The sequence below is a fragment of the Rhincodon typus genome, chromosome 23 (assembly GCF_021869965.1).
Source record: "Rhincodon typus isolate 14 chromosome 23, sRhiTyp1.1, whole genome shotgun sequence".
NCBI lineage: Eukaryota > Metazoa > Chordata > Chondrichthyes > Orectolobiformes > Rhincodontidae > Rhincodon > Rhincodon typus.
Genome location: NC_063354.1, coordinates 33,789,228 through 33,861,316, shown reverse-complemented (window position 1 = coordinate 33,861,316; position 72,089 = coordinate 33,789,228). Strand labels below are relative to the sequence as shown.

Below are 72,089 nucleotides of genomic sequence, written 5' to 3'. Positions count from 1 at the left end.
TCCACCTAACCTGCACACCTTTGGACTGTGGGACGAAACAAGAGGACCTGGAGGAAACCCACGCAGACACAGGGAGAATGTGCAAACTCCACACAGACAGTCGCCTGAGGCTGGAATTGTGAACTTGGGTCCCAGGTGTTGTGAGGCAGCAGTGCTAACAACTGAGACAATGTACCACCCCTATCTTTAGGTCATTAACTAATTTAGCAACCATTCCCTCTGGTCCCTTCATCCAAATCATTTCTATAAATGGTGAAGTTTTGAAATGGCAGCACTGAGCCCTGTAGCACACCAATCATTAAATATTGTCAACCAGAAAAAGAACCATTTATGCCTACTCTTTGTTCCCCATTAGCTAGCCAATCTTCTGTCCATACCATTATGTTACTCCCTACATCATGAACTTTTATTTTTTATAATAACTTTTGCTGTGACACCTTAGTGAGAGCCTTCTGGAAAGTATAGTACATTACCCAGTTCCCTTCAAGCCACAGCACATGTTATTTCTTCAAAAAAACTACAGCAAATTGGTTAAGCATAATTTTCCTTTCACAAAACCATGTTGACTCTGCCTAATTAGCTTGAAGTTTTCTAAGTACCGTCCTATACTATCTTCAATAATAACCGCTGCAATGTTTTTCCTATGACAGATTTAAGATGGTCTGTTTCCTTCCCTTTCTCAAGCTATGTTTGAAATTTTCCAATTTAATGGAAACTTCCCTAAGACTTTAATTTTTGGAAAAGTAAAAACAATGCATCAACAATCCCACTAGCTACTTCTTTTACGATCCTAGGATGATATCTATCCAGGCACAAGGACCAATCAGACCTCAGTTGCAACAGATGCTCAATTTCACTTTCCTGGCGATTGTGATTCTCTTGAGTTCCTCCCTTCCTTTAATTTCTTGATTTATACCTTTTTCTGGGGTGATATTTATATGCTCAATAGTGAAGACCAGTGCAAAATGGTGTTCATTTGCCATCTCCTATTTTTCCATTATTAATTCCCCAGACTCCCTTTACATAGCACCAGTGCGCACTTTGTTAGCTTTCTTCTTTTCTAGATATCTGTAGAAATTCTTACTGTCTGTTTTTATGTTTCTAGTTAACTTTTTCTCATAGTTTAATTTTTCTGCCATTATTATTTTATAGTCATTCTTTGTTGTTCTTTATATTCTGTCCACTTGTTTTTGTGCAATTGTACATTTTTTTCTTTAGCTTTGATGTCATCTTGAATTATTTTATTGAACTATGAGTGGGTCCCATCCTTTGGAATTTTTCTTGGTGGACTATTCTTTTTAACTGAGCGAGATGTATATTGAGAGAGGATGATGATATCTGTGACTTTGTCTCATGCCCCTGAGTGTCCAAAAATCTAACCCACATGTTTCTCCAGAAGATTGTACAAAATATTGAATATGCCTATGTTTGAAAGAACATTGAAAGTTCAGAGTAATGAGACTCCTGCTCCAATTAAGAGAAAATTTGAATCTGGTTAAAAAGATCATGGATTTGAATGTATCATTTACTGATGCTATCATGTCTATACAAAATAGGAGCAGCAACAAGGGCTCTTCAAGCCTGCTCCACCATTCAATATGATCATAACTGATCATCCCAATCAGCATCTAGTTCCTGCTGCTTTCTCCCCATTCCCTTTGGTCCCTTTGATTCTAAGAACTATATCTAGCTTCTTGGAAACATTCAATGTTTTGGCCTTAACCACTTTCTGTGGCAGAGAATTCCACAGGGTCAACACTCACTGGGTGACGAACTTTCTCCCCATCTCAGTCCCAAATGGCCTATCCCATATCATTAAACTGTGACCACATCACATCTCAATGTGATTTGTTTTATTCTGGAGAAGCTATGACTGTGTCACCACTGGCTGTGATTGTACCCCTCCTCCTTCTGTCGAAAAGCTAATTCAAAACTGGGTAAATTTCCCATATATGACACATCCAGATTACTTCGGAGTAAAATACTGAGCCTCTTATTGGATGATGGCACAAATCTTTTACAAGTGCCCTTGACGTTTTCCAGTCAAAAATTATTGTTACTTTGAAATCTTTTCAATGTTAAGCACTACCTTTAAAGAGAAAAAGATTTTAAGTCATTTTGTTACTTTTAATTTTAGATCTGCCTAGAAACATATTTGCTGCCAAGAGATCAGGCAGCTGCCTACTCCCAGGTTCCAGCCAATACGTTCTAAGAGGCACAGGTTTTAACATTCAGGCTCTTCCCCAATACTTTTATGGTCATGTTCCCGTTCATACCCATAGAATTAAAAACATACCCCTTAATGTAGGCTATTAGTGGGATAGTATACTGTAGGACTAATAAATATCCTTTCAGCATGGAATCCATACCAAATGCTCATCATATACTCCTGACAAACTAGGAATGAGGTAGCAATACTATTATACTGTAACACGTTGGTTAAAACTAACAGATTTAATTACTGGTATTATAATTACACTGAAGAAGTGAACCAAGTAACCAGTGTCACAAAACTTGACTTGCACTAAATCTTCCATAAACAATGACTCAATGAAGTCATGCTTTGCTGCTCATAGTGAATAACCAGACGGAATTAGGGAACTAAAGATTGTAAAAGAAACTCAGACCTGTTACACAATTTTCTGATGCTGCAAAAACAGGTTTCACCTGAAAATGATTAGTTTCTTTTTCTTAGTGGAAATTGTCACTGCTGCTTGTCTAGATGCTCTAATGTGTAGAGCTGTCATTCAGTTGGTCTTCAATTAGTTTTCCAAGTATCTGCCACTGAGATCTTGGAATCTTTTTATGATTGGCTACCATTGTTAACCTTGAAATGATTTTGTCTCCAGAGGGTATTTTACCTGATGCAGCAATGTTTATGTTACCCTGCATAAGAAATTGTGGATATTGTAGTATTGAAGAATCCATGAAGATATTAATTGCAGTTTATTAATTACAAATATTACATTTGAAGCACACATGTGCCTAGGTTACTTAAACTATTGGAATACAGCAGAGCAACAGTACAAGGTGCTGGTGGGACCACGTCTGGAGTACTGTGAGCAGTTTTGGTCCCTTTATTTAAAGAAAGATATTATTTTATGGGAAACAGTTCAGAGAATGTTCACTAGGATTATTCCCAGTGTGGAGGGATTGTCTTATGAGCAAAGTTTAAGCAGATTGGAACTGTTCTCATTGGAATTTAGAAGAATGAGAGATAATCTGATTGAAGGATTCTTAAGGGTCATGACAAGGTAAATGCTGAGAGGATGTTTCCCCTCATGGGAGAGTCCAGGACTAAAGGGCATAGTATCAGAATAAAGGGATGCCAGTTTAAGACTGAGATAAGGAGGAATTTCTTCTTTCAAGGGTTGTGAATCTTTGGAACTCCTTGCCACATAGAGCTGTGGGCAGAGTCTTTGTATATAGTTAAGGCTGAGAGAGATAGATTCTTGATCAGTCAGGGAATCAAGGGTTATGGGGAAATGCAGGACAGTGGATGTGAGGAGTGTCAAATAGCTATGATCTTATTAAGTGGCAGAGCAGGCTCAAGGGGCTGAACAGCCTACTCCTGTTCCTATTTCTTATGGTTTTATTAGCAGCATTCAGAAACAAGCTACCAGTAACATGTCGTACTTCAAGATGGCGTTTGAGACCTTTATGCCCTCCGATTACATGCTATGATACAGTGATTGTATCATGAGCATGTCTACTAGTGGTACACAACACAACACCAGGGTGCTGCCATTTTGAAACATTTTCTTCATCGTTTTACCTTCCATTGCATCCTGCTGCTTTGTTCACTGGAAGGGTTTGTGAATTGAAAGCTCCCTTACTGTTGTTAATTGGACATTGATCCCACCCTTTAGCCATTAATTGGTCTCCCTGGAGCATGACAAAGAGTGATTGTTTCCTGAGCAGTGTGATCTTCTAAACCCAATCTGATTCTGATGACAAGTTTCAGAGAACATCCAGCTTTATAAATCTACAGTAATAAGGAAATAATGGGTAATTTTTTTAATTCATTCAGGGATGTGGACACCACTAGCTAGACCAGCATGTAGCGCCAATCCCTATTTGCCCAGAGGGCAGTTAAGAGTCAACCCCATTGCTGTGGGACTGGAGTCACGTGTAAGCAACACCAGGTAAGGATGGCAGTTTCCTTCCCTAAAGGACATCAGTGACCAATTGTGTTTTTCCTGAAAATCGATTCCTGTCATCCTTAGATCATCATCATCCAGATTTTTACTGAATTCAAATTTCACCATTTGCCATGATGGGATTCAAACCAGGTTCCCAGAACATTAGCTGGGATCTCTGAATTAATAGTCCAGTGATAATTCCACCAGGCCATTGCCTAATGTTTAGTCAAATAACTAAAAAGAAGAGGTCTGGAAGTGATGGGACTTTGGAGCAGAGTCAGCCACTTTGCACTCTGAGCTTGATTCACATGATGGCAGACGTGTGCTAATCAAATCCAGTTATTAAAATGCAACAAACATAAAAGACAGCAGAAATAAACTTGTTGAGAGGATAAATGTGTGGAATAATTTGCTAGGTAATTAATATCAGTAATCATTCGCTAATCATTAGAGCCTGTGCCTCTAAACTCTTCTCTGGGTCGTGACCCACTGTTTTGGAAGCTCTATACTAGACCTTTGATACTCTGTGGCCACACCCCACTCTCAGTGTGGCACACTTGATGTCCAGTTTGACATGAAAAGCAGATGTTTCCTCCCCACTGTATCTCACTCACAAGCACAAAGGCCTCCTCCTTTCCCATGACATAATATTTGACCAATTTAATCATTCTGCATTTTAGATGGAACCAAAATGTAAAAGCTGTTTTGTAGTAGCAGCCTTGTTGCTGTCTGCACACTTGAAAGGAGGATCGGTAATCCTGCTGCAAACTGTCAAATTGTCCACTTGTTTTGCTCTTAAAGCAATTATGACAAACAACATGAACAAACCCTGGCAGCCACACTGCTCTCAACCATTAAGCAAATGAGAGAAAATTTTAAAAGAACCCATTTTTTGGTGACCCTTGTTAATGTGGTGAACGCAGAGAGCTGGGCAGACTTCAGGGAGCTCCCAAGATTAGATTTGACGTGTTGGGAATTAAGCTCCATCAGATTAATCTTTTTGTATTGAAGCTGAGTTAAAGAACTTACCTTTTTATTTCAATGATTCTAGTAACTTGCAAGTTATTCTGTTGTTCCTTGCAGCCAACTAGCTACACATTTTCCTGTTTAGAAACACAAAAAAAGCCAGTTGAAGTCATTCATGCATTTGTGGTAAAGTGTTGATTGATTTTACAGAACTTTTATTCAATTTTACTGCATTTTTAACAAAACACATGATTTGGTAGTTACAATGCATAGCTTGCTAACAGTCAGCATATTACCATCATAACAAAGATGTCTTAACAAAGCCAGGCAATATTACTGTTACACGAGTGACTGAATAAGAGCCAGCAAAGAGACTTCGGTTTTTTTTTAAGTAAGATACATTTGTGATCAGGCAGTACACTTCCTACCTTTCTAGACCTAAGAAATTTAAGAATGAGATTACTAAACACTGGTAACCATGTTATTTCGATAGACAAATCTATAGTGGATTTGCAAACCATCAATCATCCGCATTACTTGCTGTACATCGCTTGAAAAAATATTAGATAGTCAATCTCTGCCAGCAAAGGTGGGAACATATCTATAGTGTACAAATGGAATAGACAGTGGGTAGGGGAATTACATTTTTGCTTTGGAATATTTATTTACATTATTTTGGTGGCAAAGCAGGTACGACAAAAGACCGCTTGGTGAAGGTCTGGCAAGGCCTTGTATCGGAATTTCAGCAAACTTAAGTCATGACCTGATGTACTAGTTTGACCCCCACAGGGAACAAACAGCAACCTGTCAATGTCCACAAGGTCACACACTCATCTTATGTTTACTGAGATATCTGTTTACCTACCGCCCCAGAAGTGATAACACTGACAGCAAACAATCCGCAGTCAAACAAAAAGTACCCAGTAGTGGGGCTGTGTGCATGGCAGGAGTTTAATCAGGACATAATAGTTCCAGCAGCAATACTAGGAGAGAATAACTTCAAGCATTTTAGCAATGACATGAGAGATTCTTCCAAGTCGACCTGTTAGATGTCCAAATCTATTTATGTTTTTCTGAGGAATTTCTAGACAATGCTACACGAACATATGGTTTTTACACCACAAAGCCTAAAGTTAAACCAAAAATAGTCAAAAGGTAAAAGAATATGGAATTTCTTTGACAAATTTTGTCCTCAAATCATTAAGACTTCGTTTTACCTAAGATTCTGGAGATTTCATGGTCTTGCTATGCTCAAATTAAACATCCACAGATGCTGATCCAGTAGCGTCAATTTGATTTCTACACCAAAATGAGACTACCAGATATATTGCAGGGTAAATCGCTCTTTCAAGACAAACTGGAGTAGTGCACTGGAAATCAAGTCCCACTATTTCCAGAGTTCCCACGAATGTGAAAATTTAATTTACCTAATGTTGACGTTTACCTAATTTATGTTAAAGTAAATTTATGTTAAAACATAATGTATGTTTATTCTTTCTATTGACAAGAAAAAATCTAAGTTTTATTAAACCAATGGCAAAATATGAAAAAGTTGAATTGTTAACCTGTAACTCTATAACGTCAAATCTACCTATTTCCCAAAATTTCCATAGACATACATTCGGACATAAAGAGACAAGACAAGACACAAGTATAAAGACTGGAGAAGTAAAACTGAATGTCAGAGAAGCACAGTTCTGGCAGTCCAGATCATAAATATCAAGGAGTTGGTTTCGTTCAGCTTTCTTTTGACTTCTTCTGATTCTTTGCTAATGATGTGAGGTTGTGGATACGCTGACTCTCAGTCTTTTATTCACTGGTTGAAGATTCACCCTTTCAATGCTTCTAAAAGGGGTTTCTCCCCTTTTCCTTTTGACAGAGGATCTGCAGACAGACATAGGTGAGGGAGGGTAGGCAGCTACTGGTGATTTTTCTTTTACTTTTTACACAGAAGGAAGGGAGAAAGGTCAGTGCTCTCTCTTTGATGCTGGATGTTTCTGCAGTATTGTCCACACTGAATGTCGTTGCCACCTGGCCAAGAACCATTCAAGTGGATATTACTTACCTGAACCCTCTTGAGCCCATAACTGGTTCACATCCAGAAGCCAATCAAAAGATTGTCTCTGGTCAATGTTGCCCTAAACTCACACAGATGGTCCATTGTGTCTGGAATGCTCCCTCAGTGCTGGAATGAAGCAACATTGTAGATACAATTCACAATGCATTTCACTTGTTTCTAAAAATTACTAAAAACATCATCTTACACAATTTCCTTGGCTGAAAGCAATATTTCTAGTAACTGATAGTTCATATTCCAAAAAAAGTGGTCTTCACATTCCTCCATCTTTCGAAGAATAAAATACTATTTAAGAAAAAGTGTTTAAAAACTAGGTATATGATACACAGATAACAAAACATAAGTTCTGAGGAAGGGTCACCGGACCCGAAACGTTAACTCTGTTTTCTCCTCCACAGATGCTGCCAGACCTGCTGAGCTTTTCCAGCAACTTTGTTTTTGTTGTTGTTGTTGTTGAACAAAACATAAGACTTACATTCATTCATTCTCATTTACCTGATGCATGTCTTATACAATCTTTTTATCATCGTTCTCATCTTCTTAACTTATTGCACCATTATTACATTCTAAATAATGCATCTGATATCTTATTATCTTTACCAGCAAAGTGAACAATCTTTACATTGAATGGTTGAATCAATAAACTCCATCTGAATAATATTACTTCTTAGTTTTAAATTTTCCACAAAAGTCTTGTTCAGAAACAGGAAGCTTTATTATATCTATGCAACCAGTCTCTTTCTCCAAAGGAAAAATAAAGTTAATCTATGATAATAACACTCAATGTCTTTAATTGAAATGAAAAATAAACTCAATTTAGTTCCTCAGTAATTTCCTTTGTAACAAGTGTCTAAAATTGTATTGCATGTATTTGGGCCCAAGGTCAATGCTTTCAGATTAGAGACATTGGAATCTTCCTTTGATTCTAACTCAAATAAATTCTCTAGCATTTCTGTTTCAATAAAATCATCATCAAGGTTTGAAATAGAAACTTTTTTCCCCACATACCTGCTTTCAGATGCATTTCCCTGCTTTCAACTGTAGTTGCTGTGCTGTCACAGTTGCTTCACTGATGTCCACTTCCTCAGACTGATAGAGAAACCTGATTGCTTTGAGTAGTTGATCAGTATTTGTATTAAACAATTGAAAACAAAAAATGCTGGAGATCACAGCAGGTCAGGCAGCATCCATGGAGAGAGAGCAAGGTAATGTTTCGAGTCTAGATGATTCTTCATCAGAGGTGATGTGAAGTGTGGAGGATGTAGCAACTCACTCTCATTCCATGTTAAGCAACAACATGTCACCAATTAGCTATTAGTTTGAACCATCACATCAGTCTCAAACTGTATTTTCAGAGGCTTATTTCCTAAATGTTGTTTTGAGCTACATTTGTCCACTGTGCCTGAGCCAACAAAATTGAAACTGTCTGATCTTTTTATTTCATTCAAACTTATCAAATCTGTTTGCTCATTGAGCTGAATACCTGCAACAATTTTATCATCAGTTGCTTCAGGTTCCACTTCCAAGTTTGATGATTGTGACTGAATATTAATTTCCTGCATTTCAAATTCATTGCATTTCCTATTTTTCTGAATAATCCTCTTCATCGGAACCAGCAGGGATTTTCAGCACTTTAAAGCCTACCACAAGCACACAGAGAAATATTGTTACTTTCTGACTACAATTTGATTGATCTACACTGGATTTCAAAGCAGTATTTGTAGCAGGTATCTTAACAACTATTTTGCATTCCTTTAATTTTATGAACACTGCCTGAACATTCTTCATCTCTCCTTCACAGGGCAATGTTGTCATTTTCAGAGCTTTGAATGATTTATACATGATGCTACTGTGGAGATTGTTGAAGGATGTTCCATAATATCACGTTCATTTAATTGCACAGCATTTGCCTGTACTCCCTTGTTCTCCTGGATGTTGAATAATATGTCTAATTCTTGAACTCTGCAGTGAAAATTTGAGCATGATGCTATAGATGAATTTATTGTGGGACAATGAGCAATGGTTTCATAATCTTTGAACTGAACAGATTTTTGTTGTCCATCGTTTTTTATTACAGGGTTATTGATTAGGGCTTTAGATTCAGCACTTTTACCCCTTGCTTTAAACAAATCAATGATTTCTGCATCACAATTAGATTTCTCCAAAGAATTGACTAACACGTCCTCTGCATCAACCAAAATTTCATTCCAGAATTCATTTATAAATTTTATGTGATAAGCTTCTTTGGACCAAGTTGTAACTGTCCTAAAAGGAATAGCTTCTGGAAATCATGTGGTCATATCTGCAATTGCAAGGGTACACTGGAGTCCCACTTTCATTTAGGGGAATAGTCTTACCAATCTACTAACACTTGACTGAATCTTTCTTCAAAAACTGGGAATGGTGTTAAAGGTTTGATTATATACTGAGCTTTCCCTACTACGTACAACCTGACATGTAGGATATGTTTTACAGTACTACGCCACATCATTTGGAAATTTTGCCAGATAAATGCCTGTTTATCAAGGCATGAGGATTTTATGTTCCTATATGTCCTGCCATAGGGATTTGATGTGCAAATCACAATATCTCTTTGCAGTATCTGGGCTGTATGGCTACTTGGTGAATAACTGTCCATTCCATGTCATAAAATTAAGGACTGTGGATGCTTAAACTCCACAAGTCTAGCAGCATCTGTGGAGAGAAAGCAGGAGCTGAAGAAAAGTCACTGGACTCAAAAGGTTAACTCAGTTTTCTGTCTCCACAGGTGCTGCCAAACTTGCTGAGTTTCTCCAGCAATTTCTGTTTTAGGTCCATTCTTCATCTGTAGGTCTCTGAGAGTGTCTCCACTCCCTCATTAAAGGTCCATTTTTAATGTATTTTGCTAATGTGAAGTTATGCACCTTCAAGGCAATGGTCTAGATATTTCTTTAAGAACCTGTTCAGAGATGTTATAACATAACTTTGGCATGGGTGGGACTTGAACCAGAGGTGGGGACACCACTGATGTGTAATGGAAAGGCTCTGTGACAATGTCAACTGTCAGTGCTTATTTAACTCCAGAACTACTTATTGAGCCTCAATTAATGAAGACATGCCAAATACTTAATTTGTGTATGCCCTTCTTTGAAGATCTTCAGCTATTCTAACATCAACTTGCAGCATTATTTTGACTTCTGGTCATGAACTTTGTTTAGCTTTTGTTTTGATCATCACAAACAAACCTGGGACCTGTTCTTGTAACTGTTCCTTCACGTCTCTCAAATTTTCTGTGATTATCCATGAAGGTATCACATTTACCTATCTATAATTCAGGTTAAAAGAATGTGCATTGTCCTAGACATTGATGAGCTGGTTTCTGTTGCTTTCTTTTTGACTCCTTCCAATGCTTTGCTAGAGAGATGAGGCCATGGATATGCCAACTCTCAATTTTTTGTTCATGCATTGAGGATTCACACTTTCAGTGAATCTAAAGGGTTTCCCCCTTTTCCTTTTGACAGGGGATTTGCAGAGACCTGCAAAGGTGCGGGATAGTAGGTAGACACTATGGATTTAAAGAAAAATTCTCCATACAGATGAGTGTGAGACAGAGCGCGATGGATGCTTTCTCTTTGCAGGCTGGATGTTTAATGCTGTGACGTCCACACTGAAGGCTGTAGCAACCTGTCTCGGAACCAGTCAAGTGCATGTTTCTATGCTGAGGCCTCCTGAACCCACAACAATTGGTCCTGATCCAGAAGCCAATCAAAAGTTCATCTCTGGCCAAAATTGCCCTGAACATGCACAAGCAGTGTCAATCTGTCAAGAATACTCCCTGACTGCTTGAATAAGGAAACATTTTAGATAGATCTCAGAACATGTTCCAGTAATTTGTTTATAAAACAGCAAACATCTTCTTACAGTTTCCTTGGCTTTAAGCAGTATCCTTTTTTTCCTATTTTTGATCCATAGTCCAAAAACAAAGTGGTCTTTACAGTACTGCCATTGGAATTGAAATGCAATCAACTACATTCTTACACCTCGTTTACTTTTATATAAATTTTTTTTCTGTTGTTGTCTAGATATCTATTTTCCTAACTTTCAAACAATGCCTGCACACTTTGAAAACTTTACTGCACAATTATGTGAAGTGGGTAAGTCAGTGTTTATAATTTGAAGTTAATTTAATGTCACACATTGGAAGGACTATTATACTCTGATCATTCAGTGATCCAAGCAAGGATTGACATGTTTACTTTTGTGTCATTGTTGTGAAACAAGAAAAACCTGAGAAACCTATATTCTTCTCCAGGGCTCACAGTACTCCAGACATAATTCCATATGTATCTCCATATATTCATTTCCACTTTAGTTCTCTGCCCCCATTCAGTATATCAGTGCACATAATGCAAAGCTTACTACAACAATTCAACTGGGAACAAAATCATATGCATCAATTGTTTCAAACTTGGGAACCTCAACAGGTCTTGGTTGATTTTGCCTTCTTCCTAGCTATATGTCATTTAATATGTGGCACCGCAATTTTGTATCTACTCTGAATTCTGAGGGAGAGTCAACTGGGCACAAAATGTTAACTCTGATTTCTCTCCACAGATGCTGCCAGATCCGCTGAGCTTTTTCAGCAATTTCTGTTTTTGTTTCTGATTTCTGGCATCCATAGTTCTTTGGGTTTTTATGCTTCTTTAATATTTGAGCTAGAGATGGCAGTTTCTAAAATAACACCAAAGTGATGTGAAAAGCTCTGGAAATGATCCAAACACTTGGCATGTCTATTATTTCAGTTTTTGTTTTTAATAGTTCAACTTGTAGTGAGTAAGAAGATTCATGTGTTTAGGAAACAACAGCTAATGTTTTAGATTAGATAATATAGTAAAGGAAAGGTCAACTACATTTTTACTTTGTTGCATTGAAGTGAGATGCCAAGGATTATCTCATTATTCTAATATCTACATTTTGATTCTGCAGCAACATCTGATAGAACAATGTGAACGGTTGGAAAGCTTAGCATTCCAAATTTCAAAAGTTTCCCCATTGTAGTGATTGGAACAAGTTCAGCCAGGTGGACCTCATAGAATATGAGTTCCCTGATTGGAGCTGGTCAAATCAGAGAGCCCTGACTGACAAATATAAGTGGGAGTGTCAGAGGTTCTGTTCACTCTGAGAGCTGGCTCTGAGGGAGCTGGATCAGTGTCAAGAACTCACCACATGTAAATAAAGGATAACTAGGTGACAGGATATCAGCCTCTGTGGAGTTATTTCAGTGAAGATGAGAAAAAAGTGTGCTCCTGAAGAAATTAGCTTGCAACAATCTTCTCCAAGTTGGGACAAGCATTTCTAGCATCATGTTGTTATTTGGGAAGCCTGACTCATTCGATTCTATTGTTGAAGACTGGGCCCAGTATGTGGAAAGAATGTTATTTTTTCTGAGCAAATGACACTGGGGCAGATGGAAAGCAATAAGTAATTCTCCTGATAGCTTGTGGACCTGCAGCTTTTTTGGTTATTAGGAGCCTGACTTTCTCTGCGGCACCAGATACTAAAGCCTTTTGAAAGTTGACAGATTTAGTTAAGGAATATCACAACCCCAAGCCTCCTCTAATTCTGAGATGCTATTGGTTTTACTCAGCAGTTCAAGAATCAGGGAAATCCATTTTGGGATTTTTGGCTAGGTTAAGACCATTGGAAGAGGCATGTGACTTTGGTATAACTCTTGATGAGATGCTGAGAGACTGTTTAGTATATGGGATTAATGATGTAACCATGCAAAAGCACCTAGTGGACTTCAATTGGCACTACAATAGGCTTTATCATTGGAAAATGCAACAAGTGGAGCACATGAATTTCAGGGTATTCCGATGGAAGTGGACACCCTCGTCAGTCTGACTGAGCTTGGGGAACACCATTTGAGTGAAGGCAATTACATATCCTGAATAGAGGAACTATAGGTCAGCGCAAATTAAAACCCCAAAACAAAGACAAACCTCAGCCAAACAGATAAAATTTTCTTAGGATCTGGGCCGTCAAACATTATAGTTCTGCTGGTATATGGACTCAAGATAGCAAAAGAGTCATATTAGACCTAAATTGAACTCATAGCCTGTTATTCAGGAGAGTGCACATCCTAGAAAGACTACCTACATCTGGTTTGGAACAGTTAAGTTGCTTAGCAACATCCAGATCAAAACCAAATAAAATAAACATGTTGTTAAATGGTCACCCAGTTCTAATGGAGGTTGATACCAATGTAGCCATTTCAATGATCACAGACAACAAGGTGCAGGGCTGGATGAACACAGCAGGCCAAGCAGCATCATAGGAGCAGAGAGGCTGACGTTTCGGGCCTAGACCCTTCATCAGAAAAGGGGGAGGGGAAGGGGGTTTTGAAATAAATAGGGAGAGAGTGGGAGGCGGATAGAAGAGGGATAGAGGAGAGGATAGGTGGAGAGGAAACAAACAGGTCGAAGAGGCGGGGATGGGGCCAGGAAAGGTGAGTGTAGGTAGGGAGTTAGGAAGGGGATAGGTCAGTCCAGGGAGGACGGACAGGTCAAGGGGGCGGGATGAGGTTGGTCGGTAGGAGATGGAGGTGCGGCTTGAGGTGGGAGGAGGGGATAGGTGGGAGGAAGAACAGGTTAGGGAGGCAGGGACGAGTTGGACTGGTTTTGGGATGCGGTGGGGGGAGGGGAGATTTTGAAACTTGTGAAATCCACATTGATACCATTGGGCTGCAGGGTTCCCAAGCAGAATATGAGTTGCTGTTCCTGCAACCTTCGGGTGGCATCGTTGTGGCACTGCAGGAGGCCCAGGATGGACATGTCGTCTGAGGAATGGGAGGGGGAGTTGAAATGGTTCGCGACCGGGAGGTGCAGTTGTTTGTTGCGAACCGAGCGTAAGTGTTCTGCAAAGCGGTCCCCGAGTCTCCGCTTGGTTTCCCCGATGTAGAGGAAGCCACACCGGGTACAGCGGATGCAGTATACCACATTGGCAGATGTGCAGGTGAACATCTGCTTGATGTGGAAAGTCTTCTTGGGGCCTGGGATGGGGGTGAGGGAGGAGGTATGGGGGCAGGTGTAGCACTTCCTGCGGTTGCAGGGAAAAGTGCCGGCTGTGGTGGAGCTGGAGGGGAGTGTGGAGCGGACAAGGGAGTCACGGAGAGAGTTGTCCCTCCGGAACTCTGCAACTCTCAATGATCACAGACCCAGCCTAGAACAAAGAGATGGACCGAAGGGTCCGTTTCTGTGCTGTACATTTCTATGACTCTATGACTCTTTAGGTTTGTGCAAGACCTCGGCTAGACTGAAAACCTATACCAGGGAACCTTTACAAATTAAGGATAGAGCTTCCATTCCAGTCTCTTATGAGGAGCAGCCTAGTAAAAGGCTTGGGACCAAGCTTAATGGGATGATTGGGTAAGAAAGATTCACCTAGACCTGCTCAACATTTTTCAATTAGGAAATGGTTGCCTGAGTAAAGTCCTAATTAAATACCCAAACGTTTTCCAGGAAGGTCTAGGGACTATCAAAGGAGCCGAGGTCACATTGCATGTTGACCAGGAAGCAATTCCACAATTCTGCAAGGCTTTCCCAGTACCATTTGCCTTAAGAGCAAAAGTAGATTCAGAAACCAGGAGGCTGGAAAGCGAAGTAATTATCAGATCAGTCCATTTTGTGGAACGGTCAGCACCGGTTGTACTGATTGTGAAGCCTGATGGGTCAGTTCGCCTCTGTGAGGATTTTAAACAAATGGTAAATCGCTTTTCACAGGTAGATAAATACCCAATCCCTTGAATAGGAGATTTATACGCAAAGCTTACAGTGGGGCTGTCCTTCACAAATCTTGGGCATATGCCTTAGAAAGGCAAAATATGTATTCCAGGCACCCCACATGACCTACTTGAGCTACAGAGTCAACAATACTAGGTTACACCCGTTGAAAGATAAAGTGAGGGTGATCAAAGGTGTTCCTGCTCCCACATCAGTACCAGAGCTAAGGTATTTCCTTGGGCTGGTGAATTATTACGGAAAGTTCATCCATAACCTTGTCTCCGACCTGGCGCCTTTGCATCAACTCTTATAAAAAGGTTAGTCTTGGAAATGGTCGCGTAGCCAAGCCATAGCTTTCAGGGAAGTAAAGAAACAGGTATCATGCTCGAAGGCGTTGGCACACTATGATCCCAAGCGAGATCTGGTATTGATATGCAATGCCTTCCCGTATGGTATTGGGGTGATATAAGCTCATAGGTGGCCCATTGGAGAAAAATGCCCAATAGTGCAAACATCCAGGACTTTGGCTAATGCAGAGTGTAAATATGCCCAGATAGACAAGGAATGTTTGGCAGCCATACTTGGAGTCAGGAAGCTCCTCCAACACCTTTACAGATGTGAATTTGTAATACAAACTGACCACAAACACCTGCTAGGCCTAATTAAAGAGGACAAGGCAGTGCTGTCTATAGTTTCAGGCTGAATTCAGCAGCGGGCTCTAATGCTAAGTGCATGTAATTACAAGTTGGAACACCGTCTGGGAGGCCAAATAGCAGAAGAAACCCACCAGAGCCAGGCCTTAGCCATTTGCAGGCAGAGGGGGAATGTTCTCAACCCCAACAGGTGAAATATTGTTCAATATGGAACCAAAAACACAAATCAGCTATCACTGCAATCTGAAACCTTCTAAACCCAAATCTCCTTGGTCAGGTTTCCAATCTGTTAACCTAGCAAATCTACATACCACTCAATTATCACATTTGCCTCTTGTGAAGCAGTCATATATTATTTTATGCTAGAAATTCCATGTAATTTGAACTTGCTGTTTTGCTTTTGTAAATATTGTTTTTATGATCACCCAATAAGCTTCTCCTTAGTCCCTCTTTGTATGTTGCCTTAATATTTACTTGTTTTAAATATGAATGCAGTATATGTATGTTCACTGTACAATATATTGTGCTGTGTGGAGAAGAGACGCCATTTTACTACCTCTGAAACTAGAATTGCAAAATGGTAAGCATTGGTACCCAGAATCATGTTACTTTCCCCCTTTTTGTTTCCTCTCGCTTCAGATTATCATCTGAATCTCACTTTATCTTCATTGAGATCCAACATATTGTACATCTTACACCATTTTATTCTTTCCCAATATTGTATGTATCATCATCCTCCTTCAATCCATAGATTTTGCAGCCCTGGTTGACCTCATCATTGGTTGCTTTACCTGATCTAATCTCTTAATCTGAGTACTATGTACAATTCTGCTTACCATCTGTTCAAAGGATATAGTACAAATACAAAAAAAAATTACGAGAATGAGACCAGGACTCTGAATTTTCCAGTACTTTCTGCTTGTATTTCAGATTCCCAGCATCTGCATTACTTTGCTTTTGTTAACACAAATTAGAGTTTCAATTTTCAATAAAACTACTTATTTTCAACAAAACATCATCTCTCCTCTCCCAACCAAACAGACAAAGCCAATTTCAAAAGAATCCTCCTTTACAGCTTTACAGTTATTTCAGCTTTAAATTAGAAACAAAAATTTACAAAATCATCTTCATTGGCAGAATTGGCCGATAATGATCCATTATTTCAGTTACAGACTGCCCTTCTTTCTTAACAAACTAACACACCAATAGTGTTAGCCAAAGAAACAAAACTGTGCACTAAGTAAATGCAAAATCAATTACAAATCATAATCACAATCCCACCCAGTTTAGATGCCTCTGTGGAGAATAATTGTTGTCTGACCTTCATTTGATCTCTCAGCACAAATGGAAACATTTATCTGAATTCAGAAATAGGCCCGTCGCCCACTCTCCAAAAAAACAGTCTTTATTTTTATAAAGAAATACAATCCAAATTGGTGCAAAAATCGAATCACTTCAGTACATTTTGTGCCAGTTCAGTCTTTTCACTTTTTAAACACAACTTCCATCCTAAAAGATCTGATTTATCTATATTTTCCCACTTTCCAAATAGTTAAATGTAAAAATGTAAGGACCAGAAAGTTTTGTAGAAGTTCTCTTGGTCTCCCATCATAACTCCGTAACCAGGCCATACAAGCGTCCCTCCATTGTTTTACTATCTTGCCAGTCGAGCAATAGAGTCACCATGGTGATAAGGAGATAGCAAGAGAAATGTGAGAGCTGAAATCTTTTCTTAACAACTGAATGTTTCTGAAAAGGCTCCGATGTGAACATGACTGTGTTGATATCAGTCAGCAAAGGTTAAACACAGTTGCTGTGTGACGTTCTTCTGTTTGTCATTTTAACCTGTTCACTTATTTATTTTAACTGATATCTCATGCAAACTTTCTAATTGCCCCTTTGTAGATATTGCCAGAAAGTTCCCTTCTTTCAGTGCATTCAGAGTGTAGATGGTGTTACTGTTTCTGATTGAGATCTGTCAACCAAAAGAATGAAATTTAGTGAGCAATTCTCAAATACAGTCATAAAGTCATAGAGATGTACAGCATGGAAATAGACCCTTCGGTCAAACTCATCCATGCCGATCAGATATTGTAGATAAATCTAGTCCCATTTGCCAGCGAGACAGCAAGGTGCAGAGCTGGATGAACACAGCAGGCCAAGCAGCATTATAGGAGCAGGAAGGCTTTGCAGAGCTGGATGAACACAGCAGGACAGCATTTGGCACATATCCCTCTGAACCCTACCTATTCATATAGACTTCCAGATGCCTTTTAAATGTTGTAATTGTACCAGCCTCCACCACTTTCTCTGGCAGCTCATTCCACACATGCACCACCCTTTTCATGAAAAAGTTGCCCCTTAGGTCCCTTTGAAATCTTTCCCCTCTCACCTTAAACCTATGCCCTCTATTTTTGGACTCCCCCACCCCGGGGAAAAGCCCTTGTCTATTCACCCTATCCATGCCCCTCATGATTTTATAAATCTCTATATGGTCACCCCTCAGCCTCCGATGCTCCAGGGAAAATAGCCCCAGCCTACTCAGCCTCTCCCTAGTGAGGAAATATATTGTAAAAGATTTTACTTTGTGTAACTTTTAGTTACCATAAATCAGAATCACTGTAAATTAAACATAACAACAGGAAAATCACGATCAGTGTGAAATAAAAGTTACACATGAATGGGAGATACCACAAAGATTATCTCACAGAGTATCTAAGCAATTCAGTGCCCCCAAATAGCAAACATTTTAGGCTACAATGATCTTCTAAGCTTCAATCTTCCATGGACAAGATTCCAGTCTCTTCAGAGTCCTAACCAATTCTTCATCAGGTGAAAAACTCTGTCTAAATAAGGCTCTGGCTATGCAATAAAAACAGAAATTGCTGGAAAAGCTCAGCAGGTCTGCCAACATCTGTGAAGAGAAGTCAGAGTTAACGTTTCGGGTCCGGTGACCCTTTCTCGGAACTGGACCCAAAACGTTAACTCAGATTTCTCTTCACACATGCTGCCAAACCTGCTGAGCTGTTCCAGCAATTTCTGTTTTTGTTTCTGATTTACGGCATCTGCAGTTCTTTTAGTTTCTGCTTATGCAGTCATCTCTACAACGGCACACTTCATTCCAAAGCCTTCTCATCTCTCAGCTGTTGTCAGCCATGATAGCGTAATTTATCTTGCCTTCTCTTTTTCTGACTGCCACATGGCCCCCATATTTTAACTGTCTTCCTGTTGGTCCTGCTTCCAGGTCAAAGGTCATCAGGTCACATGCACCAATATTTCTTATTGTCCAAGAAGTATAATAGATCCCATTACAGGTGATACAATTCTTAAGGCTCTTTTCAAATTAAAAAAAAAACGGATTTCCTAAATACTTTGAAGTGATTCTAGATTTTCCTTAATGGATGGTCATCCATGTGGGTTAGTTTTATGATCACAATATGGTAGGGTACAGATTCATACCCACAATTCCCACATGATGAGCTCCTGTTCCCAGCTTGGATTCCAGCTGGAGAGTGGGGTGAAGCAGAGATTAAAAGGATAAAGGGGAGAATTAGAAAGTAAGTCACCTTGTAACACTTTATACCCTTCTGATTAATTACCTAATTGTAAGCTTACACTGATGTAAAAATGTGAAAATGTATCCACTAAGGAGTAAAAACCTTCAGGAGAAAAAGCAGCAGGAATAAATAGCACCTCCTGTGGTATCGGAATTCTATTTTTACTGTGCTTTGAAGAAAGAGAAGTCTCCACTTACTCATCTGCACATTTTCAATCTTAGTTCCTAGGGTGAAGGAGCAGAGTGTCAACATGCTGTACAATTCAGGTATGCTGTATGAGCAATTAAATTATCACAATATTTCAATTCAGATAATTCTACTGTCAGTTTACTCACCTTCTTCCTATCACTGGTTCTGCAAAACATGCGAGACTATGTCAGACATGTACAGTGGAAAATTATATCATTGAGTCTCTGTGAAAGGGATTTCAGTGTAGGTGTGAGTACAGGAAAAGAGATCATAATGATGTGAATACCTGTAACTGTAATTATAAAAGATCTACTTTAACAAAGAGAAATATTTTATAAAAAGAAGTAGGTGTTCAGATATATGGGGATTTAATCATCTGTACAGCAATAAATTCCAAAACTGTAAAAACCCAAAGGGTATGAAGTGATCTTTCTAATTATGTATTGCTGAAATCATCTGATTTTTAAATTAAGATGATTTAATCATTTCAACCAATGTCCTGCCACTTCATATTTTTTCTTAATGAAAAGTAAAGAGAAGTTTTTTTAAAAGGTGCAACTAACAGGATAGCTAAGGGAAAAACGGTATTTCAAAAGTGCCAAAGATTAGGCTTTTATAAAAGTTTAAGATTTCCAGAGTTAAGGATGATATATCAGCATGGATTGTGGATTGGTTAATGGATAGAAAGACCGGGAGTAAGAATAAATAGTTTAGCAGGTTGGAACAAGGTGAGTGCTACAATTGTCAGTATTTGGGGCTCAGCTATTTACAATCTATATCAATGACTTAGATTAAGCAATCAAGTACCTTAAAAATACAAGTTTGCAGAATTTATAAAGATGGGAAAATGAGCTGCGCAAATAAAGACATATAAAGGAATTTAGGCTAGTTACGTCAAAACAAGAGGGTGGTGGAGGGAGTATGGTGTGGAAAAGTGTGAAATTATTCACTTTGGTAGAATTGTTGGAAAAACAAAATAGCTTTCAAAATCTGGGAGATGATTAATGATGGCATTCAGTAAGATTTCAAGGTCCTTGTACATGAGTCAAAGAAAGATAACATGCTGAGAAGCCATTAGGAAGGTAAGAGGGGGCTTTGCAAGGATCTGGGTCTATTAGTGCTGATAATACATTGTGTACGTGCCTTCTGCCCTTAAAGACAGCCTACCCCTCTTAAAGGGAAGCTTCGAAAAGATCAAGAGGCACTTGCTAAATAAATTTCTGCAATTCTAAATGTGGAAAAGGTAACACCATGACAGAGGGAGACCTGTGGTATTTTGACTGTCAAACTGGGGGCCATTACGCAGCACAAAAACAGTAATGCTTAGAAATACACATACTGGTGCACTGGACCTCCATGCAAGATGAGTCGCACTAAGAAGTCTCATTTGTCAGTTTTACAGATTTTTCCTTTTGGGTGGTAGTGGAGAAGGACAGGACAAACATCATGGTTTCTTAGGAACCACAGAGTGCTTTCTAAGGCTTTAGGAGGAGGTGATCGGTGAGATCATTTCCCAGCATCTATCCCGAGGTCCTAGCATTGATGATGCAAGGTATTTAATGGCCTCATGCTGTTGGTCATGCTGAATGCATCTAGACGGGGCATCTCCCATCTATTACATCACCTCCATCTCCCATCACTCAATTTAACATTCCCAATCCTCACACACAACATCCTCTGGCACTCAGAACTCACACCTAACAGCCAGATAATGTATCTCACCCTCACACAAGTAATGCTGCCTCCCCACACCTATCTTCTACATTTTCCACTCCAGCTATTGCTTACAGTATGAGCATCATCCAGACACAGTGCCAAACAATCACTGATATTCTTTCCTCTATTTAGCATGTGAATGGACCTTTTGCACACTCTCACTTCCATAGACCTTTGACAGGATAAAGATTTTGTGAGCAAAATATCAGACTGTAACCACATAAATAAATTTACTTACGTGAAAGAACATGATACATAACACAATGTTACACACCAATGCTGTAAATGACTGGTAATAACAGGCAGATATTGAGAGGTTCAGAAATGATAATTATGATTTAATGACCTATTACTTCTAATTTCATAATCAAAGTTTGTTATTGGAACATATAATTGATAATACAGATGCATTTTTATGATCTTAACCACTTGGAGTGAGGTTTTAATCTTTCAAGTCTTGCGTATTGCAATTATTAAACTTTGGAGTGTGGATTCATTCGTACAACATGTGGCCTCCACATGTCCTTTCCAGTTCACAGTGAAATATTATTCTGCAGAAATAACAGAAAAACAAAATGTTTTGCATTTGTTGAAGATAAACCATATCCACGTTCAAATTTCCACAAAGTATTCCAAGTGATGATAGTGTTTGAGTGCATGGATTGAGCATGTAGTCACATTGACAATCTTTGGCATTTTGTGAAGCTAATGTTTGTTCCATTGGGTATAACATTTCTGCATTTATACCTCTTGTTCAGATCTGTCTTTGACAACACATATACTTGAGGTCTTTTTGTGTTTGTTAAGATGTGGCATCTCAGCAACATGAAACCATGCATGTTTCATTCACTTTCAAAGCACATTCCCAGGGCCTTACACTGTCATTAAGTTATGTTTCAAATCCAATACTGGAACATACAAGTGTACGAATTAGTGACAGAAATCAGCCATTCAGCTCTCAAGTCTGCACCACCATTTAGTCAGATAACGACTAATTTGATTGTGGTCTCAAATCCACATTCCCATCAATCCCTGAGAACTACTGACTTCCTTGTTAGTCAGAATCTCTATATGTCTGGCTTAAAACTTGCCTCTTGCCTCCACGTCTTTGGGGAAGAGAGTTCCAGAGCATCGTGGCTCTCTAAGAGATAAATTTTCTTCTCAACTAAATGTCAAATGGGAGATGACTTATTCTTGAACTGTGCACTTAAAACCTGTTACTGTACTATCAAGACTTATCCAGTTTGCACACAAGGATGTCAACCCAGTCTTGTCCACAGTATCCATTAGTTCAAGATTAATTTTCAAACATTCGGTACACAAATGGTTCTGAAGAAGTTATATCAGACTTGAAACTTTAACTCTGTTTCTCTCTCCAAAGATGCTGCCAGACCTGCTGAGTTTCTTCAGCGTTTTCTGTGTTTGTTTTGAATTTCCAGCATCTGCAGTAATTTGATTTTATAGAAACAGGCCATTTCGTCCAATGTGCTGCTAATTAGGCACCGATAAATGCTCTCCTTTTGTCATATTGACATATTCCTTTCTCCCTCATTTGTTTAATCTGTTTCACTTTATCACCTCACCATAATCTCCCTCGTTTACCCTATGCACCCCTTTCATAATTTTTAATACCTATCAGACCACATTCTTCTCCTTTACCTAATGAAAAGAGTTCCAGCTTGTTCAATCTTTCCTGATAGCCAAGACCACTGAGTTCTGAGTTATCCTCTGAGTAATCTTCTCTTCTCCAATGTCTTTGTATTGTTTTATTATATGGATCTTTACTGTATAAACAACAGTGAATCTATGTTCTGCTTAAAGTGTCATGTAGGCATGCTTGCTCACCTCACCAGTGCTCAATTAGAAGGACCAAGGAGGATTGGTGCTGAAAAATCCACCCAAGAGGTCCCAGATCATGGTCGACATTATAAAACATTGAGCAGTGGTGAGATCCACTGTCTACCACTGCATTTTACAGATCTCAAACTTGATCTTATTGAATGGTGGTGCAAGCTCAAGGAACCACATAGCTTATTCCTGCTTCTATTTCTGATCACATTATGTTCTGATACATCTATGGTACGGTGGCTAAGTGGTTAGTACTGCTGCCTCACAGCACCAGGGACCCGGGTCAGATTCCAACTTTGGGGTCCTGTCTGTGTGGAGTTTGCACATTCTCCCCCGTCTGCGTGGGCTTGCTCCGGTTTCCTCCCACAGTCCAAAGATGTGCAGGTTAGGTAATTCGCCATACTAAATTACCACGTAGTGTCCAGGGATATGCAGGCCAGATGGATTAGCCATGTGAAATACAGGGTTACAGGGTAGGGCAATGGGTTTGAGTGGGGTGCTTTTCAGAGGGTCCAAATGGCCTGCTTCCACACTATAGGGATTCTAAGATTCATTTACTCTCCTGTTTGTAAGTCTCTAACAGCAAACATAACTTATTACACACAGTTCCTCTGAAACAACCTGTCCATCTTTTCTCCCACCTATCCACCCCTTCCGCCGCACTGACCAATCACCACACTCCCTACGTGCATTCACCTATCACTATCCCACCTACCTTCCCGAGCCCCACCCCTCCTCTCTCTGTTTATTTCTGAGCTCCCTTCTCCCTCCCCATTTCTGAAGAAGGGTCCCGACCCATTCCTGTTCCTCTGATGCTGCCTGGCCTGCTGTGTTCCTCCAGCTCCTCACTGTGTTATCTCCTCTGTTTACAACATGCATTTCTCTTGTGTCCACCAGGAGGTGCCTGAGAGTATCCCTGGGTGACTTGATCTTACTGTAGGAACTAATTTATACTTAGCATCCACTACAAATGCCTTTTGTAAAATAACAAACTAATAGAATTATTGGAAATAACTGATAATCATTTTTATAGGTTTGAAAAGAACTTCACTTCCTATTCTTAAACTGAGAAGCTGGAAAGGAGGTTAAATTTGTATTTTGTAAGGCCTGTAAATACAGGCATATAATCGCAATGTCCGTTTATATAGCATGTTTAATAGAATAAATGGGCTTCACAGACAGAGTAAACCAAAAGTTATCACCTTGCCAAAGAATGTGACCAACAACTTGATCAAAGAGGTAGGTTTAAATGAAGAGACAGAAGTAGAGACAGAGAGAGAAGCTATTACTTAACAGAGGCTAAAGATATGGCTGACATATATTCTTTGGGGATTACAGATTTATCAGAACATAAGGAGATCAGAAATAGAAGCAGGAGTTGGCTATGTGGTCCCTTGAGCGTGCACCACTGTTCAATAAGATCAAGTTTGGGTTTCATCTACTCCACTTTGCTGCCCTATCCACATAAACATACTGATCTCAGTCTTAAATATACTCGTTGACTGAATATCCATAACACTGTGAGGTAGAGAAATCCAAAATTCACCCTCTGAATGAAAAGGTTTTCTCCTGATCTTGTTACTAAGTGCCTGAAGCCTTATTTTGAGAATGTGATCATTTGGGAAACATCCTCTCAGCATTTACTCCATCAAATCCTTCAAGATATATTTATACTCCAATTATATAAACTCTAATTCTTCTGAAGAACATTGACCCATTCTACTCAATCTCTCCCCAGTGGGCATCCTTCTCATCCAAGGAATCAATCGATTGAACATTAATTGCATCACATGTAAGGCAATTATATATTTCATTAGAAAAGGTCTGTTTACAGTACTCACCAAAGCCCTATATAATTGCAGCAAGATTTTCTTACCTTTATACTTCAACCTCCTAGCAAGAAAAGATATTTTTCTGAAAAGAGGTCATTAAGCCCATTGTTTGAAAGTACCATCTGTTCACTGCCCAGGACCCTGCAATTATTTCCTTTCATGTGTTCATCCAATTGCTTTTGTGTAAGTTTTCAATGAATCTGTTTCCATGACCCTTCAGGCAATGCATTAGATCACAACAATTCAATGTATGTACTTCCATTTCCTCGTTGTGTTTAGTTCTTTTGCAAATTATCTGTTTATTTATACCATGAAAACCCTTCCCAATTTGGAACATCTCCATTAAATCTTCCCTTCGTTGGTCTAAGGAGAATAACCCCTAGTGTCTCAAGTGAGTCCACATAACTTCAGTCATCATTCCTGTTACCATTTGAGCAAATTTCCTCTATTCTCAATAAGAGCATGTGATCCTTCCTGGAGTGGTGCCCAGAATTGGACATTACATTCCTAAATAAAGATTATTTTTTTCTTAAATGTTTAACATCATTTCCTTGTTTTTGCGCTGTGCGCCTTGATTCATAAAGTCAAGGAACACATATATCCTTTTAACAGGTTTCCCAACTTGCCTGACCATTTTCAAAGACTTATGAATGTATGCCATCAGGTTCCTCTGTTCCTGCATTCCTGTTAAATAATAGCATTTTTTCCTTGTCTCTGCTAAATTTTCTCTCCTAAAATGTATCACTTCAATTTCTCAAGAGTTCTATTTCACCTGCTACGTGACTGCACATTTCGACATGTCGTCCTGAAATCTGTATGATTCTCCTGGTTCATATTGTCTGCAATCTATGTACCCTGTCTACCCAATCCAGTGACACTAATTTATTTGAACTTCGAGTCTGAAGAACTATCTTTCTCCTCTACTCTCAGCTTTCCATCCCTTAGGCATTTTCATGGCCACATACTACTGTTCTCTCTATTCCCTAGACTTCAATTTTCATCTATTATGTTGTTCTCAGCCAAGTTCAGTTGAAAAGTCCACATACACAGCAACAACTGTGTCACCTTCATGTAGGGCTAGAGAAGTTAAGCAGATAATTTGTCTGGGGGAGGAATGTCCCTTTGCTTATAGTGACACTTGATTAGGTTTTGTACTACTGCATCATATTTTCCACAATGCAATTAGTCCATGTGAAAATAGTTTTCAAGTCTATCTAACTTCTTGCATGAAATAGCAACAATATCTGGCAGTACCAGTTCCAGTGAGTAAAATGTGTTTATGATTAAAGTGAGAGAAAGGGCATAATTTGACTGAAGAAAATCGGTGAAACATTTGGTTTAATGAATTGTGGTTGCGGTATCCCATTGATGATGAAATTTCAAAAGGAAATATGGACTAGCTAATACTGAGGGAATCCCTTTGATAGTAAAATTAATAAAAAGTCATTTCAAACTCTATCCTTTTCAAAACCTGTTGCTTCCATCATTCTCTGCCTATGGAAAATAACTCACATCTTATGTTTGTAACATGTACATGTTTTATACTTCTATCTGGATAATCCTCACCCTCTCAGCTTCAGGCAGTTTGGAGTATTGGCTATTTGTGTGTTAGTTTTCCATCACATATTTTTGTTGAATTCTTCCCCAACTCCTGTCTCTGTTTGAAATCAGACCCCTGCTTGATCCTATTGAGTGATTTCAATCTCACATGCTCTCCATCATGAAGATTATGCCTATTCGCCCCTCTCTATTAGCCCACCTCCCTCCCCACCCAAACATATCTGCTGCATAAACCCTCATTCTTGTTTGTACCACCACCAGAGATGATTGCTCAACGCATCATTGGCCAGACTTGCATCCTCATCCAATATCCTGGCACTTTGTCTTCATTGTCGTCGTCGTCTTCTTCTTCTGTGTTGTGCCTGAAAACCGCTCCGACCCCAGTGTCATGATCTCCACCATGGGTAGAGCAAGGGGACTGGTCCAGAAACCACGCTTTCATAATGGCAATTGAACCCCTCGCTTTTGGCATCAATCTGATGCCCACCTGTCTCCAGCCAACTGACCCCCCAAGTTGGTGTGGCAACGTACACCTTTCCATACATGGTATAGCATGGAGCTATGGATAGTGATGGTAGAGGCTCCAATGTCTTCCCATCATAAAGCTGAATGGTAATCTCCCATTCTGACCACTTGCAAGTGGTATATGTTGGAAGGATAGGCAAGTTAGTACTCAGCCTGCATTATGAATGCAACATTTTTGCCCAAGAGCTTTGGAGTGGGACTTCAACCCAGAGCTGATGGCTCACTAGGAGGGAAAGTACTTACTGCACCACATGAGCTCTGGCCTGAGTCTTATCCTGAGGTAATTCACAGTTGCACTTGTCCTCATTGCCTTGGATTTTAGATCCTTAATTGACTTTCCACTCCATTAGGGAAATATCTTGCTTCACACAGAACCCAGCTGGCTTGGATCAACCTCTGACATAAGTGAAGTAGCGATTTTGCTTTTCAACATTACTTAACAACTTTTAGAGCAATTTTATACATAACTGCAAATTTTCAAAAAGGAACATGTTTACAATCTAATTGTCTGTCATTAGTTAGTTTCAGAGGGCACTTCGGAGTCCAGAGGTACTGTGGTATTTAATGCATGAACCAGCATTGTACCATTTGTCACTTAAAGAATCATTTAGCGTATCCCATTGAGAGGGATGATGTTGAATCATAAGTGAGAGTGGGATATACACTGTTCTATATTTAGTAATGAACTATATTGACTAAACAAACATCATAATAGAATGGAATGGTATTTGTAACTTCTCCTTTGTATTTCCCTTCCAACAATCCTGTTTTATTGCGTGATTCATATGTCCAATATTTTAATGCAATAAATTGTTTGTTAAAAATAAATGGATTTCTGATTGTTTTACGACAATGCGCAATTTCTTTTACAAAAACGTTATTAAGCACGCTTTGACCTTACTCCAACAAAACCATAAACATGCAAAATATACAAGCATCTACAGCATACACGAGAAAGATTAAAGCTACGAGTTATAAGGAAAAAATTATTTAACAGATATAAGTGTGCATTGAAATGGTCCCATTGCAATGTTTCAGACTTCGTATGTTCCAGATGTCTTCCCCACAGCCCAATAATTCACCAGCAGCAGGAATGTTACTGTAGCCTGTGGGAAGGCTATGCTCCGAACATCCTGCCCCTACTCCAAGGAATAACCTCCCTCAGTACGGAGAATCGTTCCTCTAAAACCATCTTGCCAAAAGCACTCCCGGAGACAGGTGTGCATGAAGGTCCAGTGAGACAGAGAGCGAGTCTACTTTTGTTAAATGTTGGCGAATTCACTGTGTGCTCAGAAGGCCTGGCTGGTTCCGTGCTCAAGATATGAACAGCCTTTGCCTGTCACAGTGTATCTACATAAATATAACTCCGTATCAGTCACTGGAAGGACGATTTTGTTGACGATAAGCTTCTTGATATGAAGAATGTATGCAGATAGTTGCCAACCACTTTAACACCACATGTTGGGGAATGTGGGTACAACAAAATTTTTCTTGGTGTAGTGTATTTGGTTCGAAGGGCAGAGTTAGGCTGTCTTGCTCTGTGATTTTCCACTGTCAAACTTAATCCAAAATTTGCTGGAGTCTTCCGGTATGTCACAGTGAGTCAGGACAACTAGACAATCCACGTCCATGAGCTTGGGAATTGTCATTATCTTAGTCAATAGTTATTAAGGGAAACAGACTTTTAGAAATACTGAGGTTTTTCTCCCCCTCGTTACATACAGCCCTGATATTATCATCATTTAATTTCCATGGTTCCATTCAATAGTATGTTCATTTTAAAATTGAAAATAGATGTGAGGGATGTAAATATATGATATATAAAAGGTATAAACAAATATAAACAATATAAGCAAATGAAATGGTTGTATCCACCAAGCTGTGCTGGTACTTCCATTGCAATTTGTATAACATTAGCCAAAGCAGTATAGAAAATTGAGGTGTTTCAAGCACAAATTACATTCAATATAACTTGAGTTTGCAATATCTTTTCATGTTAGCTTAAAAAAATGTTGTTTGGTACGCTTGCCTTTATTGGTCAGTGCATTGAGTGTAGGAGTTGGGAGGTCATGTATTGGTTGTTGGTTAGACCACTTTTGGAGTACTGTGTTCAATTCTGGTCTCTGCTTTAGGAAAGATGTTGTGAAACTTCAAAGGGTTTAGATAAGATTTACAAGGATGTTGCCAGTGTTGGAGGGTTTGAGCTACAGGGAGAGGCTGAATAGGCTGGGACTATTTTCCCTGGATCCCGGAGGTTGAGGGATGACCTTACAGAAGTTTATAAAATCATGACGAGCATGGATAGGGAGAATAGACAAGGTCTTTTTCCCAGGGTAGGGGAATCCAAAACTACAGAGCATAGGATTGAGAGGGGAAAGAGTTAAAAGGGACCTAAGGGGAACTTTTTCATGCAGAGGGTGGTGCGTGTATGGAATGAACTGCCAGAGGAAGTGATGGAGGCGGGTACAATTACAACATTTAAAAGGCACCTGAATGGGTATATGAATAGGAAGGGTTTAGAGGGTTATGGGCCAAATGCTGTTAAATGGGACTAGATTAATTTAGGATATCTCGTCAGCATGGATGAATTGGACCAAAGGGTCTGTTTCCATGTTATACAGCTCTATGACTCTCGACTGGCCCCAACTACAAGTTGGCCATGTCACCAGATCAATGGAATCAATATAATGGGTTTCCACTGAACAGAGCCCTCAAGTAGTCTGTCATAACATAGTCATCGCAGAGTGATGAATGTGTAGCTGTTTTAAACTGTTCAATACATATTTAATTTATTGAGAAGTTGACTACTGTACATTCATGAAACAAATAAATGTTCTGCACAGTTTTTTAGGGTCATTTTACATTATTAAGTCAGGTTACTCACCACCTGGTGAATTTCACACTCTCGTAGCGATATTTATATAAACCCAACTTCAAATGTATTTATTAAACTGAATCAAATTTCCATACTTAAGGATGTTAGGGAATATCTTGCAATTTTTAAATATAACATACTAAGAAACTACAATATGCAAATATGTTTGAATAAAAACTTGAGCAGAAAATTCAATTCCCAAAGCTAATATAATTTTGGGTGGAATTTGCACCCGGACTCCAAAGCACAAAGCCAAGGTCTGTGTATTTATATATGGAGCTCTGACAAGAATCACCTCTGTGAGAGTAACACTTTTTAAAGATACTGAATCCGTATATTTTAAATGGAAACCTACAGTTTTTGTCATTCTGATCTGTAAATGTTTTAACTGGCACCAAACCTTCCAGCTCATTAATAATAACTATGCTAATATTGATCAAGCGACTTTGAACTATTTTACTGAAACAATGGAACATTCCTATGTCATAAAATCCACTTCCTCATTTTAAATAAAACATGTTCAACTGATTTCCAATGAAAGCATTAAGACCCTTCCTTCATCAGATACCACCAACTGAGCAATTACTGGTTTGAGCCATTCTAGGATGCCCAGTCAGTGTAGTATTACTCACTTACAACAAAGTAGTGTTACTGTAGTGAATTTGTGATCACTGGTGATTCTGGAAGGCTTATTTTTCATGTTTTGGTGAGGGTCACGATGGGCAGGGCACAACTCCTATGGATTTATGGCAGGGTTTAGTCATGTCGTTAGTCACCAACATTACTTGTTATATCTGGACCTGAACAATGGTGGGTGCCATAACTGTGTGACTACCATGGCACTGGTTCTCAGGAAAATCTGAGCTTGTTGAAAGAGGAGTGGAAGGAAAACAGGAATGAACAAGGATGATGCTTGTATGGATGCCAAATGTTGGTAGAACAGTTTGGACTTGAGTGGACTGCTGTGTGATGCAGCTTCTGTATATATATTTTTATTATCAAACTGAGATATATACATTGAACAGTATAGTATGTCAACGCTCTAGTCTTACGCCTCCAGAATTCAAGACCGAATCCAACCAAAAGCAATAACTTCAAAATATGGTAAGGACCATACACAACATGGGGCAGATTTTAATTGCTTTCAGCTGCTGTCATCAGGAATGGTCGTGTGGCTTTAAAATGACAGTGAGTCATCTGCTGTCTGTTCATGCACTTGTAACATATATGGAACAGTCTAATCCGATATGGCAGAAGTCATGAAAATGTTAAAGGGCAGTCAAATAAAGAAAAACTCATTTTGAGATTGTTGACTTGCTCACCGAGCTGGCTTGTTCTCGTTCAGACAATTCGTCACCATGCTAGGTGACATCATCCGTGAGGCCTCCGATGAAGCGATGTTATTCTACTCTGCTTGGAATTTATACTGTCTAGTCCATTATGGTGAGTGGTGTCATTTCTGGTTTTGATCTGTATGGGTTTTTATATGGGGTCCAATTCTGTGTGTTTGTTGATTGAAGTATGGGTGGAAAACCATGCCTCTAGGAATTCCCGTGCATGTCTATGTTTGGCTTGGGCTACTATGGTTCCGAGAAGCATGGTTCTCCACCCGTACTGCAATCAACAAACCTATCGAATTGGACCCCATATACAAACCCATACAGAACTGAAACAGAAATGACACCACTCACCATAACGGACCGGACAGTATAAATTCCAAACGGAGTACAATAACATCGCTTCAACGGAGGCCTCACTGATGATGTCACCCAACATGGTGACGAAACGTCTGAACAAGAACAAGCCAGCTCGGCGAGCAAGTGAACAAGCTCACCCACAATCCCAGCTACAAATCTTTGCTAAAACTTTAAAAACTCATTTTGTATTAGTTTGGGGTAATTGTAATTGTGCAAACATAATATTTTAATTTATCTTTATGAATCTACCTCTTCTGTAGATTATACAATCACATGTATGTATCTCTTACTTTTCTTTAAGGGTACACAATGAACCATAAAACTTCAGCCTTGAAAATATCACTTGTATCGCTGAAATTTTCTTTATACTTAAATCCTTTGAATGTCTGTGAATGGACTTCACAATACAGCAATGTTCTGTTGTTGCACCATGGTAAAAATTTGAAAGTGGTTAGAAAAAGAAGGACCAAGCACTGAATCATATATTCGCTAATAAAAGATAATTCATCATTGTGTGCGGGTATATGAGTTCAAAACTCATCAACTTGTGCAGGTTTTGAAACCTGATGTTGCAAGCTGCTGGACGCTTAACAGTTACTTGTTGAAAAGAAAGATCACAATGCTGACAGGAACACATGAATAAACTCTTAAACCAGAGATTTATGTCGCGTTTCGAATGCATTGACTCAGCAAACTTTAACCTTTGATTACAAAGCAAGATTCATAAACGTATTTTGAATACACCTGATTTAAAAGCCTGAAGGATGTTCTTGCTGGGACATGAGCCTGATGTCCCTGACAAGTTAACCATCTGCATTTAATGTGTTGATTGTAACATGTGATATTTCTTCCAAATTATGTTCCCAAGCTTAAAAAGTGAAGAAATTTGTTTGATCCTGTCACTGATGTGAATTGTTGCCAATTTTGTTTTTAAAGGTAACTTAAAAATATTATTTCATGAGACGTGTGTCACTGGCAAGGCGAGCACTTCTTGTCCTTCCCTGATTGTACTTGAGAAGGCAGTGGTGAGCTACATTCTTGAACTGCTATTGTCAAGGTGATGTAAGTAAAGCCTGTGTTGTTAGGAAGGGAGTTCCAGGACTTCGTAATTGATGGAGGCTAAACTCAGCCCCAGAACATCATTGCAGGAGTTCCTCGGGGTTGTGTTTTACATCTTGATCTACTTCACAAATTATGTTTCCTCAATCATAACATTGGAAGTAGGGATATTTGCTGATTGTGCAATTATGTTCAGCATCATTTGTGACTCCTTAGAAATTGAAGCCGTCTGTGTCCATATGCGGCAAGACTTGGATAATGTGTAGACATAGGCTAATAAATCATAAGAAACATCAAGGCTTGATCCAACTAAGTGTGGCAGCAAAACTGGAATCAATGGGTATGAGGGGCAAACTCTGTGCTGGTTGAAGTCATACCTGGCACATTGTCAATGTCAACAACCATGTTCCAGTCAGTCATCTCAACTCCATGACAACTCTGCAGGAGTTCCCCAATGTAATGTCCTAAGCCCAACTGTCTTCAGCTGCTTCGTCAAAGACCTTCTATCATCGTAAGGTTGGAAGTGGGGATATTCACCAACGATCGCACAATGTTCAGCATCATTTGCATTTCCCCAAATACTGAAGCAGTCCATATTGAAATGTAACAGATCCAGGCTTAGGCTGACAAGTGGCAGGTAAAATTGTTACACAAATGTCAGGCAATGACCATCTCCAATAACAGACAATCTAACCACTGCTTCTTGACATTCAATGATGCTACTATCCATGAATTCCTCACTATTATCATCCTTGGGATTACCATTGAACAGAAACTCAACTGGACTTGCCACATAAACACAGTGGATATAACAGCAGATCAGCAGCTAGGAATACTAGTACGAGTAACTGACTTCTGACTCCCTAAAGCCTGTTCTCCATCTAATACACAAGTCAGGAGTGTTATGGAATACTCCCCACTTTCCTGGATGGGTGCAACTCCCTCACACTCAAGAAACTTGACACCTAGCAGGACAAAGCAGCCCCTGCTTGATTGGCATTGCATCCACAAATATTTACTCCCTCCATCACTGATGCTCATTAGCAACAGAACTATCTACAAGATGCACTGCAGAAATTCATCAAATATCCTCTCAAACCCACAACTACTTTCACCTTGAAGGACAAAGGCAGCAGATACATGGGAACACCATCATCTGCAAGTTCCTGTCCAAGGCACTCACCATTCTGACTTGGAAATATATCGCCATTCCTTCACTGTCGCTGTCAAAATCCTGGAAATCCCTCTGTAATGGCATTGTGGGTCAACCCACAGCAGGAGGACTGCAGCAGTTCAAGAAGGCAGCTCACCACCACCTTCTCAAGAGCAACTAGGGATGGGCAAGAAATGCTGGCCAGCCAGCGATGTTCACATTTCATGAATGAATGAAGAAAAACATTCACGGCACACACCTACCAGACGACATTGTTCCAAGGTAGGATGGTGTGTGACTTGGAGAGGAACTTGCAGGTTGTGGTGTTCTTATGTGTCGGTTGTCCTTGTTTCTCTAGGTAGTAGAGCTTGTAGATTTTGAAGCTGCTGCTGAAGGAGCCTGTGTGAGTTGCTGCAATGCATCTTGTAGATAGCTTAAAGTGCTACCATGGAGAGATGGTGGTGGAGACTGGAATGTTTAACATATTTGAAGGGGTTCAAAGCAAATAGGCTGCTTTTTCCTGGATGGTGTCAAACTTCCTGAGTGCATATAGAGTCATATTCATCCAGGCAAGTGGAGAGTATTCCATCTTACTCTTGACTTGTGCCTTACAGATGATGGACAGGCTTTGGGATGAGTTACTTACTGCAGGATTCCTAACCTCTGGCCTTCTCCTGTAGTCATAGCATGTATATGGCTGGTCTGGTTCAGTTTTTTTGCTCAAATGTAACCGCCAAGATGTTAATAGGATTCAGGGATGGTAATGTCATTGAATAACAAGGGATGATAGTTTGATTCTTTCTTCAGCAATTCTGAAGAACAGTTATACCAGACTCGAAACATTGACTCTGTTTTTCTGGCTACAGACGTTGCCAGACCTACTGAGTTTTTTTCCAGCATTCTCTGTGCTGGCTTCAGATTATTTCTTGGATTTCATCATTGGCTAGCACTTGTGTGGTGTGAATGTTACTTTCTGCTAATCAGCCTAAGCCTGGATATTGTCCAGGTCTTGCTGTAAATGTTTAGCTCTTTTGTTGATGTTTGTATAAATGTTATGAGGTTAGGAATACAATTGTCCTCATGGAACCCAGGCTGAGGATCACTGAGCCGCTTAACTGAGAGTGTCACCTGACGGCACAGTCAGAAACGTTTTCCACCATTTGATGATGATTGAGAGGAGATTGATAGGGCAACAATTGTGTGGATTGGATTTATCCTGATCTTTTGTGGACTGAGCACACCTGGGCAATTTTCCACATTCTTGTGTAGATTCCAGTCCTGGAACAGCTTGATGAGGGGCATGGCTAGTTCTGAAGCACAAGTCTTCAGTACTATTACTGGAAATGTTGTAAAGGCCCAAGGTTTTGCAGTATTCTATGTCTTCGGCCATTTTTCGATATCATGTGAATGTATCAACTTGGCTGCCTATAATGCTGGGGACCTCCAAAGGAGGTGCTATGATTGAAGATGGTTGCAAATATTTCAGCTTTGTCTTTTGCACCGATGAGCTGGGCTCCACCATCATTGACGATGGGAATGCTTGTGAAACCTCCTCCTCTGGTTTTTGTTTAATCATCCACCAGCTTTAATGACTGGACACAGAAGGACTTCAGAGCTTTGATCTAATTCATTGGTTGCAGGATTTCTCAGCTTTGTCCATAATGAATATAGATTATATAGTATTGCAATAATATAGCTCCCACTCTCCTGTGGTTCCCACCATCTGGAATTCAAAGGCTCAGAATAAACAGGGTGTAAGCCCAGCAGAATCAGATTCTGGTCCACATTCCAAGCCTCTCGCTTTCTCATTCCCAGTGTTTCAAGTGCAATGTTAGTTTTTGATAAAACATCCCACAGAAGACACATGTATATTTAGGCCTTCTAAATGCTGGCCAATGCTATTTCAGATTTCCTTTTGATAAAAATTGATACCAGTTGAAGAGGAGTTTGACTTACAGATGTATGGCCTAGACAATGATTTGTGAAATATTGCATCACATATCATATACTGATGTTAAAAATGTCTTTTAATTGTGTTTTTCACCTTACAGCAAATTATGTACATTGACTAACGCACATAAATAGACACATCCAGGAATGAAAGGCAGAAGAGACATCTTTCAGAATGGAAAGAGACACCAGGTACTTCGTGGAAGGCTTGTGAATACCTATTACCACTCTAGCCATGAGGTCAACAGAATAACAGACAGCAACAAAAATTGTCACATATACTTAAACAAAACTAAGTCGCTAATATAGTTGCAAAAATACATGTGTGTGAGTGTGCAAGACCGGAGTCTGCTTTCTTATTCTCTCTTTTGTGCAATAATTCAAACACACCTTATTGTCACCTACACCAAAGGCTGCTCAACCAGTTTGATTCTGGCCTCCTTGAGTGATATGTCACATGTATAACTGCCCAGAAAGCGTTCAAGATGATAGACAAGGCCTCGGCTGCAATTATCCAGGGTTTGCAAGGGCTATTCATTCTCCAAATTTGGCAAGAAAAGCCATGTGGTAGTTCTGAATGTGTGTGATCTAAGTGAGTGATGCCTGAATGTGAACACTGCATTCTTACAGCATTTCATCAGTACTATGGTGTAGTCATCAGAGTCTGCAGAGCAGGCACACTCATGAATGAAAGAGCTGTTCCCATTGAAACTGGAGTAGTGGTTACATACCACCAACAGGATTGTTTCAAAGACACATTACACAAACCACCAGAGTGGTCCCATTCCACTCTCTCATGGCAGGAAGAGTGTAGACCTGGAGTGGCTTGGGAGAAAAATGATGTTTCTCAACCTTGTGTTGCCAAGACTGCGGAATCCTTTTGGAATTGATTACATTTCCTGCTCATGGTTTAGGGCTTTTCAAAACAGAGCCAAAGAACTCCTTTGAAATGGGAAGACTGGAAGTGGATCTTTAGATTCAACCCCCCACAGTCAGTTCTTGCTTGCATTTAAAGGCCAGCATAAACTGGGTGGATTTCTAACAGAACAAGAACCTGTTACAAACTGCGGGATCTCTGTGTGTGATTTAGCATTTCTACCTGCTTGCAACCCTTTCATTTTGGAATACTACACCATATTATAGTGTTGATAGCTTTTGCCCTGATCATAGTTTCTTTCCACTGTCAAATTTTATTAGTAAATTTACATTGAAGACCATTCAAAATACAATATTGCAGGAAGGTAGCCATGAAAGAAATCCCCTGAGTCTGATCAATGCTGTAAACAATGGTGCTAGAAAGTGTATCGATAAAATAAATTTCTCAGAAGAAGCTGGCTAGAATACAGCTAAAAAAATGGCTTTAAAGTGAGACACGCATGGGTTGTGAAGAATGTTCTAAAGTGCAAGTTTGTTTTCTGTATTCATTCATGGGATGTGTGTATTGATGGCTAGACAAGCGTTTATTGGTCATCTCCAATTGTCCTGGAGAAGGTGGTGATGAGCTGCCTTCTTGAACTGCTGAAGTCTTTGTGACGTAGATACACCCACAATGCATTAGGAAGTGAATTTTATGTTTTTGGCAAAGCAGCACTGAATCAGCTGCGATATATTTCCAAGGCAGGACAGTGAGTGTCTTGTATGGTAACTTTGTGGTGTTCCCATGTATCTGCTGCCCTTGTCCTTCTAGAGGGTAGTGGTCGTGGGTTTAAGAGGTTCTGCTGGAAGAGCACTTCTATTCTTGTGAATAGAATTATCTGGTAATTTTTAATGCACTTAGACACTTAGTTCTGTGCGATCTATGAGTTCAACTGCAGACATGAACCCTGCCCCTGAAACATTATCGAAAGCACAAGGCACCACTAAAAAGTCTTCTCAGACAAACTCAACTGCATGTTGAATTAACTGTAATAAAATCCATAATGAGACAAAATGATTTTCTATCTTCCTGCAGGCACCGGTGTAGTCAACCATATAATAGTAGTAGCACGGGTCCTTAACTGAAATGATAGTAGTCCAATCCTTCCGTCAATTTCAGCGAATTCAAGTTTCCTTCAAATCCTCCACCTGTCAGGTCCTGCCAAAACAAGAAATGTTAGATGACACAACTCAAACCCAGCCCTGCTTCTCATCACAAAATCGATGACATAAATGCAAAGCTAATCCATCTTGAAACCTGGCAACGCATCAATGTGCTGGGAGCTTTGACTCTATCCTCAGTTATTGAGAAATACACAGACTAGTATGAATCATCTTGAGAAGCCAAAGATTTGTGAGCAAGAACACTACTCTCTGACAGTTTCCCACTGTGACTGGGCAGCTGTAATATAGATTTGAATAGTTTGCTTTTCAGAAGAACAGTGAAAGCTCGAAAACAAAATAATAGCTGGCCGTTGTGAGCTTGGTTGTAATTATACTCTTGATTTGAAGAATTCTATCATTAAACTGCCTCACTTTCATTCCACCTGGGCAGTGGTTTACATCCGTCTCAGTCAATTAACAGTATGCTCCCTTTAACTTTCTGGCTAATCCTTTAATTCCTCTTCATTTTAATGTGTGCTTATTGAGGATTTTATCACCTCAGCAGGTGTGTCAGTCCTTCTCACCATAGCCTAGCTGCCCCATACAGAGCTATAAGGCCATCTCCATTCAGCCCAATGGAAGCACTTTGCAAAATGAATCACAGAGTTGTTACTGTTTTGGAGAAAGCCATTCTACCTAACGTCCTCACCAACTTGCTGAGCCTTCTGACTCAGTGCCAATTTCCTGTTATTTCTCTGCAACCCTACATGTTGTTTCTATTTAAATAATCATCCACTTAAATGCCTCAAATGAACCTGCCTCCACCACACTAGCAGGCAGTGTCTTCCAGACCCTAACTACTTGCTGTGTGAAAACATTTTTCCTCACCTCACATTTGCCTTTTTTGCAAAACACGTTGGTACTACGCCTTCTGGTTCTCGATCTGTTTCTGAGTGGAAACAGTTTCTCCCTGTTTATTTGGTCCAGGTCCCTCATTATTTTGAAGTCTTCTATCAAATCTCCTTCTAACCTTCACTTCCCAATTTCTCCAATCTTTTCTCATAATTGAAGTTTCTCATCCCTGGAACTGTTCTTGTAAACAATTGTGCATTCTCTCTAATCCTTCCTACAGTGTGGTGCCCAGAACTGCAGACAATACTCCAGCAGAGATCTAACCAGTATTAAATCCTAACCTCCCAGCTCTTGTACTCAATGCTCCTATTCCTGAAGACTAGAACACTATGCTTTATTGATAGCTCTCTCTATGCTCTAGCACACTCTTTAGAATAGTACACTTCATTTTATACTGTGTCCATTTTTTGTATCGAAGTGTGTCACGTAACATTTCTCTGAATTGACCTTCATCTGCCACCTATCTGCCCACTCCACCAACATGTCAACATCCTTCTGGAGTTCTGCACTTTCCTCCTCAATAGTTTACAATTCTTCCAAGTATTGTGTCAGCCTCAAACTGTGAAATAGTCCCCTGCATACCAAGATCTAGATCACATATATCAGGAAATGCAGGGGACCCAATACTGAACCCTGGGGAACTCCAGTCTGAAAAATAGCTATTATCCATTATTCTGTTTCCTATATTGTCTATTATTGTCATTTCATCATTTACATAAATGATATGGATGTGAATATAGGGGGTAAGGTTAGTAAGTTTGTAGATGATACCAAAATAGACGATGTAGTGGACAGTGAAGAAGATTCCCTCAGAGTACAATGGGATCTTGATTAGATTGGCCAATGGGCTAAGGAGTGGCAGATGAAGTTTAATTTAGATAAATGTGAGGCTGCATTTTGGTAAGGCAAACCAGGGCAGGACTTATACAGTTAATGGTAGGGCACTGGGGAGAGTTGCTGAACAAAGACACCTAGAACTGGAGGTACACATTTCCTTGAAGGTGGAGCCGCAGATAGACAGGGTGGTGAAGAAGGCATTTTGCATGCTTGCCTTTATTGGTCAGAACATTGAATAAAGGAGTTGGGACATCATGTTGTGGTTGTAAAGGAGATTGGCGAAGACACTTTTGGAACAGTGTGTACAATTCTGCATTTGGAATACTGAATACAACAAAACCAACTATTTGATATGTCTTTCAAGATGGAAAGGTTCAAGTGTCCCTGGTTTTCCTGATAAATACAAACATCAAAACTGGAGTTAGTCTAATTGTTCTTCCTTTTTCTTCAATACTCGAACATCTTTCATATGTCATGGGACCAGAACTATACTGTCTGAGTAGAGCACTTTCTTGTAAAAATGGTGATCTAATTTTATTATCAAGTAAATTTCCAAATAAACTAATAAAGGGACAAGAGGCAGGACCTGGTTCCTAATTGACTGATGATCAGATTGCTGGTAATCTAAGGTTTGATTTATTACTGTCACGTGTACTGAGATACAGTGAAAAGTCTTGTTTTATGTGCTTTCCAGGCAGATCATACTTTACATAAGTACATCAGGGTACTAGAATAGAATGCAGAATATAGTGTTATAACTACAGGGAAGGTACAAAGAAAGATCAACTTTAATCTCTGATAAGCCTGATAACAGCAGGGAAGAAGCTGTTCTTGAATCTGTTGGTACATGTTTTCAAACTTTGTATTTTCTGCCCAATGGAAAAGGGTGGAAAAGAGTATGAGCGGGGTGGGAGGGGTCTTTGATTATGTTGGCTACTTTCCTGAGGCAGCAGTAACTATAGACGGAGCCAATGGATGGAAGGCCGATTTGTGTGATGGACTGGGCTGTGTTCACATCTCTCTGTAATTTCTTGCAGTCTTGGGCAGAGCAGTTGCCATACCACGCTGCACTGCATCCGTATAGGTTGCTTTCTCTACTGCATCAATAAAAATTGATGAGTCATTGTGGACATGCCAAATTTCTTTAGCCTTCTGAGAAGGTAGAGGCGTTGTTGTGCTTTCTTGACCATAGCGTCAACGTGGATGGACCGGGACAGAATGTTAGTCATATTTACTCCTAGGAACTTGAAGTTCTCAATCATCTCTGCCTCAGCACCATTGATACAGACCGGAGTGTGTCCTCCACTTCACTTCCTGACGTTGATGACAAGCTCCTTCATTTTACTGACATTGAAAAGAGAGCCTGTTGTCTTTACACCTGTCACTAAGCCTGTATCTCTTTCTTGGACTCTGTCTTGTTGTTGTTTCAGATCTGACTCACTACAGTGGTGTCATAAGCAAATGGAGTCAGAGCAGAATTTGGCCACATCGCCTTGTGCGTAGAAGCAGTATAGTAAGGAGCCGAGTACGCAGCCTTGAGGGGCACCGATGTTGAGGATTATCGTGGAGATTTGAGTATTAGGAGTATTTTTGATTTTGTTGGTGTGGTGATAATTATGCCCTTGAACGTGGTGATCAAACTGAAAAAGGATAACACAGTTGACAATTATAGAAAATTCTGGAAGAAAATGTAGTCTTCAGAATTTTAGATTTTACAAACACAGGACTCTTACTGGACTGTTTGACTAACGGGCCCCACAGCAATGCACAATGCATGTGTCAACATTGTGATCTCTTTAATAACAGTGGTTGGTTCTTATTTGTATTATTTAATCCATCTATATTATTAATACTCTTACATGAAAACCACAGGGAATAAAGCAGCAGATTTCGGTTTTTATTCCTGGTATATTACTGATCTAGAGAGGCCAGTACGGTAGCTTGAGGTTTCAGCCAAATGCAGACATTTCTAAAGTTAACACTGAAACTCAGATCAAAAGAATATTTATGGCAAGGCAGGCAGTTAGTTAAAATGTGAGACACTGTTTGTTGGAACTGGTGGTTTATGTGAAACCATTGAATAGCTCTGACTCAGTGCCCTGCATTTGGGCAAGGGCTGTTTAAAGTTCACGCTTTGTGAGAGAAAAGGCATCTGAAGTTAAACCACGTACAATTCAATTTACTTGCCTGCAAATCTATATAAAGGAAACTCAGCCATCTATCAAACCTCAAGGACTGTTTCTGCCACTTTGTTCTGGTCTATTGCCCAGGAGCTCTGACAGTAATTAAATATACAATAATGCAGCAAAACTACTGGAAGCAAAGGTAGTATCATTTAGAGTTGGAAATTCTAATTTATAAAAAATCCAATGGATCTGTAAGAAGGGCATAGCAGAAGCTCACACGACTACCTCCAATGTGTAACTTCTCTTTCATCTTAGAGATTACCGATGAGTTGAAGCGACTCCTTCAAATTACAGAACACGCTAAGTTATTAACAAGGGAAGAGACATTAGACAATCGCGTCCTGGTAGATTTTAATGTGATACCAAGGATTGCCACATTCAATTTGGAACAATGAATTATGACACTGTCTGTTTCAATCTGCCAATTGACTTTTGGATCCAGTTAATGAAAGCAATGAAACTTCTAATTTTGTGCCAGAGCATTCAGTCTCTTTCCATAAACTCTGATCAGATTATTTTATTTCTAATGGGGCTGGATGCTATCATGGTCTACCACCTGCTATCACGGATGTCATGTCGATGCAGACTTAACTATTGGCAAGGGTGAGAGAATTAGAAAGTGCAAGAGTTCATGCTGGTCACAGGGCAATGACCAGAGCATGTAAGACACAGAACTACTTTTTCAAACACTTGACTGCTGAAGTCAGTCCAATTTACACTCAAGACATAGAACATAGAACAGTACAGCACAGTACAGTACAGGCCCTTCGACCCACGATGTTGTGCCGACCTATTATCCTACTAAGATCAATCTACCCTGCGTACCCTACATTTTACTATCCTCCATGTGCCTATCCAAGACTCAGCAAGGAATTGAAGAGAGAAGATAGGGCAACCTTTTTTCCTAAGATGCTGAATCATTTGTTGTGGCTTGTTTCCCCATTTCAGATTTCCAGCATCCAGTTTAACTTCTTTCTAATTTACATAAATTTTGTTTTAAAACGTTCTGCTGTCTGTCCCAAAAAAAAACCCATACTTGCAAATCCAGAAAGGTGAGCTGTGAAAGGCTCTACAAATTATGAGTAAAAGTCTCCTGCGAATTACATGTGTCTTTTTAGGTGCATGTGTCAGAACAAGAAAAACAATCTGATTAAAACAAGCAATGCCAATGACCTTCATTTGACATCAGTGTAAAGCCCAATGGGATTCCACCTCCCAGTTTTTGAAAAGCCTTCCAAGAAATGCACTCACACATATTTTAACTTTTATTAGTCAGATGGATTTATATGACCAAATCAACAAATTCCATTCCATACACTAGATACTTTAAAGTTGGTTGAAAGCTGCATCTTAATTTCCAAACTAAACAAAAATATGGCCATTTATAAAAAGCAGAATTTCAAATAGAATTAGGTCTTTCTTAGTCAGTTGTGGTCAGCCCTTCCATTTGAAGGAATGAAATACCTTTTTGGATATTTTCTAGCCAAATTATGCCAAGATACAGAGTTTACAAAGCTAACCGGATTTCATTCTCACTGGTGCTTTGTGGATTGTATCCCCTTTGTGATAGATTTAAAAGCTGTAAACTCATTTTGTTTGTAATGTAGTTAGTACAGGGCCAAGTACTGCTGACTGCTGGTGAGGTGTGTAAGATATCCCATTCCTGCTGCCATAGCATCACAGTACAACAAATTTGAAATGTTCTTAATGGAGGCTGTACTTGGTTGTTTCACTATCCTTAAGACCGTAAGCCATAGGAGCAGACTATTCGGCCCATTGAGTAGGCTCCGCCATGGTTGATATGTTTCTCAACCCCATTCTCCTGCTTCGTCCCCATAATTCTTGACCCCTTACCAATCAAGATCCTATCTCTGTCTTAACTATACTCAATGACTTGGCCTCCACAGCAATCTGCAGCGATGAGATCCACAGATTAACCACTCACTGGCTGAAGCAATTCCTCCTTATCTCAGTGACATACGGGGAAAGACTGGATCAACTGGGCTTGTACTCACTGGAATTTAGAAGAATGAGGAAAGATCTCACAGAAACATAAAACATCCTGATGGGACTGGACAGGCTAGATGTGGGAAGAACGTTCCCGATGTAGGGGAAGTCCAGAACAAGTGGTCACAGTCCAAGAATAAGGTGTAAGCCATTCAGGACTGACATGAGGAAGAATTTCTTCACTCAGTGTTGTGAACCTGTGAAATTCTCCCACAGGAAGCTGCTGGGGCCAGTTCATTAGATAAATTCAAGAAGGAGTTGGATGTGGCCTTGCAGCTAAAGGGATCAAGGGGTATGGAGAGAAAGTGGGAATGGGATACTGACATTGCATGATCATACTGAATGGTGGTGCAGGTTCAAAGGGCCAAATAGCCTACTCCTGCACCTATTTTCCATGTCATCTCTTCACTCTGAGGCTATGCCCTCAGGTCTCAGTCCCTCCTACTCGTGGAAACATTTTCTCCACGTCCACTCTACTCAGGCTTGTCAGTATTCTGTAAATTTCAATCATATCTCCTCTCATTCTTCTATTAGCCCTGCTCTTGGTTACTTTTCTATTTTAAAGATTTAGAATGGAAGCTCATTTGCACAATGTGTCCTGTCTCACATTTTTCAATCCCTCTGCCCTCTTCAATATGTTGCTACAGGCTCTATTGTTATTATTCAATTCTAGATTTGTCTTGTATTTCATACTCTTTCTAATCTTGTTGCTGACCAACACTATAGGATTTAGCCTTTCATAGAATCCCAACAGTGTGGAAACAGGCCCTCCGGCCCAACAAGTCCACAATGACCCTCAGAGCATCCCACTCAAACCCATCCCCCTATAACCCACCTAATCTACACATCTAGCATAGCCAATCCACCTAGCCTGCACATCTTTGGACTGTGGGGAGGAAACCAGAGTACCTGGAGGAAACCCATGCAGACACGGAGAGAATGCGCAAACTCCACACAAACAGTCGCCCGAGGGTGGAATCGAACCCGGGTCCCTGGCGCTGTGAGGCAGCAGTGCTAACCACTGAGCCACTGTGCCGCCCCAAATTTCATTTAAGCTCCTCAGTTTTTAAAAAAATAGTTTCATAGAATGGTCACAACAATTGGAGGCCATGCAGTCTTTCATGTACATGCTGGCTCTTTGTAAGATCACCTCAGGTATCCCCCTCCCTTGCCTTTATGCTGTAGCTCTGAAAATCTTGTCTGTTCAACTAATTATCCAGTTCATTTTGGAAAGCCCTGATTGACTGAATGTGCCTCCAAAGCCCCTCTTGGGCAGAGAACAATAAGATTCAGTCACAAGCTGTAAGAAAATGCTTTTTATCATGCCCTCTCTTTTTTCTAAATTCAGTGATTCTGCTGTCAATGTTAACAGATATTTCCTATCTGCACTTCTGTTTGAACATCAGCATCTTGTTTCTTGTCCTTCATGGGTCTATTGTAAACATTAACAGAAACCCAAGTCTACTGGCAGTGAGATGCTGTAAGGAGTCACTACTTTGTACCCATTAGACTGAGTTTATTGCCAAAACCTTTGGTCCTATCCATGGCTGGAAGGCTGGGAAAAACTCCATACTGGCCATTTTCACTTACCCCAATGCAATGAGATGACAATCTCGTAGTAAAGTGCCTGTTGTTTGTTGGCAGGGGGTGGGGGTTGCCTCTGTTCCAAGGCCTTCAAGAGGTTGCAGGCCAATTGGAGGGTTGGCAGCTCTTCAATCCTAACAGCACCAGGAAGAGTAGCAGACCTGCTGGGCTGATTCAGCCGAATGGACCCTTACCATTGAGTGGATCCTCCATGGGGTCACAGACAGTTCAATCAAGGGAATTACATCCCAACTCCAGAGAGAGGTCACTACCTTTTATTGGCTTATAATTGCAATGCAGGTGGCCAATCATTGGTCACTTAAGGGACTTAACTATCTTCTGAGCATGACCTCGTCCATCCCTCCTGCTAATTTACTCGGGGGAGTTGATGAAGCCAACAGCACCGTTCCAGCACCCTCTTCCCCATACCTCCCTCCACCTCCCTGCTGATTCTACATAATTACCCACCCCACCACTCAGCAGTGATGGGAGGGAGGGCAGTGAGAGAATTGAATTCCAACCATTATGTGTTACGGCATTTCATCAATGGTGTCTCACTTCAGTTGGGTTCATTATTTAGCCAAACATAATCTTATCAGGTTCCTGCCATAAGCTTCTCTTTACAAGTCATAACTTGCTCCTCACCTATGCACCCTAGCACATGCAGTGCTGCTAACATACACGTCAAAGGTTACACAATAATTCTGAAAAATTATTATCAAACTCAGTTCTTGGCTTCAGAAGAACTGTCACGAGTGACCCAATCATTGTACAATTCAATTTAATAAAATTTCATTCTGAAGGAATAGTATCTTTATTTAGAAGATCTATTCTTAATTTATCCACGAATTACAGGATAATTCCTTTCAACAATGTCTTCATCTTGTAATGTATGTAAATAAGCATCAAGATTTGATATACCTTTCTCTTGCATTTCCTGCTCTTTTATAAGATTTTCTGACCCTTTGAGGAAGATTTCAACTGTTTGAAGATGAATATCTGTGGAATTCTTTTATCTATTTTCGAGAATGTTAACCTTTTTATTTGAGGGAGAACTTATGCTGAAGCAAAACTCCTTCAGTCAATGCAAACGTAATCCAACTCTGTCCAAACATGTGAGCCAAGAATCCCTGGAAAAGCAAACCTCAATCTGCTTCACTTTGCAGAACCTTTGGTGCTTCCGATCTAATTTATGTTCTGTGTGCAGCACTGAAGCTAATTATTTTCTAAGCTGCAGAATCACTGCTATTGCCAAATATAACTAGAAATGTGAAGAACAAATGAGAACAATCATACAGAAAATATTACTAAAGATATATAGCAAGGCCTGAGAAAAATTCAAGCTAATTAGGCAGAGTCAATGTGGTTTTGTGAAAGGGTTATCATGGTTATCCAGTTTGTTCTTTGAAGAAGTAACGTGCTCTGGTTAAAGGTGAATTGGTGGATTTAGAGTCATAGAGTCATCAAGGTCTACAGCAATGGAAACAGGCCCTTTGGCCCAACCTGCCCAGTAAGTGCAGTATTTAATGCAGTTAAATTTCAGAAGACACTTGAAAAGGTGCCACATGAAAGGTTATTGTGGAAAATAAAGGCTCATTGTGTAGGAGGTAACATATTAGAATGGATAAAAGATTATCTGGCTAACAGGAGACAGACAGTAGGTCTAAATGGGTCCTTTTGTGGTTGGCAATATTTAATAAGTGGTGTGCCACAACAGTCATTACTGGGGTGTTAACATTTTATAATTATATAAATGATTTGGATGAAAGAATCTAAAATATGGTTGCTAAATTTGCTGATGACACAATAGGTAGGAAAGTAAGTTGTCTGGCAAATGAAGTGAAATATGAAATTTTTTATTTTAACAGGAAGGATTAAAAAGGAAGCATTTATCTAAACGGCAAGGACTTGCAGAACTCTGGGATGAAGAGGAATCAGAGTGTTCGAGTACATGATTTGTAAAAAGGTAATTATGCAGATACATCAAGTAATTAGGAAAACTAATAGAATGCTATTGTTTATCGCAAGGGGAATTGAATACAAAAGTAGGGAGGTTATGCTTCAGTTATAAAGGTGGTTGGTGAGACCATTTGCAGTATTGGTCTCCTTATTTAGGGAAGAATGCAAACAGGTTGAAAACAATTCAGATAAGGTTATCAGACTAAAATTGAAATGGCAGGTTGTCTTATGAGGAACAGTTGAACAGGTTAGTATTATATCCATGATGTTCAGAAGAATAACAGGTGATCTGATTGAAACATTTAAGACACCTAAGGGTCTTGAGAGACTAAATAGGGAAATAATGTTTTGTCTTGTGGGACAATCTAGAAATAGGAGTCACTCTTTAAACATAAGGCACCACCTATTTAAGACAGAAATGAAGAGAATGTTTTCCCTCAGAGAGGTTTGTAATCTTTGGAACACACATCCTCAAAAGGTGGTAGTTGTACAGTCATAGAGTCATAGAGATGTACAGCATGGAAACAGATCCTTCGGTCTAACACGTCCATGACAACCAGATATCCTAAATTAATCTAGTCCCAAGATTTGGCCCATATCACTCTAAACCCATCCAATCCTTCCTATTCATACACCCATTCAGAAACCTTTTAAATGTTGTAATTGTACCAGCCTCCACCACTTCCTCTGGCAGCTCATTTCATACACGCACCACCCCCTGTGTGAAAAGGCTCTTCTTAGGTCCTTTTTAAATCTTTCCCCTCTCACCTTAATCCTATGCCCTCTAGTTTTGGACTCCCCTACCTGGGGAGAACACCTTGACTCTTCACTCTATCCATGGCCCTCATGATTTTATAAACTTCTACAAGGTCACCCGTCAGCCTCTTATGCTCCAGGGAAAAAAGCCCCAGTCTCTTCAGCCTCTCCCTGGAGCTCAAACCCTCCAAACCTGGCAACATGCTTGTAAATCTTTTCTGAACCCTTCCAACCTTTGAATATTTTTAAGGCAGAGGTAGATACCTTCCTGATAAACAAGACGGTGAAAGGTTATTGGGTATAGATGGGAATGTGAAGTAATCAGCCACAATCTTACTGAATGGTACAGCAGGTTGAGGGGCTGAGTGGCCGACTCCGGTTCCTAATTTGTATGTTTGAGTATCACCCACAATTTCCCCTTGCAAAAATGTTGCTGTCAGTGTATTTCCAAACCATTCAACTGGCTTTATAAAAATGCGTGGGAAGACCATTTATATACACAATCAAATATTATAGGAGGTCCCATTTCAAACATTTTTCACAAATATATTTTTGCAGAATATGTTGATATGGAATTTTTACTTTATGTTTAAAATGATTGCAATTAGCAGTTTCTGGTACAATTAATACTGTTAAAATATTGTAAAATTATTTGCTTTTGCAGTAAATTTAAAGCTGCACTTTACCTTAAAAGACCTAGTCAATAAGAAATCTAATTACTGTGATTACTAAGACAACCCAAATTAAGGAGTGTGAACAGAAAAATGCAAAGTCCCTTTTTCCTCACCCATGCAAATTGTACTATGCTCGTTGGAAAACAGTAATTATACTTGCACAACCTAAATAATCTCACTGGCCTTTTTATTTATAATGACCTCTTAACTGTGTATGTGAATGAATGTGCAGCTGCTGGACGTCTTACCCAAATAAGAGAGTAGCTTTTGTATTCACTGCTGATGTATATTCAGCTAATTCTCTAAAGATATGAACACATAAATCAAGAGCAGGAATAGGTCATACTGTCCCTTGAGCCTAGTCAATAACATCATGGTTGATCTAATTGTTGCTTTGACTTTACTTCCTTGCCTTCCCCAAAACCCTTATTTGAATATTTTTACACACAAACTGACATATTTAATATAGTTACATGATTCCTGTTTATTTTTAGCTGAGTTCAAACCATTTCTGAAGGACACCACATCTAGTAATACTAGAAAGGAATTCCTTTCTCAGACTGAAATTAATTCCAGTTGTTGATTGATCAATCACTGATCAATTGGTAAATGGTGCTTGTGAAAAAAAACACTTCTTTCCTCCTTCCCCAAGGTACAGGCTCACAGACAATATGAAGTCACTTCTCATGAAGTAAGTATTTATCATCATCTTCTCATCAAGAGTATTGGCCAAGGCTTACCCAACCCCAACCTGAGGTCAACTGAGAGTAGTACAGGCTGTGACTGAGTGTAACTGACACTGGGGATGGGCTGGGGATTTCCCAGGTACACAGGAAACAGGAGCAATAATAGATCATTCTGCCTCTTGAGCCTGCTTCCGATCATGGCAGTTCTCTTACCTCAATTCCATTTTCCTCCACTATCGTTTGATATCTTTGTACTACTCAGGCTGGTGCACTTAGCAATAATGCCATGTGGTGCACTCTGTAGATACATTTCGTTTAGGTTGGTTGGCTCACCGAGCTGGTTTGTTGTTTTGCAGATGTTTTGTGACCCTGCTTGGTGACATCCTCAGTGCAGCCTCTGATGAAGCGTCGGTGTGTTTTCCCACCTGGTTTTTAAACTCTGGGGTCCGTTGAGATGGATTGCCTCACTTTCGGTTTTCCTTCATAGGGAAACAATGACAACACTACTTGAACAAGAACACGACCCCAGTGAAACCATCTCCAAGGACAACATGCTCAAACTATTGGACCTATGCCTGACCACCCACTTCACCTTCAACGGCCAGACATATGAGCAAATCAACGGGACACCCATGGGATCGCCTACCTCCGTACTCATAGCAGAAGCAACTACTATGAAGGAAAACCGGAAGTGAGGCAATCCATCTCAACGGACCCCAGAGTTTAAAAACCAGGCGTGAAAACACACTGATGCTTCATTGGAGGCTGCACTGAGGATGTTACCAAGCACGGTAACGAAATTTCTGCAAAACAACAAACCAGCTCGGTGAGCCAACCAACTTCAACACCCACAACCCGAGCTACAGATCTCCTCCAAAACCTTACATTTTGTTTAAGCTATAGATGACACGACATTTCTGTATTAACTCTTGATTTGAAATTAACATTGATGAAGTGCCATAAGTATCAACTCACTGAGTGCTTAAGGACCTAGATATAAATTCTGTCATGATTTGGGCGGCACTGTGGCTCAGTAGTTAGCACTGCTGCCTCATAACGCCAGGGGTCCAGATTCAATTCCACTATCTGTCTGTGCGGAGTTTACAAGTTCTCCCTGTGCCTGCATGAATTTCCTCCGGGTGTGCCGGTTTCCTCCCACAGTCCAAAAGATGTGCAGGTTAGGTGGATTGGCTGTGCTAAATTACTCATAGTGTCCATGGATGTGCAGGCTAGATGGATTAGCCATGGGAAATGCAGGGTTACAGTGATAGGGTAGGGGGGTGGGATGCTGGTCGGAAGGTCAGTGTAGACTCAATGGGCCAAATGGCCTACTTCCATGCTGTAGGGATTGTATGATTTACTCCCTGAAGGGAGCATTCTTTAACAGGAGTATAAGTAAGAGAGAGGGCATCAACATTCTGCTCTTGTTGATTGAGCCTCCTCATTGAGGACTCATGGTTTCTAAACAAATCCTAAAATTTACATTTTGGCATTCTATGAACATTTCTTTTTGCTAATGAATGCCTTGGAAATGCTGCTACCCAAACAAATTCTTACGGGAGGGTTAATCCAAAAAGAACAATAACTGAAAATGTGAACTTTTCAAGAAAACACAGATTATTTTGCTGGACTTAATTAAATGGAAGAATTTGCTTCCTGCAGATTTCAATAATTCGATTTCACAGTGGGGTTTAATTGAAAAAGGTGGCAGCATCACTCACACAATGTTAAAAGGAAGGCTGTGCAGAGGGCACACACAGAGCTGAGATTCACACTGTGCTGAGTTGGCAAATTCAGTGCAAGGGAGGGACAGCTTGCTGTTACTAATGTTAGTTACATTGGGACAGAACCCTGTGAATGTATCGTCTGCCCAATAGTGTGAAGATTGCTGAACACAACAAAAAAAACTTGTTCTATGCTAAAAAAAACTGGCATTACTGCCATGTGACAAAAGGTCAGAGTTATGGATTTAGAGATTGCTGTTAATTATATTAATAAGCATGTTTAACATGTTGGCATAATTCTCTGTCTGGATTAAAATTCCTATTAAAACTACAGACTAAATTTAAATATGTTAAGTATTCCTGCATTAATCAGTAATCTTTGTGGCATTTAAAGCAACACACTGAACATGTTTGTGTTTACGTCCCCTAATCCACAATGTTCTTCATTTTCAGTTCATTTTGTCAGAAGTTTAAATGCAATCAACTCATGTTTCTGGCTGTGAAATGTGATTCTTGTGAGCTTAGGTGATCTGGCCCTGAATGCCCTGCAATTTTAGGTCGATGCTGGAGAGTTTAGACAGGGGTGAAAATTGGTGCTGGATTGGTTGTTAGGTCTGACCAGTGTAATTGTTCTCAGATGACTATGGTGGGGGTATTTTACAGCTTTGCCTTCTTGACACTGGCCTGCAGCATGGCATCTGGTCGGTTGCCTTGATGTGTCATAATAAAACTCATAGTGGTTGCTTGTGGGAAGCATAAATCAATGAGTGAAGACTACTGATCTGGATACCACATACAGTATGTAGTGCAGAAATCACAGGCACTTAGTGCTTTACAAGGCAGCAGCAAAATTGGCCAAACAGCGTTTCTGAAACACTTTTCATAATATTTTTTAATAGTTGAGAATTAACTGAAGGCTCTGATCTGAACCCAAAACTGAATCACATTCGTGAACTGCTGAACATTTACAGTGTTAAGGCTCAAATCTAAACTCTCAATGTGTTCTGGCCCCTGCAATACATCGCAATTATGTTGGGCTTTATAATGAATCAAAAATGTACTGACTGCTTTGAAAAGGGAAACAGAATCATAGAATGATTACAGCACAGAATTGGGCCATGTTTTCTATCTGTTCCAAGCTGTCTTGTTACAGGGGCAAATCAACTAGCCCCATTCCTTATCCTTCCCTTGCAGCTCTGAAATGTTCCTCTCTTCAGGTGCTTATCCAAGTTTCTTGTGAAACTCACAACCACAATTTTTTCCTCACACTCTAAAGGTACTTCAGATCCTAGACACTTTTAGCTTAAAGTTTATCCTCATGTTGCTGTTGGTTGTTTGACCATTGACCTTTTATTGGTAAAAACCGAAAGAACTGTGGAAGCTGTGAATCAAAAACAAAAACAGAAATTGCTGGAAAAGCTCAGCAGATCTGGGCAGCACCTACGGAGAGAAATCAGAATTAACATTTCAGGTTGTGTGACCCTTCCTCAGAACTGATAGTAGTTAGGAAAATTTTGTTTTTTATGCAGAAGATAGGGCGGGGGGAGGAAATAAGGAGTAAATGATAGGAAAGGATAGAGCCCAAAGAGAGAAGAACAGTTGGACAGACAAAGGAGTGGATAACAATTTGGCTAGGAGGGTGAATAGGTGTTAATGGTGACTGTCAGTGGCTAACAATGGGTTGGGTGTAATAGCAGACTATGTGATAACAAGGTCTAGATCCATTTCTGAAGAAGGGTCCAGACGCAAAACGTCAGCTTTCCTGCTCCTCTGATGCTGCCTGGCCTGCTGTGTTCATCCAGCTCCACACCTTGTTATCTCAGACTCCAGCATCGACAGTTCCTACTATCTCTGATAACAAGGTCTGGTGTGTGGGGTTGAGATAAGGGCACTGGAGAATTGTTGATCTTGATATTGAGACTGGAGGGCTGCAGGGTCCCCAAGCAGAAAATGAGGTGTTGTTCTTCTAGCTTGCGCTGAGCTTTGCTGCAGCACTACAGCAAACCTGAGACAGAGATATTGGCCAGGGAACAGGGTGATGTGTTGACGTGACAGGCAACTGGAAGTTCAGGGTCTTTTTTGTGGGCAGAACGTAGGTGATCCGCGAAGCAGTCATCCAATCTACGCTATGCTTCCCCAATGTTGAGGAGACCACATTGTGAGCAGCAAATGCAGTAGACTAGTATGTGTGAAGTGTAGGTGCTTCACCTGGAAGGTAAGTTTGGGCCCTTGGAAACTCAGGAGGGAGGAAGTAAACTGACAGGTGTTCCACCTTCTGTGGTTGCAGGGGAAGGTGCCGTGGGGCTGACGTGGGTGTTGGGAATGAAGGAGGAGTGGATCAGGATGTCCCGGAGGCCTGAGGAAGGGAAGGGAATATGTGTTGGGTGGTGGAATCCTGCTGGGGGTGGCGGAAATGGTGGCTATTGATCCTCCTGATGTGGATGCTGGTGGGATGGTAGTTAAGGATAAGGGGGACCATTTTGCTGTTGCGGGTGGGAAGACAGGGGGTGAGGGCTGAAGTGCAGGAGATGGGTCGGACCGGCTGAGGACCCTGTCAACAATGGTGCAGGGGAACCCTCGGTGAGGAGGAAGTTGGACATTTCAGAGGCTCCCTTATTGAAGTTGGCATCATCGGAACAGATGAGATGGAGAGGGTAGAACTGGGCGAATGGAAAAGAATCTTTACAGGAAGCAGGGTGTGAGGACGTATAGTCAAAGTAATCCTTTGTCTGTCTAACTGTTCTTCTCTCTCTTTGGGATTATCCCCACCTATCATTTACTCCTTATCCCCCCAGCCCTATCCTATCTTCTGCATATAAACAACATTTTTTTAGCTACTATCAGTTCTGAGGAAGGGGCACTCAACCTGAAACGTTAACTTTGATTTCTGTGTACAGACGCTGCCAGACCAGCGATTTCTGTTTTTGCTTGGTGTCTTCTGGCTTTTGACACTTTTCTCAATAGGAACAATTCTCCTTACCTACACTGCCATTATGGTATGAAAGCAGAAATGATAATTCAGCAACAGAGAATAAAAAGAAATTCAATTTACGTGTTATGATTCAAACCAGTGATTACAAAAATGTAGTACCTTGCCTATATTAAATTAACTACCTCCCTTTCAGATCCACATTATTTGTAAATCTAAGCTAGCCTGCACTGCACATTCTGCTTCCAATAACCTTTTCCTCTTGGGCTTTTGCATGTAAAAACAAAACTCTACAGGATCCTTAATGTAGTAAAACACCTCAAGGCGATTCCACCAAGGACCAAACAGTATCATTTTACAACAGTGCAAAAATCTAACAATCTACAATCCATATCCAGCAAGCCTTTTGCTGGAGACATCTAACTTTAGAAAGATCCAGTATTTAAAGTCAATACAGTGTGGAGCTGGAGGAACACAGCAGGTCAGGCAGCAGTAGCAGGAAAGTTGACATTTTGGGTTTACACCCTGCATCAGGACTCCAGTATTTAAATTAAGGTGCAAAACACAGCAATCTGCAGCACATAGTACTGTTTTATTAGGATGTAGTGCTGCACAGTTTATGAATGTACCTAACATTTAACTAATCCACCCTGAAATAATTCAATAGTTTAGCGCCTCGTTGCAAAGCATCCTGTGCTCTGACAGTTCCGTGTGCCAATTTCTTCAAACTTCACTTATTTCCTAAGTGAAAACTGTAAACTAATAATCCCTTACCAGTGATACCCCAACCATAGGAAATGGTCTTTCCAAAGGCACTTCAGCATTTTAAAGTATTTAAATTAAATCTCCTCTTGGCCTTTTCTGCAATGCACAACAACATAGAAGCTTGCACATAACAGCAATGGAAACTATTTTGGTGAAAGGAGGGAGAGTCAGTGTACATATTGTTGTAATGAAGAGTTATTTTTTCCTTCAATTACAACACCAGTTTGTTATTAATTACTTAATAATTTAAGTTATTTAATGTAATAACAATGCCCCAAGGAGTTTCATGGGTGTGGTATTAGACTCAATTTAATAGTGGGCCATATAAGAATACAGGAGGGAAGATCGTTTTATACATCAATATCCTTGTGGATTACATAGCAAAAGGCTTCATGAATGTTCACCTTTCCATTCTGGATCCTTTCCCTGTCCAGATATCAACTCCCAATGGGTAGAACTCAGCTCATTTTTAAAATTTTGAAACCCACCATCAAATTAACAAGACAACCAATTTAGAAACTATTACTCACAATGTCCATCAGGGGCAGTGTAAAACAACTCCGCTTTTTTTTCTTATTTTATGAAATCCAATTCCAATTGATCAAATCACCCATTAACCAACTAACAATTAAAACATACTGAAAAACTCAGCTCCTACGTATCTTCTAATCAACCAATTTACATACAATTAACAAACGTGAATGAAGGATAGGAGGAGACGGAGAGGACTAAATTAAAATGGAGTTGGAGGGGAAAGAAATCAAGTTTTTCTTAACTGATGAAATTAACTAATGAAAGAAATAAAGAGTTACAAATAACAAAATGACAAAAACCAAAAAGAGGGGAACAAAGGGGGTACTAAATCAAAATGTTGGTTGACAGGGAGATAATCATCTACTCGGCACATGTGGCTGAAGATTCCTGTGAGTGCTTCAGCCTTATCCTTTGCATTGGTGTGCTGGTTTCCTCCATTATTGACAGTAGGGATGTTTGTGGAGCCTTCTCCTCTATTGAGTTGTCCACTAGCTATCCACTAACATTCATGACTGGAATCAGCAGGACTGTAGACCCTGGTCTGTTGGTTGTGAGTTTGCTTAGCTCTGTCTATCACTTACTACTTATGCTGTTTGGCATGTAGTTAGTTCTGTTTGGTCGCTTCACCAGGTTGACAACTCATTTTTAGCCTGGTGCTGCTCCTGGCATGTCCTCCAGCGCTCTCTATTGAACCAGGGTTGATCCCCTGGCTTTATGGTAATGGTTGATCAGGGGATATGCCAAGCCATGAGGTTGCAGATTGTGATGGAGTACAGTTCTACTGTGGTTGATGGCCCACAGTGCCTCATGGATGCCCAGTCTTCAATTGCTGTCCCATTTAACATGGTGATAGGTAACATCTAACATGATGGAAGGTATTGTCAACATGAAGGTGGGACTTTGTCTCCACAAGGACTGTCTGGTGGTCACTCTTACCGATACTGTCAGGAACAGATGCATCTGCAGCCAGCAGTTTGGTAAGGACATGTTTTTCCTTCTTGTTGGTTCCCTCACCACCTGCTGCAGACCCAATCTAGCAGCTATGTCCTTTAGGACCTGACCAGCTCAATCAGTAGTACTGCTGCTGAGCCACTCTTGGTGGTGGACATTGTAATTCCCCAACTAGAGTACATTTTGTGCCCTCCCTACCCTCAGTGCTTCCTCCAAGTGTCGCTCAACATGGAGGAGTGCTGATTCATCAGCTGAGGGAGGACAGTTCATGGTAATCACCAGGAGGTTTCCTTACCCGTGTTTAAATTGAAGCCATGAGACTTCATGGGGCCCAGATTCAATATTGAGGACTCTCAGGGCAACTCCTTCCTGACTGTAAACTACTGTATTGCTACCTCTGCTGGGTCTGCCCTGCTGATGGGACAGGACATATCCAGAGATGGTGATGGTGGTTTCTGGTACATTGTCTGTATGGTATGATTCTGTGAGTATGACTAAGTCAAGCTTAGGAGAGACAGCTCTCCCAAATATATATAAAATAAAAATACATCACCATTCCTTCACTATTGCTGGGTTAAAAACCTGGAATTCCCTCCTTACAGCTTTATACATTAATGTATGTTGTGTAGGCTGCAGTTATTTGGGAAGGCAGCTCACCACAATCTTCTCAAGGGATGGGCAATAAAAGGAAGGTGATGGCTTAGTAATATTATCACTGAACTATTAATGTTCTGGGGATGCAGGTTCAAATCCTGCCATTACAGATGGTGGAAATTGAATCCAAGATGAGTCTTGAATTAAGGGTGTAATAATGACCATAAAATCATTATCAATTGTCGGAAAAGCCCATCTGGTTCACTAATGTCCTTCAGGGAAGGAAATCTGCCATGATGACCTGGTCTGGCCTACATATGACTCTAGACCCACAGCAATGTGGTTGACACTTAACTGCCCTCTGGGTAATTAGAGATGGGCAATAAATGCTGGCCTGGCCAGTGATGCCCACATCTCATGAATGAATAAGACAAAAGGGAAAATAACGTTCTCCTATCTTGCTGCGACCACCTCTCAAAAGCTTCAAGAACTCAACTCTTGATATTTTTAATTAACCTGTTTAATGATGTTATGACACACCTCTGCAGCAAGTGGGACTTGAACCCAAACCTCTTACCACTGTTTCACAAAATCCTTAAAGTCAACATAGTTGTACTGGACCATTGGGCTGCTCACTCATTAGAGAGAGAGAGAGATGAGTGGTAGTGGTTTAACCTGAGGGTTACCATGCCTCAGGTGAGGGGAGATGTTGAGAAGAAGAGCCCTTGATGATAACCTCAACTGGTGCAGGAACTGAACCCACACTGTTGCCATTTGAGCTAACTAACCCACTCCAAGCTCAACTCTTAGATATTTTCCTAATCAACCTATTCAGCGATATTGTTACACACCTCTGGAGCAGATAGGACTTGAACCCAGGCCTCCTGGATCAGAGGTAGGAACACTGCCACAGTGCCATTCGGGCCCCCATGCTCACCTCTAAAGTACAAAAGTTTGATGAGCATCTCTTGTACGCAGTCAGTTCTGGAGCCGATCTGTTTGAGCCTTAAAGGAACCTGCATTTTTAACTGGTTGAAGAGACAGATTCTAAGGAGCAACTGAGAGGAAAGAGAGGATGTGAATCAGAGAGCTTTAGGAGGGGAATTCCAAAGGTCAAAGTCTGGGACAGTTGAAGGCATTTCCACTGGAAAACAGAAGTGAAAATTTAGGTTGAGTTGGAGAAACACAGAAGTGTGGTTTGTGCGACTGGAGGAGGATACAGTGATTAGGGAGGAAGGTACAGAATTTACGGAGGAATGAAGGCAGGGAGGAATCTGAACACAAGAATGAGAATTTTAAAATCAAAGTGTTCCTGGGCTGTAATCGATGCTACACTGTCAGCAGTAATACGTCAAACATACTATAAAAATCTTAAGCACTACTAGTCATTTGCATTTTTTTGGCAGAACTAGTTCCATTTTGGTAAGTTTAAACCACCAAACATCTTTACTGCAGATACAATCACTGGCTCCCAAACTGCACATCTGTTTGGGAAGTTGTGAAACAGATTGCACCTATTTTATTAAAGAGTAATTGGTAGATTTTTGGACAATGTTGAAGCTTACTCCATCAGGAAACATTTGTTTATTCAGTTCAGCTTCAAATGTGTGATGATATGGGAGAGGTCCCTTATGAAAGGACTTGCAATCTGTAATGGTCTGCACATTGATGAGCAGTACAATGCTGACAGAATGCTTTGCTGATGCTAGTAATGGTACAGCCTCTTAAATCAAGGGACAACATTTACAAAACCCTTCATCGGGGAAACACAAAATATGGTTGGAGGCAAAGCACAAACAAGAACAAATGAAAAGTGGGCATATGTCCCCAGGTGTAGAGTCAGTGAGAGACCGAGAGAGAGGGAGAAAGAGAGAGAGAGACAGGGTTAGGGTGAGGGAGTGAGTTTGAGTGAGTGTGAGAGTTAGAGTGAGAGAGATGTATTATCATTCTGGGTCACCACAGCAGTTAAAGTAGACTGCCTTTGTGACCACACGTCTGACAACCCTTTTTAGAATTGATTTCACATGCTAAATTAACATAATGAACTACTACAAAATGTATCACTTACACGGGATCTGACTGTAACACTAATTCATAGCTATTACCTTTCCCAAATTAAAAATTGAAGAAAGATTGCATCCGTTGAGATAAAACAGAATGATGGTGTTGTTCACTGATCAAATAAAATCAAGATACATGAGGGAAGGAAAAGCAGTCAGACAGTGAAATACTCTGGGTAGTTAGTTGCGGAGCTACCTGCAACACCTGTAGAAAGTGGAGCTGAAGGAATCTCAACAAGGCACTAAATCTATTGCAGCTAGACATGGCAAAGGCCGAGAAATGTTTTAGCTTCATTGAAATTTAAGCACCTGACAGACACCGATTGGACAATGTCTACTTTCTCTGAAACAAGAGCCAAACAATGTGACAGCTGAAACTGAAAATCATGGAAGTTTGCAATGATGTCTTTAAAAAATGATCTGTCCATAATTTTATGCAAATGCATGTTGTGAATTTTCCTAAGTTGGCAGAAATACCAAATTTTTCTTTTGATCAAAATACTCCTTTGACTAACCACAATGACTGACAGAAGTTTCTGGTAATGTTAACATATCGATCGTAAATGAGATTTTAAGAAAAAATCTGTTCCCTCTGTGGTTGACTGTAGCAGATTTCCAGTTTCACTTCTATTTGTTAATTTTTTTCACATTTTTTTCTCATTTACAATGCAAGAATATTTCCATATTTCTGGCAATGTGAAGAATAAATGCCTGAGTATGAATTGTAGTGGGATGAGTGAGTTCCATGCTGAGACTCTCATACACCAGGGGCTGTGTGAGCTGGGTGGTTGGGTTTTAAGTACGTTATGGCTCTCTCTAATAATAACAACGCTGGCTACTTTTGAGACTTTTTTTTAACAGCAGAAATGTTACCATAGTTTTGCAAACTTTCAGGGAAGGCGTCTCCATGCCATTCTCCTAGGTTGGCACTTAAACCAAAGTGTGTCAGTGTGCCAGAAAGCTATCGGCATGACACCAGGATAGACACTTGAGTAGTTATGCAGCAATTTTAATACTCCTATTCCTATTTTTAAAAATTACGTATCAGATGCAGACAATAAGTTCTCCTTTAGGAATCATAGAATCTCGAAGTACAGAAGAACCCCTTTGGCCCATCAAGTCTGTACTGCTAAAAATATACCACTACCTACACTAATCCCACTTTCCCGCACTAAGACCAGAGCCTTGAATGTAATGACACTCCAAGTGCTCATCCAAGTGCTTTTAAAAAATTATGAGGTTTGCTACCTCAGGTACCCTCCTAGGCAGTGTATTCCAGACCTCACACCACCCTCTGGGTGAAAATGGTTTTCCCCAAATCCCCTCTAAGCCTCCTGCCTTTCACTTTAAAATTATGCCCCTTGTTCTTGACCCTTCAACCAAAGGGAACACAGCTTTCTATTCACCCTTTCCATGCCTCTTACAATCTTATACACCTCAATAGGGTCCCCCCTCAACCTTATCTGCTCTGAAGAAACCAACCCGAGCTTATTCAGCCTCTCTTCATGGCTAAACTGCTCCAACCCAGATAACATCCTGGTGAATTTCCTTTGCACTCCCTCCAGTGCAATCACATCTTTCCTTCAATGCAGTGTTCAGAACTGCACAGTACTCCAGCTGTGGCCTAACCAAAGTTCCATACAGCTCCAAGATGACCTCCCTGCTTTTATAATCTATGCCACAACTGATAAAGGCAATGTCCCGTATGCCTTCTTAAACACCCTATTAACCTGTGTGGTCAATTTCAGGGATCTGTGGCCAAGCTTCCCAAGATCCGTCTATTCCTCTGAGCTTCCTAATGTCCTGCCATTCATTGAGTACTTCCTTGTCCTGTTTCTTCTTCCAAAGTGTCTCACCTCATCTGGGTTAATATCCACCTGCCACTGATCTGCACATCTGATCAATCCCCCTGTAACCTAAAACTTTCTGCATCGCTGTCAACCATCCAGTCAATTGTTGTGTCATCCTCAAACTTACTCATCATCCCACCACATTCTCAACTATCAGTGAGCAAAGGCTATGTTGGAAACCTACAGGACAGAATTATGGAAGGATACTTTCTGGTATGTCCTTTGCAGTTGCAGGTCTTACACTATTAACGGGGATTCCAAATATTGTTGTGCATTTCTCTCTTCAATAGACAGAATCTAACATCTCAAATAAAATGTACTCAACAGAATGAGCACAATAAATTCTTGAGAAGTACATAAAGAACATAGTGCTGGAGAAACTTAGCAGGTCTTGCAACATCTGTGGATAGAGAAGCACAGTCACACTGGACTTGATGTGTTACTTCTACTTCTCTCCCCATACATGCTGCCACAATTGCTGAGTTTCTCCAGCACTTCTTTTAAATTCCACATCTCCACCCTCTGCTATAATTTACTTTAATTAAATTCTTCAGAAGATTCTGCAATCTGAAGATTTTAATTTCACCTCTATACTGACAGGCATGAAAGTATCTAACAACCCTCCTAAAGTTAGCTGAAGAAAGCATCATGTGGCTGTGCATTTGAAATCAGAAAATTGCAATTAAGTATTGACTTTAATGTACTGATGACTGTAACCTGAAATAGGTTGCTAATGGGCATCTAAATTATTTAGTCGTTTAGAAGACAAGAGCATTAACTCTGAAGTTTAGCTTCAAATTTATCCTGTGTAGACAGAAACAAAACAAAGTTGCTGGAAAAGCTCAGCAGGTCTGGCAGCATCTGTGAAGGAAAAAACAGAGTTAACGTTTCGGGTCAGGCGACCCTTCCTCAAAGGGGCCTTATTTATCCTGTGTAGACTCCAGCAGACACTGAATTCAAATCCAAATTAAATTTCAGCATCATTACTTGTCAGCCCAAACCCCTAACACTAAACTTCCTCCACAACTCTCTATTAGATTGAACAGAGGGGCAAAATCATACAGGGTTGAAACTGGGTGTTTTAGCACTGTAATGAGCTGGTAACCTGTTCATTCTTAAGTTTCCCTCCGTCAGCCAAATTTTCACCACTCCGCTCTTGACGGAGTGAACTCATGTTGTACATGCAGGTGGCTTGCCGTGTCAAACATGAGCAGCCAGTAGGGAAATCCTCAAGAATGGGTGTGGATTGGCAGTGGGTCAATGATTTTTACGAAAATGCATCATCTATTTGATTTGGGGAGCACCATTGGCTTCCATGAGCTCACATCTCAAAAGGAGGCACTCGAACGCAAGTGAGAGGCAAGCTCACCAAAGAGATTTCGTAATTGGAAATCGATGGCCACTTCTTTGCGGAACTAAAGGCTCTGATCTCCTGAGCCATGGCAAAGATGAGTGCATTGTTGTTATACTTGAAAGTCAATGAACATTTCTTCTGGGGCCGTTTTATTCTGGCTTTATCAGAAATCAGCAGCACAGCATAGCATCCCTCAGGGAACTTTGCTAAAGTTGAGAAATATGATGGGAAGACAGGACACACCCCTGTTTTATGGTACTAGCTGCCATATGATAAGTTTTTAAAGGTCCAGCCTTTGAATATCAGTGAATGAGAGGGTGAATGGGGGAAGGATGGAGAGGTGAGTGAGTGAGTGAATGGGTAGGTGGGTGAGATGGCTAAGGTGGCATTTGGGAGAGTGGGAAGTGGGGTTGTTAGTTGGGTCAGGCCTATGACAGGTTAGTCAGAAAGGCAGTTGGTTCAGGAGAGTAGTTGGGAAGAATGATCAGAAGTAGTCAGGTGGTCAGACAATAGACAGGTAAGTTCAGGTTGTGTGTAGTCGGGCCAGGGTTAGTTGGAGTGTCAGGGGATTGGTTCGTGGGAGGAGGGGGTGTCAGTATGGAATTACTCAGAGGTTAGACTAAGTAGTTTTGTGCTTGATATTTCCAGAATAAGTCCAAGTAAGTACCAGGGAAGTATCTAAATTCCCTCACTCTAGCTCAGGGTCAGAGATATTCACACAGAATCCTGCTCATTGATAGTTAGTCTTTCTATGTAATTCTCATATACATCCTCATGTTAGGACTTCCACAGGAGTCCAAAGTGCAGCTGGATAGGCTGAGACTTGTTCATTGGAGCGTAGAAGGTTGAGAGGCGACCTTATAAAAGTTTATAAAATAACGAGGGGTGCAGATGGAGTTCATGGTAGTTGTTTTTTCCCTAGGATGGGGGATTTCAAGACTAGGGGGCACATTTTTAAGGTGACATGACAGGAGAGAGATTTGAAAAAGACATGAGGGGCAATTTTTTACACAGAGGGTGGTTCACATGTGGAATGAACTTCCTGATGAAGTGGTGGATGTGGGTAAAATTATAACGTTTAAAAGACATTTGGAGAAGGACATGAATAGGAAAGGTTTCCAGGGATATGGGCTAGGAGCAGGCAGGTGGGACTAATTTAGTTTGCGTGGAAGGTTGGATTGAAGGGTCTGTTTCGGTGCTGCCAGTACTGTTGTTGACTGCTAACTGACCTCTGAAGTTGCCTAGGCAGCTATTCAATTGTATAACCACTAAAAATACTGCATCAGGTTAAGAATGTGGGCCACCATCACCTTTACAAGGCAACTACAAATGATTGATAATTGCAGGCCACTTCTTGAGAGGAAAAAACATATTGACTTGCTCAGCCTGAAGGCACAACGATTTGGCTCCTGTGGTTTAGCGATGAGCGTTTTACTTTTTTTAAAAGCTTCTTTTTTATATACTCACTCATACTATTTATTTTATTCAAACAGTTCATCCATTCTCACACCAAACTTTGCAATAATCATCTGTTAAAGGCTGCCTCTTGGCAAAAGCAGGAGATCTTCATGCCAGTAATTAATAAGTACAACACTGACTTCTGTGCTTTTGTAGATGTCTCATTGGTATAGTGTGTGATGTGAACCAAGGATGCAATTTGCAAGCATGTGTCTATACTTTGTCCAAAAGTAAACTGCTGAATATCATCCAGGAAGATGTATGTAGGGACTAGATGAGCTTCAGCGACAAATGAATGGACTTTTGGAATCGGGCTGTTAATTTACTGCTGGCATTTTCAGCATTTTTACAATGGTCATGATCCCCATCAAAAGTTACTTGAGCACAGAGAGCCAAAATCAATGTTCGTTCTCTACTTCCTCTGGTAATGAATTCCACATTCCCTAAGATGACAACAAATTTAAACTCAGTTACAAAATCTGAAAGAACCAACTTCAAAATCCATTCTACCACCATCTTGGAGTTTGCTCATATTGGTCTGGTTGATCTCATGATTGTTCCTTTGAATATTTTTTTAAAAATATGAAAACAAGTGGATATCTATCACTCACCAGTTTCACACAGATGATGAAAGGGGGCTTGGCTTGTGTAAAATGAAAAATAGGAACTTTTGGCTTTGGCTTGTCCTGGAAGAAACAAGAATGTGTGTCAGCACACCACAGGGATTATGCTCCCAAAATGTTGACATATTGAAGAATGTGTCATTCTCAGACTGGTGAATCATTGGAATTGGACCTTTCTTGTATGAAATACCTTGAGGGATGATAATATGATAAAGGTTCTGTAGTAATGTAACTTATTTAATGTAAGATTTCTAAGAGAATCCGAATGGAGTTAAAAACTTGCGTGTGTGTGCAAGCGTGTGCATTTGATGAACCTGATTTTATTTCTGTCATAGCTTAAATTTTGGATGCTAAAACAAAAATTAACTATTTTAGTTTCATGAGAATGGTATTCTATAATTTTATATACCCCCATTCCATTATTATTCTCATCAGTCTGACAGTCTTACACAGCTTTTTAGGGGATGGTGGCAGGTTCTCTGCCTCTGTACAGATATGTGTTGTTATGACATTCAGTAGAATGCCAAACAATAAGGAGCTTTAAGTCTACTGCTTAAAAACTCTTGATTTGGCTCACATTTTACACATGGGGCACCAGGTAGATTGTGCAATTCCTAATTTTGAAGAAAAATATTGACAAAAACGTATCTACACAAAAAATTCACTGTTGCGAAGATGCATTCTGGACGAATAAGAAGGCAAACATAGAAACGTAGAAGACAGGAGCAGGAGGAGGCCATTCAGCCCTCTGAGCCTGCTCCGCCATTCATCTTGATCATGGCTGATCGTCCAACTCTACAGCCTAATCCCGCTTTCATAGAGTCATAGAGTTGCACAGCATGGAAACAGACCTTTTGGTCTAGCTTGTCCATGCTGACCAAATATTGTAAATTAATCTAGACCCATTTGGCCCATATCCCTCCAAACCCTTCCTATTCACAGACTCATCCAGATGCCTGTCATAACCTTTGATCCCATTCACCCCAAGTGCTATATCTAGTCACCCCTTGAAATCATTCAATGTTTTGGCATCAACTACTACCTGTGGTAATCAGTTCCACAGGCTCACCACTCTTTGGGTGAAGAAATGTCTCCTCATCTCTGTCCTAAATGCTTTACCCCAAATTCTCATACTGTGACCCCTGGTGCTGGACACACCCACCATTGGGAATATCTTCCCTGCATCTGCCCTGTCTAGTACTGTTAGAATTTTATAAGTCTCTATGCAATCCCCCCTCATTTGTCTGAACTCCAGCGAAAACAATCCTAACCTAGTCAATCTTTCCTCATATGTCAGTCCCTCGAATCAGCCTGGTAAACCTTCGCTACATTCCCTTGAGAGCAAGAGTATCCTTCCTCAGAAAAATCCAGAGTAAAGAACATTTTCAAAATTTGATAAGCTCATTGGTTAAAACAAGGGAATGTGTGAGATAAGACTATTTGAATCATTGCAATATGCATAATGTTGACTTTAAATAAAACCTATGATCAGTGTAACCTTGTTAAAAACAAAATGTTGTGCAATTGTTGGACAGGGTACTTGCTTGTTTGTGTCAGGCACCAGCGTTTTTCCTTACAGATGTCTGATATCACAGAATCACAAAGATTCAATTACCACTTTTATCACTTCCTTTACAGGGAGTACTCTGTCATCAGGAAGCACTTTATCAGGTGGCCTGCCTGTGACCCAGAGAAACATACGCAGCTGACTGTCAGTTCAGACAGGAAATGTAATCAGCGTTTTCACTGTGAAGGTCCAACTCTAAAGGTACAGGCACAGGTGAAAAATGTGCAGGAATGCATTCATTTCTCAACTGCAGTGTTGGAACAAAATAGTTATACATGTCGCTGACATTGTAATTATCATATGAATCCAATATGAATCAGGAATCAAGGATGCTGGAGTGAAGTTAAGTAAGGCACACTGGAGGGAGTCTAGTCGTATGTTCAAGTGAAGATTTAGTGTTGATGTAAATCTCAAGCCCCATTGCACTGGCATTAAATTTGTACATAAAGCTTAAAATATAAGGGGTTCTGGTATTCAAAGGGTTAAACGTGTGGGAGTCAGTAATCTTACCAGTTTGTGCTGTGAGCTATCAGTTTAGCTAAGTGTCAATTACATCATTATCTGTTTATCATTCATCTTTATTGTTTTTATAACCTGTCTCAACTAAGTACAGTGTGAAGCATCTATTGCAAGATGTCACCACACGCTACTCACCCATCCAGTTAACCAGGATTAAAGTACCAGTATACATATGTACTAAGAATAATGGACACTGCAGTATCAATTACAAAGCATTAATCGTTCAGAATAAATAGTTTTATCAATAAGGGGGAATGCACAGTGGCGATGTTGTTGGACCAGTAATTAAATGGGCTAGACTAAATCCAGAGATATGGGTCCAAATCCCACCAAGGTGGCCAGGGAAATTTAAACACAGTTACATAATAAATCTAGGATAAATGCAAGACTTCTTAATTATAAAAATGAAATACTGGGTTGTCGTAAAAAGAAATTAGTTCACAGATATCTTTCAGGGGAGGAAATTTGCTGTCTTTACCTGAGCTGACTCCAGGCCCACAACAATGTTATTGAGTTTTACACTGTCCGCCTATGCACCATCATGTACTTAAGAATGTGCAATAAATTCTGGCCCCGTCAAAATGCATCCCAAGAACAAGTAAAAAAATTAAAACTTTGATTTAAAAATTTGAAATTCCTGAAATATTACAATATCTTGGTCTCGTATCAAAATTAGACTTGTGAAAGATGATTGTTTTCTTTCAAGATCTCACATGAATGGGCTCATTGGAAAATAATTTTATGTAGATTCTACAGCAATTACACATAATGGTACTTTGGTATTTTCAGTAAACAGGGTATTGTTTTCTCATATTAGTGTTCCGTTATACAGTGTGTGGGCCATGAATACCAACAGATTATAGGGGTCAAAATTGAGGAAGAGATGAAGAGCTGCATGTGGAGGGTTTTGCTTACCCGACGGCCTCTATCACAATCCAAATGGGATTGGGAACTCAGTCAATGGGGGTATACCTATGCTTTCACTCAGTGGATCCCGGGAAATCAAACTCTTTAAAACATCCATTTGGAATGAAATGACAGAAAAACTAACTGTACACTGGTATTTGGTGTTCTGTTCAGGTGAATCAGAGGGAATGTGGGGCCAGGAGTTCTTTGCTGTAATGTATTTAACACTGGAGCAAAGTAGAACAGTATTTAAAAGACGGTTTCTTACCTTTGACTCTTGATAAGTGTAGAAACCCTTTGTTATCTTACTTTGATCTACATCACAAAAGGACACAACCTGTAGAAGGTAGAACCCATAGTTAGCATTATTTATATATTAACAATGTTCAGTATTTCAAATGGTGGTATAGTAATGGACAATCTTTACTAGCAGATTTTGAACTATTCAGAACATGAGTTCCCATATTCTTCGAGTATTCAACGGAGTCAATAGTAACACACATACATTGCAGCTAACAAGCAAACAAAGCATTCAAATGCATATAAAACACGTTACATACCACATTAAAACATGAACAGGAAACCTAGTTACTATGGCAACTGTCAACAAATCGTTTTGCTGTCTTTCTGATGGTGCTTGTGCACAGATGGGTGTGTCACAAGAATATACTGAATAGATTTGTTTCATTTGTGACCTCCCATTGATATTCCGGGACAGTATCTTCACCCCAAGTGAGAAAAAATGTGGACTTACACAGTTCTTTTCATGACCTCGGGTCATCCCTTTACATCCAATGAACTTTTCTGAACAGGATAGAATGTCATACTGTAGGAAACGCAGCAGGCAATTTCCACAAAGCAAACCTTTCGGTATAAATTTTCATTTGACGAATGACGTTCCATACTTGTAAAATTAATTACTCAGGGCCAGAGAAGTTGATCAGTAATAATTATGCATAATTCAAACATATTAATAATAGGAAAAGACTAATGAAGGATTGAGAACAGCCATAAGGAACAAGGAGGGTAAGCTGCTCACTGAAGCAAAGGGTATGGCAGAGGTACTAAATTAATACTTCACTTCTGTTTTCACTAAAATAGAAAATGGTGACAATGGCCCAGTTGAAAATGTGGGTGTTGAACAACTGAGCAGTATCATGATAGATAAAGAAGCGGTGTTACGGTGGCTCAGTGGTTAGCACTACTGCCTCACAGCGACAGGGACCCGGGTTCGATTCCACCCTTGGGCGACTGTCTGTGTGGAGTTTGCACATTCTCCCCATGTCTGTGTGGGTTTCCTCCCACAGTTCAAAGATGTGCAGGGTTGGTGGATTGGCCATGCTTAATCACCTGTTGTATCTGGGGATGTGTGGGTTATAGGGGAATGGATCTGGGTGGGATGCTCTGTGGACTTGTTGGGCCGAAGGGCCTGTTTCTACACTGTAGTGATTCTATGAAAAAAGGCTGATAGCACTCCGAATAGAGAAGTCAGCAAGCCTGGATGGGATGCATCCTAGATTGCTCATAGAGGTAGTGGAGCCATTGGCAGAAATTTTCCACACTGCTCTGAACAAAGGACTCATCCCAGGAGGATTGCAAATGTGACACCATTGTTTTCGAAAGGGGCAAAGGATAACCCAGGAAACTACAGACCTGTCAGCTTGACTTCACTAAAGGGAAAGGTGATAGAGATCATAATACAGGATGAGATAAATATAGACAGAGCAAAATAAGGTACTACTAGACAGTCAACGTGGCTTTGTCAAAGGCAGGTCATGTCTGACAAATTTAATTAAATTCTTTGACGAGGTGACATGGGCAGTAGATGAGAATGGTGCTGTGGATGTTGTAGATTTGGACTTTCAGAAAGCATTTGATACAGTGCCACATGGCAGGTTGGTTAGCAAATTAGAAACATTTGGCAATGGATGTGTCTTTGGCAGCATGGATTAGAATTTGGCTAAAAGATAGGAAACATAGTGTAGTATGGATGGGCATTTCTCAGTCTGGAAACAAGTTGAAAGTGGTGTTTCCCAGGGACCGGTGTTGAGACCCTTGGTTTTCCTGACTTATATAAATGATTTGGAGATGGCTGTTGAAGGCAAAATTTCTAAATTTTCAGATGATGCTAAGCCAGGGAGAATAATGAACTTTGAGGATTATGCTGAGTGACTTCAGAGGGACACTAACCAGTTGGCCAAATGGGTAGACACTTAGCAGATGAATTTCAATTCAGAGAAATGTGAGGTAATGCAGTTTGGTAGAAGAAAGATGGAATGACCATACACGCTCAATGGTTTTGAGGTTTTGAGGAGAGTACAGGAGCAGACGGACCTTGGGGTTCACATGCATAATTGATTGATTTATTGTCACATGTACCGAAGTACAATGTAAAGCTTTGTTTATGAGTAGTACAGGCAGATCATAGTAAGTAAGGATGTACAGATCAAAGGTTGTAAAAAGCTTAGACAGAGGCATGCATGTTACATTGCACAGGGCGTGCGCTAGGCGAGATCAATGTTAGCAAGATCAGCATTATTTGAGGCTAGAGAGTCTGTTCATTAGTTTAATAATGGCCAGGAAGAAACTGTTCCTGAACCTGCTGGTGTGTGTGTTCAAGCTTCTGTATCTTCTGCCTGAGAGTAGAGGTTGTAGGAGATCGTTATGGGGGTGTGATGGGTCTTTGATGATGTTGGCAGCTTTTCTGCAGCAGCGAGCTGTGTAAATGGAGTCCATGGATGGAAGGTTGGCTTCTGTGATAGTTTGGGCCGTGTACACAACTTTCTGTCGTTTCTTACAGTCCTGGGCAGAGCAGTTGCCGTACCATCTCGTTATGCACCCGGACAGTATGCTTTCAATATTGTATCTGTGGAAGTTGGTGACGGTCCTTACGGACATGCCAAATTTCCTGAGCCACCTGAGGAAGAAGAGGTGTTGTTGTGCCTTCTTGACCATCGCATCCACATGGGAAGTCCAAGACAGATTGTCGGTTATCGTCACTCTGAGGAACTTGATGCTCTCCACCCTCTCAACCTCAGTTCCATAGATGGGGGCATGTTCTCTTCCTTTCTTTCTGAAGTCAATGATCATTTCTTCTCCAAAGGCAAGTTGAAACAGTTGTTAGGCTTATAGGATTCTTGGGTTTATAAATAGAGGCATAGGGTATAAAAGTAAGGATGTGATGTTACACCTCTACAAGTCATTGGTCAGACCAAATTTGAAGTATTGTGTCCAGTTCTGGGCACCTTATTTAAAGAAGGAAGTTAAAGCCTTGGCGAGAGTGCAAATGAGATTTACGAGAATGCTACCAGGAATGAGGGATTTTAAAGACAAGGAAGATTTAGAGAGGTTGGGCTTATTCTTCTTGGAGCAGAGAAGATTAAGAGGTGACCTGATTGAGATGTTCAAAATTATGAACACTTTTGACAGATTAAAGAAGGATATTCTGTTTCCACTAGTTGGTGTATCCATAACCATTGGGTCACAACTTCAAGACTGTCAGTAAGGGAGCTAGGAGTGAGATCAGGAGAAATTTCTCTACTCAGAGTTAGGATTTTGAATGTACTGTCTGGGAGAGTGGCGGAGGTGGATTCCATAGTAGGTTTCAAATGAAAGCTAGATATATATTTGGAAGGGATGAATTTAGAGAGATATGGAGGTCCAGCTGGAGAATGGGACCAGCTGGGTAACTCTTTCAGGAACCAGTATTGGCACAATGGGTCAAATGGCCTCCTTCTGTACTGTAAAATTCTATGATTCTATCATTACAATGTTGTTAAAAACCTATTAAGGCCTGCTTGAACAAGGCTGTGTTCTTCACTTGGCTTTGGCATAATAATAGTGGTGAAGTAGTTTAATCACATATCTTAACAATGATTTCTGTGTGGATTCTATCCGGGAAGTCTGCACCAGTGTAGACCACGGAGGGACAGAACGGTTGGAACTGCAATTGGTACCAATTGGTTTGAAAAGAGAAAAGTGATCCACTGTGCTGACAGCAAAGACAATAAGATACAAACATTGTATGGCTGGGGGCACGTAAGGCAGAAGTCATACTCTAAAGTTGTGGAACTCAACAATGAGTCTTTGTGGCAGTAAAGTGGAAAATGAGGTGTAGTTCCTCCAACTTGCATTGAACTCCAGCTTCATTTGAACACCATACCAGGCCAAGGATGGAAATATTAGCATGGCAGCAAGGTTTTTTAATATGGTTACCACAGTTTAATGTCTCATGTGAGAGATGGCACGTATGACTGTGCAGCTGTCTGTCTATACAGTACCACGAAGAAATGTCAGCTTACATTATGTCCTCCAGGTTCTGGAGTGAGGCTTGAACACCCAACTTCCTAAGTCAGGTTTCAACCACTGAGCCAAGAACAGCACCAACATAGAGCAACAATTTAGTCTGGTCCTGTGTATAAATTAATTTTTGAATTCTAAATTTAATTTGGACATTTTCAAACAGATCTGAGATGTTGTTATTAGCACTGATTTACTGGTGCACTGAACTCTGCACTTACAGCATTTCGGCTTATTACGATAAATTCTGAGATGTTCTTTCTCCTGGCTGGAGAGTTCATACCCCATGGGTCCGAGGCTCAGGATAAAGTGTCAGATGTTTAGGACAAATGGGAGCTATTTCTTCTCTCATAGGGCTGTAAACCTTCGGACTTCTTGACTCTAAAGGGAGATGGATGTTCAGTCACTAAGTATATTCAAATCCTGCAGATTTTTGACCACAAGGAGTATACAGAGATATGGGAATTGTGAAGGAAATGAGGTTGAGGTCAGAGATTAGGCATAGCTGTATTGAATGGTGCAGCAGGCTTGATGAGCCATATAATCTACTCCTTTATCTATTTCACATGTTCCCTCAGATCCACTCCACTGGAGTCATAGATTATCTGCTTCTTACTTATTGGTGTTCAAGTACGGTCACTGGGTTTCCAAGTCATGATCCTCTTTCGTTGGTCTACAATTCCATTCAAATTTTATATTCATACACTTGAGTATGCCACTACAATGCATAATGATGATGGATCATGTAAAGCCCAAGAAACCTACAACCATATGTAA

At 40.2% G+C, this 72,089-nt stretch overlaps 1 long non-coding RNA gene across 1 annotated transcript; it reads right to left on the bottom strand.

Moving 5' to 3' along the window:
* Positions 1-35,658: 35,658 nt before the first annotated feature.
* On the bottom strand, positions 35,659-67,357 carry LOC109933154. The gene is made up of 3 exons (XR_007264573.1): positions 67,282-67,357; positions 64,010-64,084; positions 35,659-37,633 (listed from the first exon to the last, which is right to left on the bottom strand). It is a non-coding gene; the product is annotated as an uncharacterized LOC109933154 (long non-coding RNA).
* Positions 67,358-72,089: the final 4,732 nt, after the last annotated feature.